General features: G+C 52.1%; 2 protein-coding genes across 16 annotated transcripts in view; both read right to left on the reverse strand.

The window, feature by feature from the left end:
* Nucleotides 1-264: 264 nt before the first annotated feature.
* IKBKE (inhibitor of nuclear factor kappa B kinase subunit epsilon) lies at nucleotides 265-28,592 on the reverse strand. Of its 7 annotated transcripts, none has more exons than XM_053915554.2 (23): nucleotides 28,464-28,592; nucleotides 27,324-27,486; nucleotides 26,694-26,783; nucleotides 24,987-25,105; nucleotides 24,184-24,324; nucleotides 23,706-23,835; nucleotides 22,528-22,709; nucleotides 21,903-22,063; nucleotides 20,949-21,059; nucleotides 20,487-20,666; nucleotides 19,742-19,938; nucleotides 18,926-18,990; nucleotides 18,746-18,837; nucleotides 18,504-18,590; nucleotides 14,652-14,727; nucleotides 14,417-14,529; nucleotides 12,517-12,593; nucleotides 6,127-6,166; nucleotides 5,354-5,455; nucleotides 4,010-4,106; nucleotides 3,159-3,286; nucleotides 2,855-2,926; nucleotides 265-1,099 (listed from the first exon to the last, which is right to left on the reverse strand). In XM_053915554.2, the coding sequence occupies exons 4-23, from the start codon at nucleotides 25,071-25,073 to the stop codon at nucleotides 1,066-1,068; spliced, it is 2,172 nt and encodes a 723-aa protein (XP_053771529.1). In that variant the 5' UTR covers nucleotides 25,074-25,105; nucleotides 26,694-26,783; nucleotides 27,324-27,486; nucleotides 28,464-28,592; the 3' UTR covers nucleotides 265-1,065. The 7 variants fall into 7 exon arrangements, with proteins under 7 accessions (XP_053771529.1, XP_053771530.1, XP_053771531.1 ...); XM_053915555.2 differs by having other exon boundaries at nucleotides 24,987-25,101; nucleotides 27,324-28,286; nucleotides 28,464-28,586; XM_053915556.2 differs by having other exon boundaries at nucleotides 3,159-3,271; nucleotides 27,324-28,286; nucleotides 28,464-28,586.
* A 3,981-nt stretch (nucleotides 28,593-32,573) lies between these two features.
* SRGAP2 (SLIT-ROBO Rho GTPase activating protein 2) overlaps nucleotides 32,574-69,426 on the reverse strand; it is a 242,667-nt gene continuing 205,814 nt past the window's right edge. For 3 of the 9 annotated variants that reach the window (XM_045182769.2, XM_045182765.3, XM_053916095.1), the window contains exons 14-24: nucleotides 68,119-68,179; nucleotides 62,040-62,117; nucleotides 60,986-61,120; nucleotides 59,174-59,279; nucleotides 49,935-50,159; nucleotides 46,172-46,251; nucleotides 43,489-43,669; nucleotides 41,872-42,018; nucleotides 38,625-38,666; nucleotides 38,105-38,429; nucleotides 32,574-35,916 (exon numbers count right to left, since the gene is read on the reverse strand). In XM_045182769.2, coding sequence (XP_045038704.2) covers nucleotides 35,533-35,916; nucleotides 38,105-38,429; nucleotides 38,625-38,666; nucleotides 41,872-42,018; nucleotides 43,489-43,669; nucleotides 46,172-46,251; nucleotides 49,935-50,159; nucleotides 59,174-59,279; nucleotides 60,986-61,120; nucleotides 62,040-62,117; nucleotides 68,119-68,179 — 1,764 coding nt within the window. In that variant the 3' untranslated portion in view covers nucleotides 32,574-35,532. Of the gene's footprint in view, nucleotides 35,917-37,272; nucleotides 37,368-38,104; nucleotides 38,430-38,624; nucleotides 38,667-40,755; nucleotides 41,165-41,871; nucleotides 42,019-43,488; nucleotides 43,670-46,171; nucleotides 46,252-49,934; nucleotides 50,160-59,173; nucleotides 59,280-60,985; nucleotides 61,121-62,039; nucleotides 62,118-68,118; nucleotides 68,180-69,426 lie in introns of those variants that run through there. The other 6 variants (XM_024575296.3, XM_024575288.4, XM_045182797.3 and 3 more) reach the window with 5 other exon arrangements.

Raw genomic sequence — 69,426 nt, forward strand, 5'->3', positions numbered from 1 at the left:
AGCTGCAGGCCCCTTACACAGCTTCCCAAATGACGGGAGTGCAGAGAAGAGAGGAATGAGAAGGCAAGCCCTCCCAGCTGGGGGGGCCTTTCCCTGAAATTAGGGCCCATTAGGGGAAAGGCAGGACCCAGGAAGCAGCCAGCCCCGCCTCCGTTTCCCAGCTCTTCCCCTCACAGATCCCCACCCCCAGCCTCTGGGATGCCAAGCACACCAGCTTCCCCAGCAACAAGACAGGCAGGGCCCAGTGAGAGCCACTCGGAAACAGAAAAGAAGGCACGTTTATTCTGCTTCGTGAAGTGCAGGCCTCTGCTTCCTGCAGGGCTCTGGACATACAGGCCTGTCCTAATCGCGTGACTATCACTGGCCCCTGCCGGCTGCACATCCCAGCACTGGCGGTGCCTTGGCTGGGACAGAGAAGGGGACGGGTCCCTGGACAGTGCCTTCCAGCCTCCACCACCTATTCTCTCAACCTCAGGGTCAGCCAGACCAAGAGCAGAAGGAAAATCAGACCCTGTGACGCCTGTGGCCGAGTGTGGCGAGCCTCAGAAATCGCAGGAGAGGGGAGAGGGGAAAGGGCTGCATGTTCAACAAGAAACACCTTAAGAGGAAGGAAGACTGAGATTAGGCTGTTTGACCCAGCACCCTGGGGAGCCCCCTGGGAGGCTTCCTCTTCTTTTCCCTGAGTACTGAAGCCCTGTAAACCGGGGGTGGGAGGTGGGGGGCTGGTAGGCTGTGGGAGCCTTTTCTCCCCAGGGCCTGGCAAGGTTCAGCCATACGGGCCAGGGCGATGGCGGAGCTGTCCCTGAGCCTGCTGCATGAGACCCAAAGGTCTACCTGGGCAGTGGGTCCTGACAGAGGTCGTCGGGGGGCCCCAGGTCCTGTGTGCTTCCTGAAGAAAGGCAGTGGACGGTAATGCTGGTGACGTCTCCCGGCTGTCGGCAGGGAGGGAGGTAGGCTGGTGAGATGGGACCAGGTATTGTCCTGTGTTGGGCCCCACAGTGCAGGCAGGAGCACAGTGTTGGAACGATGCTAATGCTTCAGGACACCGCGTGCACCCCACAGAGGTTAGACATCAGAAGCCGACTGGATCCTAATTAACCTGCAATGAAAGGCGCAGGTTAGCTTCTCCCACCCAGGCGGAGCAACCTGCAGCCCGTACCCCAGGGCCAAACACAGCTTTCAGGAGCTGCAAGGCATTCTGAGTGCTCAGCTCTGCTCTGGCAGCCTCCTGCCCCCTGAGAAAAAACTCTGTGGTTCTCACCCCTGCCTACACATTAGAGTTGCCTGGGAAGCTTATAAAAATGCCCCACCCTGGGCCACGCCCGGAGTTTGTCAGCAAGACCCAGGACATCTGGACTTTTTAAAGCTCCCCTGCTGAATCCCTTGCAGCGAGGGTTAGGAGGAGGAAAAGGAATTCACAGGGCTTCTTCAGGCGCTCTGGCTACAGCTCTGAATAAGGAAGTGCAAATTCACTAAAATAAAGTTTTGAGCTATCTGTAAATAGGCTACATATCACAGCAAGAAAAATTTATGTCGGGACTAAAATTAGAACTTCCTGCCCATGAGGGCTGTTGTGGAAAGGCTGTCCAAGGAGCTGTCGAGTCTCCTCTCTGAGGGTAAGAGGACGGATTCCCCCCCTGCCAGAATGGGACATGGAGGAGATGCCTCCTCAACCCAGGGACCCCCAGAAACTCTGGAGACAGCCACCAGCTTCTCCGGGCCTCCCTGCCTCCCAGCCCAACCCCAGACTGGCATAGCCTGGGGGGAACACCTCCCACGGAGCAAGCCTCTGCCTGCTCCCTCCTCCCTCCCCAGCACATTGCAGATCTCATCCTCTTTAATCCCCACCCCCACGCCAAGAAGCTCAGAGCCAAACAGACCTCGGGGGCATGCTGTTGGTAAGGAGCAGAGTCAGGAGTCAAATCCTGTTGGAATCTCTGCCAAGTCTTCCCACCATGCCATGGGTTCCCCAGTGGGGAGGTGACAGATTCACGGATGATGGGTGCGTCCTCCACCTCGCCTGCCAGCAAGGCGCACTGTATGTCAGCAAACCCACCGACCCTCCTTGATTCTGAGATAATGTCCTTCCTCCTCTTTGGTGTTAGCAGTGCCCTGTGAGGTGGGACTACTAGATGGCAGGGCTTTGCCCCTTTCAAGTGTGTTTATTTGATTATATGAAAAGCTGGTTCATCCCATTTTCTTTTGTGGATTTTACTGGTGCACAGAATCCAAAGGTCTGAGCCTGCTGCACTCCCCCAGGGCCCCTGACCCCTGAGGAGGGGGGTCAACTCAGGTGATGCAGCAGAGCAGCGGCTAGCTTGGGGGCCTGCAGCTGGGGCGGCCCCGTGAGCATCTGCCCAGAACAGGAGCCCACAAGCCCGAGAAACACGGCCGCGGGCAGCATCCCGGGCTCTGTGCCTCGGTTTCCTGGTGTAGGACATGCAGACGCCACGACGCCACTCAAGGCTGGGTGTAGGATTAAAGGATCGTTTGGGGAGGTGCCAGGCAGAGCCCACAGTCACAGCCGCGGGTCCCCTGCCAGAGCCCCATCTCTGCCTGCCCGAGAATGGTCAAGCATCAAGGTCAAGTGAATCCTCCATCTATATCCTGCAATTGCTTAAAATCAGCTGAAATGTTCGTCTCTGAGGGCACTGTCACCCTCAAGACTGCAGAGGGAGCCTACACCGTGAGAGGACAGCGGTGCCCCTGAGGACAGGCCAAAGCTCCGGAGTGACTGTTTAGAAGACGGACACCTGTCATCAAACCTGAAGGGACAGGTGCAGGGGCCCCGCGCCCCCGACTTAAGGGCGGCTTGAGGACCCCGCCCTCCCCGGCACACAGCGGGACTCCTTACCCTTCAATGATGTGGTTGTTGTCTTGCAGGTCCAGGGCCAGCAGCTTCATCTCCTCGCGGAGCTCCTCCATGCTGTCCAAGGCAGAGGCAAGAGAGGGGGCTGTTCCTGAGGCCGAGGCTGCCCGGAGCAAACCCCTTCCCTGGGAGGCCCCCCACCAAGCCTCTCCTTATTCCTGCTCCTAGGCCTGTTGTGAGGCAAACCCCTTGGGCCGTGACCTCAGCACCCAACACCCTCCCATCACCCCTCACACACACATACACACACGCACACACACACGAATGCCCCTCTCTCTCCGGCACTTACTGGAGACCCAGGTCCTTTAGTTCAGGACTGGAATAAGGAGCTGGGGGGGCTGGTGAGGCCTGAGCCCCCTCTGTTCGGTCCTGAGGGAGCTGGTGAGATAGCAGGTCGAGGATCTGAAGGGAAGCACACTGTAATCAGAAGGGAAGAGCCAGCTCACCTGTGGGGAGGGGCGGTGCTGAGGGCAGGTAAAGAAAGGGTAACTAAACAGCCCCCAGCCCACATCCTCAGGGCACCCAGACCTCTGGAGTCCTTCCCACAAGCCCCTCCTTCCCACCCTGGGGCGCGACTGGCACAGGCACCCCCGCTGGATCCAGACCGCCAAGCCCTCCTGGGTCCAGCCTGCACCCCTAATGGCGCATGCGCCAGGAGCCGCGGAGGGGCAGCTGGCAGCCTGCCTGCCGGGGTCAGAAGGAGCGACTCGGGCGCTCTCCCAGAAGAAGCAGCCCTTCTCTGTTCCTGGTGGCAAAGCAGGCGGCTGGCTTCTCCAGTTGCCTGTGTCGCGACCTCTCAGAAGGTCGAGGAGAGTTCACACTGCCTCTCTCAGGGGCGGCTTGGAGCCTCCCAGGCTGTGCAGGGGTGGGGGGCAGTGAGGAAGATGTCCTGGCTTTCTGGAGGCTCTGCCCTGGCAATGACCTTCAATCTGAGATCTCTGGAAAGTGCCTTCCTCTTTCTCCATCTCCACCTCAAGGCACCTTTATGGGTCAGAGACCTCCAACCCACGCCAAAGTGATTGCACCTGGTCAGGGGCAGCTCTGCCCGGAGGCAGTGGAATGGCCCGAATGCCCCAAAGTACCACGTGGACCGGGCTCCCCCCCCCAGCAGCCCGATCGGTGCCCCTGAAGGTCTCGCACCTCACTGAGGCCCTCCTGGACCCCCTGGGCCTCCGTGCTGCAGGCAGCCACCGAGCAGGCGACCAGGCGTAGGTGGTTCCTGGCCTCGTGCACCACCCTGGAGAGAGCAGATGAAAAATGAGAGCCAGGCTCTTACCGGGCCCACCCAGCTGCTGTTTGGGTCAGGACACAAACATGGAGGAGAGGCTTCCAGCAACAGAGGCCGGAGCCCACGGGTCCCAGGCATTCGCCTCCCTCATTTTCTCTGCCAGTCTGGGTGTGCCCTCAGCTGTCCCCTGTCCCACTGCAAGGGTGCTCATGTTCTGACTGAGGCTGGTGAGTGTCCCATCACAGCCACATGGGAGCATGCGCTGGGCAGGGTCACGCAGGCCACCAGGATGGGCACGCGGCCAGGTCAGGCTGCAGAGTGGCCGAGGACAGCCCACACTTACTATGGGAATTCCTCATGCTCCCATTTCCAGAGGAAATCAAGGCCAAGGCGCTTACATGAATTATCTTCCCTCTCTAAGCGGAGGGAGTGAGTAAGAACCTTTTCCCATTGCACAAAAAGGAAACAAGCCCGGGATGTTAAACCAGTGGCTGATTCTCAACCCTGGCTACACATAGAATCACCTGAGGAGCTTGTAAACCGCTGCTCTCCCAGCCAACTCCGGACCAATTAAATCAGAATGTGGGGTGGGGTGGCGTGGGGTGGGGGTGGGGGTGGGGGAGCTGGGCATTGGTATTCTAACGTGAGGGTAGGAGGGTGCCTGGGTCTCTGCCCAGAACAAGCCCACAGGCCCAGTGGACCTCCAACAGACAGCACCTGGGAAACTGCCCTCCCTTCCCTGGGGGGACCCGTACTCCTGCTGGTAGGGGGACAATGGGGGGGCTGTCTGAGCAGGGAGAACCCAACCTTCTACAGGGGACAGTGAGAGAGGGGGCTCTGCCCACCCCTACTCCCCTGACCACTTGTCCTCATCCCCCGGGTCCTGAGAGTGTTCTCCCCCACAGAGGGTGGGCTCCCCCACCTGACCACCTGGGACTGGGGACAGAGTCCAGAGTTCAGGGGCAGTCACAGTCACATACCTGGGCCTGCTGCCTGCAAGACCTACTCTCTGAGCCTCAGCCCCTCACTACTGAGACGTGGTGATGGTGTTCCCTGCACGGGGTAGACGCCGCGGGACTCAACAAGCTGAGGCACAGGACTTGCTCAGCAGACTGCCTGGCCACTCAGGGCCACAAAACTGCCCCTCTGTGCCTTCCTCCCTTTACTGCCACCTCCCTCCCAGTCAGGGCTCTGCAGTGCCAAGGGCTGTCTGGGCCCAGGGTCCTGGAGCTCAGGAGGGAGGGCCGGACTGTTACCTCATGCGATTGCCGTGCGTGACTAGAGACGCCTGGTACTTCTGCACGCACTCCTCCTGGAACACCTGCAGGAGCCTTTTGGCTAAGTGACTAAAAGTCACCCTGAGAAGAACAGGGAAACCGAGGCACAGAGATAAGCGGTCAGAGCCCCTGAGCACAGGCCGAGCATGCCTGGGTCCTCACTCCCAAGTGCCAGCTCCTGGGTGCACGGCAGGGCTGTCTCTCCAAAGAAGGAGGGTCGTGGAGACAGTGACTGGCACACAGCAGACCAACAGAGAGACGTGGAAGGACGGGCCCCCGGAGAACTCACACACTCTCCAGCTCAGCCTCCAGAGGGAAGTGTGTGTGTACGTGTAGGGGTCGGGTGGGTATAGAACTGGGGGAGTGCGTCCCCCAATGAGCCTTAAATCAGGGAGGGCCTCCCGGGACATGAGAGAGCCCAGCAAGCAGGAGAGAGGGGAGCCCAAAGGGAGGCTGGGGCAGAGGCCAGCAGCAGCAGGGGGAATCAGTGAGGACAATGAGGGAAGGAAACCCTACAAACAATCTTGTTCAGAAGTAAATCCAGTTTCACCGTCACTGCTTCGGAGGAACCTCCTCTAACTCAGCCACACAATCTCCTTCCCGAACTCCGGATAACCTGCCCCTGTAACCCTGAAATAGTTACAGCACCGCCCCCCACCCAGCACAACACCCTCTTGTCTGGCAGAGAATCTCTCTGCCCGGGAGGCATCTACCCTCCTGCCCACCCTCCTGCCAGGGGATAGGCCACTCACTTATCCAGTTTGTGAATCTGCTCCTCGTTGTAGCCAAGCCCTGAGGGAAACAGAAATGATGTCACCTGTTCGGTCAACAAAATGGAATGCCCCAAGGCCTGGGGGACAACTACAGAGATGAAGACAGCCTGGCTAGAGCCTTGCTCCATGGAAGCTCACAGCCCAGGGGAGCCAGGAAGGACGGAAGGACAGAAGGAGTGAACCCAGCACCCGCGACATTGCACTATGACGAGGGAGGGGCAAACCTGGGAGGGGCAAACCTGGAGCAGGCGAAAGCTTCGGGTGGGAAGGGGTGGACCAAATGGGCCCTGAAGGAGGCTGGGTCAGCCCCGGCCCCTCAGCCAACATCCCTCCAGAAGTGACTGGTGCCTACAGCCTCACCTCTGAAAATTCGAGCTGCAGGGCAGCCAGCTGGGCTCTGCAGCAGGGAGCTGCAGAAGCCAGGCCACCACCCTGGCTGGGCCAGGTCCCCTCTCAGCCCAGCCACTTAAACCTGAAGGGCTGAAGTTTTCACTGCCTGATGCTCTCTGTCCTGGGAAGATGCTGCCCCCTCCTGGGTTTTAAGGGAATGGCCTTCTGGGCCAGTGGATTCCCAAGAGCAGGGAGGCAGAGGTTACTTTGCCAGCCTCACATCCACTCCCCTAGCACCAGAATCCTCTTCCTGGGCTCTTCATCCTGGCCCTGCCCTCGGCTGCCTGGGCACATATTAAGTTCCAGCTGCAAGTTGCATCCCTGCCTCCTGTCAGGGGCTGTAAGTGCACATTCACCTCACCGAGTCAGTTTCCTCACCTGTCCTGCGAGGCACACAGGCCGGCTGTGAGGGCAGGAGACAGTGCCCTATCACTCACTACTGAGCATGATCAGAATGGAGTCTCTCAGTACTCCAGGGTCATTCTTCCTGGCCCATCTTTAACTTTAATAAAGGACACTCGAAGACCATAGCAATAAAACTCTGTTTGAGGCTGTAAAATAAGGTGATTAAAAGCAGCTGGACCTTATGATACCGGCACAGAGACAGACGTCTACATCAATGGAACAGAATGGAGCCCAGAAAGAAACCCATGCTGTGTGGTCAATTACCACGTGGCCAAGAAGGCAAACGTGCACCATGGGGTAAAGACAGTCGACTTAATAAATGGCGTTGGGGAAATGGACAGATACACGCAAAAAAGAGGCAAGCAGACCACCTTCTGACGCCACATACAAGAGTAAACCCAGAACGGATTAGACTTACATGTAAGACCTAACATCATAAAGCTCCTAAAACAAACAGGCAGTAAACCTTTGACACTGCGCTCAGCAATATTTTTTTCTGATATATCTACTCAGGCAAGAAAGACAGGAGAAAAAACAAACAAGTGGGACGACACCAAACGAAAAAGAGTTTGCGCAGCAAAGGAAACCGTCGTCAAAACGAAAAGTCAGCCTACTGAATGGGAGAAGGTATTTGCCAACTACGCATCTGATAACGGGTTAATATGCCAAATGTATAAAGAACTCATACAACTCAACACTAAAAAAACCAAACAATCCAATTGAAAAGTGAGTGGAGAGCCCGAATAGATGCCTCTCCAAAGAGGACATACAGAGGGCCAATAGACATATGAAAAGATGCTCAATGTCACTAATAATTAGAGAAATGCAAATTAAAACCACAATGATTATCACCTCACACCTGTCAGAATGGCCGTCATTAATAAATCAGCAAACGACAAGTGTTGGCGAGGGTGTGGAGAAAAGGGAACCCTTGTTCACTGTTGGTGGGAAGGCAGACTGGTGCAGCCACCGTGGAAAACAGTTTGGAGAATCCTCAAAAATTAAAAATTGAACTGCCTTATGACCTAGCAATTCCACTTCTGGGTATGTATCTGAAGAAACCCAAAACTAATTCAAAAGAACATATGCACCCTTATGTTCATTGCAGCATTATTTACAACAGCCAAGACAGGGAAGCAGCCCAAGTGCCCACCAACAGACACGTGAATAAAAAAGATGTGGCACAAATATACAATTCAGTATTACTCAGCCATGAAAAATGAAATCTTACGATTCAGGACAGCATGGATGGACCTAGTGGGTGTTACACTCAGTGAAATAACTCAGAGAAAGACCAATGCCGTATGATTTCGCTTATATGTGGAATCTAAGGGACAAAGTAAGTGAACAAACAAAACAGGAACAGACCACAGACACAGGGAACAGACCGATGGTTGCCAGAGGGGAGGGGGTTTGGGGTTGGATGGAAAAGGTGAGGGGACTGAGAAGTACAAATTGGCAGTTACGAAATAGTCATGTGGATGTAAAGCGCAGCACAGGGAATACCGTCAACAATGTAACACTATGCACGGGGCCAGGTGGGGACTGGAAATATCGGGGGACCACTTTGTAAAGTATGTGCTTGTCTAACCACTATGCTGCACACCGGAAACTGATACAGAACAATACTGAATGTCAGCTGTAATTGGAAAAAAAAAAAAGCAGCTGAACCTACATTGCTTGGCCTATTTAACCTGCTTGTGTCTCAGTTTTCTTGTCTGTAAAATGGTGAGGCTAACGGTGCCTGGACTTATGAGCATTAAATAAATTAAGGACATGCACAGCTTGTAAAACAGCGCCCAGCATGTGGAAGGTGCGCAGAAGAGCAGCCGTAACAGGGTTATCAAGCTCCAGTGACGGAGGCGGGAAGCGTCCGAGGCTCTCCTGCCATCACAGCAACGGTGGGCACCTGAGTGTCAGGCCAGCCTCGCTGAACCCAAGGCCTGCTGGCTTCCAAGAACAGGAGAGTCTCAGTCTTCCCGTGTCCTGTGAGACCCTCCCTCCCCCTCAGAGGCAAGACCCAGAGGCAGGAAGGGGCTCCAAAGAGGGAAGGTTTTCATCTCGATCCAGATGCCCGAAACGGTGGCCACCAGACGCACATACGTGGCCGCAGAGCACCTGACGGTGGCCAGTGCGACTGAAGAACTGCATTTTTATTGTAGTTAATTCAATTACTTTAAACTTAAATGCCAAAGCAGTGATAAAAAGATTTTTTCCCATTAGACACAGTTTTATTGTTTTGGTGAGACTACATTTCACTTTGTCAAAAAATTAGCTTCCAAATAGATGTGCTATAAATGTAAATGGGAAGACTTAGCACACAAAACATGTGAAACACCTGTGTAACAATTGTGTTTAGGAAGTCCTAGCCACAGCAGACAAAAAGAAAAAGAAAAAGAAGAAGTAAAACTGTCGTTATTTGCAGATAACAAACTCTATAGACAGACCCTCAAAGAGTCCACAAAAAAATCTATTAGAACTGACAAATGAACTCAGTAAAGTACCAGAATACAAAATAAATACTTAGAAATTGTTTGCATTTTATACACCAATAACAAACTATCAGAAAGAGAAATTAAGAAAACAAGTCCTTTTACAATTTCATAAAAAATACATTGGAATAAATTTAACCAAGGAGGTAACAGACCTGCACCTGGGAAATTATAAGACACTGAAGAGAGAAACTGAAGACACAAATAAACGGAAACATACACCGTGCTCGAGGACAGGAAGAACTGACCTTGTTGAATTGTCCACACTACCCAGAGCGATCTAGAGATTCAGTGCAATTCCTATCAAAATACCAACAGCATTTTTCACAAACTAAAACAAGTTATCCTAAAATTTATATAGGACCACAAAAGACCCCGAATAGCCAAAGCAATCTTAGGAAAAACAAAGCTGGAGGCATCATGTTGCCTGATTTAAAACTGTACTACAAGGCCGTAGTCACCAAAACAGCACGGCCCGGGCAGTAAACACAGACACACAGATAGATCGGTGCAACAGGACACAGAGCCCGGAAATAAACCCACACTGTGCGGTCAATTGGTACATCGTAAAGAGGCGAGAATATACAGCCTCTTCGATAAATCGTGTTGCAAAAACTGGACAGACACACGCAAAAGAATGAAAGTGAGTTACTTTCTTACAACATATACAAGCATAAACTCCAAGTGGATAAAGGACTTAAATGTAAGGCCTCCAAACCATAAAACTTCTGAAAGAAAACACAGGAAGTAAACTCTTTGACCTCACTCTTAGGAATCTTTTTTCTGCATATGTCTCCTCAGGCAAGGAAAACAGAAGGGAAATAAAGACATGGGACCACACCAAACTGAAGAGTGTTTGCACAGGGAAGAAGACCATCAACATAACGAAAAGACAGCCTACCGAACGGGAGAAGATATTTGCCAATAGTATATCCACCAAGGTATTAATATCCAAAATTCATAAGAAACTCATACAACTTAATACCAAAACCCCCACAAACAATCCAATTAAAAAATGAGCAAAGGACCTGAATAGACACTTCTTCAAAGAGGACATACAGATGGTCAACAGACATTTGAAAAGATGCTCAATGTCACTAATCATCAGAGAAATGCAAATTAAAACCAGTGAGGCATCAGCTCACACCTGTCCGAATGGCTGTCATCAATAAATCAGCAAACACCAAGTGTTGGAGAGGACGTGGGGAAAAGGAAGCCCTCACGCACTGTGGGTGGGATTGTAAATTGGTGCAGCTGCTATGAAGGTTCTTCAAAAAATTAAAAATAGAACTACTATATGACCCGGCAATTTCATTTCTGGGTAGTTACCTGAAGAAATCCAAAACACCAATTCAAAAAGACACATGCACCCCTATGTTCATTACAGCGCTATGTACGCAGTCAAGGTACGGAAGCAGCCTAAGCATCCGTGGATGGATGATTGGTTAAAGAAGATGTGGTACATACAGGCAAGGGGACATTATTCAGCCATAAAAAAGAATGAAGTCTTGCCATTTGTAACAACATGGATGGACCGAAAAGGTTATCATGCTAAGAGAAATGTCAGACAAAGAAAGACAAATGCCACCTGACTGGTGCAGCTCAGTGGATGGAGCCTGGGCTGCAAACCAAAGGGTCACGGGTTCGATTCCTGGTCAAGGCACATGCCTGGGTTGCCTGCCAGGTCCCCAGTATGGGACATGCAAGAGGCAACCACACATTGATATTCCTCTCCCTCTCTTTCTCCTTTTCTTCCCCTCTCTCTAAAAATGAATAAATAAAATCTTTAAAAAAAAAAGACAAATACCATATCATTTTACTTATACGTGGAATATAAAGAAATAAATGAACAAACCAAACAGAAACAGACTCATAGACACAGAGAACAGTTTGATGGCTGTCAGATAGGAGGGGTGGAGGGAATGGGTGAGAAAGAAGAAGGGATTAGGATGCGCAAATCGCCAGTTATAAGAATAGTCGTGGGGATGTAAAGTATGGCGTAGGGAATATATCAATAATACTGTAATAACTATTTATGGTGTCAGATGGGTACTAGACTTCCTGGGTGATCACTTCATAAATTATATAAATGTCTAATCATTGTGTTGTACACCTCAAACTAATATAATGTTGTATGTCAACTGTAATAGAAAAATTAAAAATTAACCCCACTGGTGTGGCTCAGTGTGAAGCAAAGAGTCCCTGGTTTGATTCCCAGTCACATCACATGCCTGGGTTGTGGGCCGGGTCCCCAGGAGGGGGCGTGAGAGAGGCAGTCACACATTAATGTTCCTTTCCCACTCTTTCTCCCTCCCTCAACCCCAGGAGTCAATTCGGGCGTCCCTAGGCCCCCCTCAACCCCTATCCCCAGCTGTCCCTTGGGTGGGACCTGCCCCTGTCCCAAGACGGCAGTCATCTTGGGCAAACATCTTCGGTAGCTGAGGCTGTCAGTGAGCCCAGTTGGTCTTTGTGAGGCTTATAGATAATTCGGGCCAAATGCCTGGCCCAGTGACTCTAAGTCACAGGTGGCAAACACAAGGCCTGCAGGCCGAATCCCACCCTCCACCTTGTTTTATCAGGCCCGGCACCTTGTTTTTACCTGGTGTCAGCACCGAGCTCTCGCTGAACTGTTATGGAGTAATTACGTTTATGTAGTCCTAAAATTACATTCGGCCCTTTGAAAGCAACCTCGAGGCTGATGTGGACCCCAGTGAAATGAGTTTGACATCCCTGTGCTAAGTGTATTTCTCTGGATCCTCCCTTTTCTGGAAAACCCTCTTTCAAAGGCCACGTCTGCTATAGCACCCAGGCTCCAGCTGCCTCGCCTCCCACGCGTCACTAAGCCCCCACCAGGCAATAGGAACGGGTGTAAAGGCTTCATGTCCCTCACTGGTCTGCAGGCAGCTGGCAGTCAGGGACGCAGCCTTAGAGCAGCTGCACCCTGGCTCCCCTTGACCATGCAGAGGAGCCCCCAGCAGCCACCTGGATGGAGTGAAACAAAGGAGGGGAGAACCGGGAGAACCGGGAGGGAAAGAGGAGGGAGGGGAGATATCAAACCGATTTTGCTCTCCCCTCGGCTCACCTGGCCTCACTCTGGACTTCCTGAACTGTTTGTAGATGAGGTACATCTTGTCCAAGCAACACTGAATCTTCTGGATGCTGTGGGGAGGAGACAGGATCCAGGTGATGGGAGAGTCAAACAGCACAGAGTAGAGGGTGAGGGAGGGGATGGGACGGCGGTAGGAGGAGGGAGGAGCTGTCTGCCCGCAGAAGGTCCCTCAGTGTCTTAGTTTTGGGGGCTAATCGGGGAGTGGGGCTGACTCTCCTGTCTCTAAGCTTTCCAAGGCACCTTGGGGCCCACCAGCCACCCCCATTCTCATGTTTATTCTCCTGCTCTCTCTCCCTCTCTCCCTGTCTCTCTCTCTCACACACACACAGGCACACACGGGCACTCGGTAAGATGAGAAGGACGAAAAGCCAAGCAGGACAGGCAACAGGAGAGTGGCCTCTGTTACGTGAGGTGTGAGGGTAGACCCTGGAAGGGAGCCTCGGTCCCTGAAACAGGCGTGTCTGGCAGCGACAGCCCGGGATGGGGGCAGACGTCTCTCTGGTCCCCTGGCTAGGGCAGGAGTAGTGCCTTCTTGGTGCATCCAAGTCCTGGCACATGGAAGGGACTTAAATGATGAATCAACAATCCTTGCTTAGATCAATGATGCATCAGTATTCTCTGTCCTGCCTGGAGGCAGGGGAATGAGGGAGATGACCTCCCAGGGACTTCCTAGGCCTGGAGTTTAAGGTCATTATGATTTCTTCCTTCCCCTTCTCAGGCTGGACAAAAAACACTTTGTTTGAGATGTTGGGTGTGTGTGTGGTGGGGGTGGGGGGGCACTCTTCCTCACCCCCAGGCCTATTTAGCTCCACTTCCTTCCTGCGGCTCCTCTCCTGACCCTGGATCAGCTGTTTCTGGAGCTGGACTCTGGGCAGAGCCAAGCTCGTTCCCAGGGCTTTTGGGTCCCAGGCGCCCGCCCTCTAAGAGTACGGGGTAGACAAGGCCCCAGATCAGTCTTTACCCAAAAGACTCAGGCCATGTGTGTTCTGAATTCAGAATTGTCTTCTAATTTTAAGAAGGTAAGTCCGTATACAGACACTCTATTGTGGAACTCTCCTGGGGCTGGGGGCAGCGCCCCTCATCAAATGAGCTCAGTCTTCAGAGAGGTGTAAGAACGTCACTCCAGGTGGGATACGTACAGACTAGAGAGAGCCGCATGTCAGTTCAGGTCAGGTTTGGAGCCAAAACAGTTAAGGAAAAGCTGTGCAGGTTACAGAGCTTCTTAAATTCAGAATTCAGGACCTGGGGTCATGGGTCCAGGCAGGTGCTGAGGAGGATGCCCCAGTCAGGGTGGGACACATGTCAGCCACAGGGGAGGGGCATTTTACATCTGCTAACAGGGAGAGGGGGCTGCCAGGGCTGTGACCTCCTGGTGTGCGCCGAGAACACAGGCTTTGGAGGCAGGTACATCTGACCTGATGCCCGCCTCCCGTCACTTGGCAGTTACTGGCCATGATCAGGGCAAATCCAGCCCCCCCACCCCTGAGGGGCACAGTAGGAGTGTTACTGTCTCGAGGTGAAATGAGATGATATGAGTAGGAGGACCTGTCCAAGGGGCTGATGCAAAGCACAGGCTCAGAAGGGAGAGGAAACTAAATTAGTCTTTTATTTGGAATTGTTGTATCTGCTGAGATTTTAAATTCACTGTCTCAATTCCCAGATTGGGGCAGGATGCCAGATCCTTTTCTCCTTCTGGCTAGTCTCAGAGAAGGGGGGTCTTGCTCATTCCTGACCCTGCCACCGTTACCCCATACCCCAGCATCATTTCCAGCGTAAGGGAGAAAGCAGGCTGATGCTGATGCCTGAAAGGCTGCTGGACCCTGTGAGCCATGCGCCCCAGCCCCGCCCCATCAAGAAGGTAAATCCCACAGACCTTCTGTCCTCATGTACCTGATCCCGGTTCTTCACCAGCTCCGAGCTCAGGCTGCTCAGGCTCATCTGTTTCTCTGTGATATTGTGGGAGAATCTGGAGAGGACCTCAGCCAGCTGTAAGGCAAGAAGGCAGACAGCCCCGTGAGGTCCTCGGCTCAGGGCTCTGAGGGCAGCTGGCTGGGCCGCTGCCCCCCAGCTCTGCTCCTGGCGGCGGCCCGCACCCCAGCCTCACTCACAGTCCGCAGCCTGGCCCTCAGCTCTGTGGCCCTCTTCAGTTCCTGGACCTCGGGCACCCCAGCTGCGTTGCTGAACCTTGCAGGAGGGACAAAGAAGGACACATTTGGGGCATGGCATCTGTGGGGCAGCTTGGCTGGTTTGTGGGGTGTCTGGGGAGTTTTGTGGTTGGGACAGAGGAAGAAACTTCAAGAGGCTCCTACTCGGCCAAGTTGTGGCACCGTTGAGCACTGCGATGAATAAGGATTGAGGGAGATTGGAATAACTTGAATCTATGAAAATTCAAGTCCACGATGCAAGGCAGCTATTAATAAACTCCTTACTTGGGAAATTTATAACTAAAGAAAAAGCATGAAGTTCCTTTCCAGTAGATACTGTATTTCATGATAATCAATGGCTTATTCATAAGGGGAAAAGCTGTATTTTATTGAATACTAGCCAATAATGTGCCGGGACTTGGAATACTAGAATGGTACTGGCCCAGCGAGATTACTCACTCGGGCATGGTTTTGAAATCACCAGTGAAGGGCTAAGGGGTGGACATTCGTGCGGTGCCACAGCAACACCGCACAGACTCTCCGACGGCACTGCACGAAGGAGAAACCAGGCCGTCCCCACCCGGTGTGGGTGGGCCCGAAGTGCGCCCAGCATCAGCTAGGATGGATTCGGCCTAAAGTTTACCTTGAATGCATCCAACCTTTAGAACTCCAGTTTGTAGGAAGCACCGGGAAAGGAGAACAAAGGAAAGGCCAGCCAGAGGAAGTGCGGCCAGGTCCAGAAGGTGGGACAATGGCTGCTGTCCCTCTAACAAATCAAATGCTGGGGTGGGGGCAGTTTTGTCTAGATTAAAACAGACTTAAGGAACGTAACGAAGTATGGTCTTAGATTGGATCCTGCCTAGATGCAACCAGCTAGGAAAGAACATTTGGGGGATAATTAGGGTGGGTGGTACCAGCTCAGATAAAAGTTTGTGAGGAGGGGAGAGCTCATTAGCTGAGAAAAGCAGGTTATAAAACAGCAAGTACTGAAGACTGTACCACTGGTTAATAGGTACACTTACGCACACGCAGGAGACAACTCTCTGGAAGGGTGTATACTACTAAGTTATAATGACCTATTTCTGGGTAGTAGGATATGGCATTTTTTAAAAAGATTTTATTTATTTCATTTTAGAGAGAGGGGAAGGGAGGGAGAAGGAGAGGGAGAGAAACACCGATGCGAGAGAGTAACATCTACTGGTTGCCTCTTGTCTGTACCCCAATCGGGGACTGAACCGGAAACCCAGGCACGTGCCCTGACCGGGAATCGAACTGGCAACCTTCCACTTTGTAGGACAATGTCCAACCTACTGAGTGAGCCACACCAGCTAGGGCAGGATATGGTATTTTAATTTCATTTTTGCTTATCTGTATTTTCTACCTTTCCGTAATTAGCATATACCTTTTTATAACAATAACAATCAGGAAAAAAGTCCTGTGTGTTTGGCTTGGGAATGGAGGGGAGACGAGGAGGGAGTTAGAACCGTAGAACCGAGTGGCAGCTCCTTGAAGGCAGGGCTGCTGCCCTCATTGCTCACCGTTCCATCTCCAAGGCCTGGCAAGGCGCTCGGCGCCCCACAGCTACTCCGCACCTGATTTTTGAATGGTTTCTCAGTGTGCAAATGGACTTGGGGGTGTGGAAGGCCTGATGACAGAAGATGAGCTGGCCTCATCAGACTGGGCAGGGAGCCAGGAGACACAGGTTCGAGTCCTAGTCCTGGCTGTCACACCTGCCACCTGCATGACCCTGGTTAGCTACACTTTGACTTTCCAAGACTCAAGTTCTCCTTCCTGCTCCACAATAAGGGCTTTGTGGGGACCAGATGGGGCCTTTCTCAGAGGAGAAAGGGCTTGACTGAAGGGCACAAACATTAGCTTTTTTAGTGGGGGGGGCTGCCCTGGCTGCCTGAACAGGGCCCCTAGACAGCAGCCGCTGCTGAGGAGGACCAGGGGGCTCTGGGATGGAGGCAAGGACACCCTGTCAATGGGGGCCCATCTCGGGGACCCGAGCAGGAGGAATGCGCCGTGGGAGACGTGAGTAACCAAGCTGGGCAATGGCAGCCACTTATGTGAGGTGCTTCCCCAGACAGGAAATTCAGTCCATTAAAATATTTCAGAAGCCACTGCGGACAGAGCTACAGCTTCAGACTTAAGAATCGACAGGCCTGAGGATGTTCAAAAAGGAATGGGATCGCAAAGGTTTCAGCTGGGGTGCTTCAAAGGTCATCTCATCCTTTCATTTTGAGAAAGAAGAAGCAGAGGCTCTGTTGGGCGCTGGCCCTGGCCCTCTGACTCTGCGCGGTGCTCTCCAAACTCCTCCTTGGGGGGTCGGGGAATATGCTGGAAAGCAAGCCCTCCCCTGTCTCTGAGCTCCCCAGACACACTAAGCCTCTGGGAGGCCTTGGGAGCCAAATGGGAAAGACTGGCAGGACCAGTAGATGCCAGAACTGCAGCCAGGGCTAGCCTGTACCGCCCCCACACTCCTGGGTCCAGGTCAAGTGGGCAGACAAACACTTCGAACACTTCTCTACACATTTCTTTCCTGTTAACCTACGACAGACCGATAGGTCATTTTATTGGGGTCTAACTGGCCAACTGGACCCTGTGGGTCCTGCACCCATTCTCTCCTCCCCTTCTCACAACTTTTCCCTACTACAACTTTACTCCGGGGTACTTTCATCGTAACTGTGGCTTCCGTAAACCTCACCGCACCCCTACCCCCCAATCACAGCCCCGGCTCTGTTTCTGCACAGGAACCTACAGACGCAGGTACCCTCTCATTATGGCCTGAAAAGCCTCACCTCTTCCAGGAAGACTTCTGTGGTTGCCTGTACCCATCTCTAGTTTCCCTTTACCCAACCATCTCATCTCCTCACACTCCTGGGAAGGGCTATCTCCTCCAGGGAGCAGGGGCCCCCTGTGTACATGGCACCACATCTGCCCCAGGACCCCTTTCTGTGCCCTAGCCAGAGCTCTTACCGAGGGGGCTCCGTCATGCCAGGGACTGCAGCCCTGTCCTCTGGAGCCACTCCTCTTCCTCCTCCAGCACTGCCACCGCCCCTCCTGCCCCACCATCAGCATTGTTGCTGCCAAGTGCCGGGAGGAAGGCAGGGCTGTGGTGAGTCAGTGGCTGCTGGGAAACTCCCGGGACCTTCCTGAGAACTTGGGGCAGGGGACCTGAGGAGTAGGGACATCAGGCATGTTTGACAGTCTCTGATCTCTGTCACCATGTGTGTCCTCCAAGTGGGAAAAGCTCCAGCCACCAGCAGCTTCCTGGGCTGCAGAGCCCCACCTGTCACCGCACCTTGGCCCCATGCCTTCCAAGGTTCTCATGGAGTTTTCCTGCTTCTCATCCCCAGACCCTGCCCTTGGCTTCCTCCTCCCCAGTTTCCCCCTTTCTCCACTAGATAGGGCCCCCTAGATAGCCCAGTCAGGGGAGAGGAGGGCACAGAGTCCCAAGGATTGGGGCAGGGAACCCTAAGAAGGCAAGGGCAGTTTGAGACATGAAGAAGCAGGAGGAGGAACATGGAGATGAGACCACCTGCATCCCCAGGTCCAGTGAACCGTGCGTGGCTGTGAGTGCGTCTCCTGGAGTCCTGCCCTGGGGCTGGTGTGGGTGAGAGATGGGGCAAGGAGGCTGCCTTGGTTCCTGGAGGGACATATGTATGGGAGGGGTGTGGGAATGAGGGGCAGGATGGCAGTGTCCTCGCTGTTTCAGCCAGCGTGGCAGGGAAAGTGGGGAACAGAGAGAAGGGCCGAGGGCTCTCAGCTGGCCCCAAACCTGCTGCAGACACCCACCCTGGTCAGGACACTCACCTCTTGGTGCCGAGGCTGCTGCTGAGGAACAGGAGGGCCATCTGCATGACCTCCAGTGTCCGCCTGCAGGTGGCCTGGAGTGTCTTCCTGCCAAGGGGATCCAGGGTCAGAGCCGCCTTCTCCCTGGGACCAAGGGCACTGCGCCTGCAGGCAGGGCCCCAGCACCAGGCAGAAGAGGTCTGGGTTGCCTGGCCTGCCCACCTGCCCACCTGGCCCCCTGCCCCCGCCCGCAGGGCACTCACAGGAACCAGTGCAGCCCCCGAAGCATCAGCTCCTGCCCAGCCAGCAGGGCCTGTGCCAGCCGTAGGGCCTGGTAGCCGGCACCCAACACGCCCTGAAAACACAGATGAGCGGGGTCAGGTTCCTCACCCTCCACACCCTTTCGTGTACCCCCCTTCCTGCCACGCAGGGGCCCCTCTAACCTTGGCTGTGTTGTAATCTCCCTGCAGGTCCACTTTGGGCACAAACTTGGGGATATCCAGAGCCGCTGCAAACAAAGACCCTGTCTGAGGGGCTGTCCATAGGGCCTTGGATGACCTCTGACATCATCCTTCCTTACTCCCGGCTCACACTCACCCCTCACCACCTAGCTTTCCAGTTCCTGGAGTCCCCACCTTTCAAGCCCTGAAGGCACGGCACTGTGCTTCTTTCCAACGGCAGTCTCTTACTGCCCTCTTGTGTCGACTTTGGAGAACTACGGCCCCATGCCCACAGTGCCCATTTCAACAGCCAGAAAATGGACCGAAACCACCCATGCCCAGGAGTTTCGAGGTTAATTCCCCTTCCCAGCCCTGGAAACCTGACTAGGAGGATGAAGTTGGCATTATTCAACTAAGAAGGAATACTATTTTTGCTAGAACTTGGATGACAAAGCCCCGGACCCCTGACCATTTTCCCTTCTCTCCAGCACCTGGGGTTCCTGCTTCCCACCATCAGAACTCTCTGAAGCTTCCCCAGCAATTGCAGAGATTGTGGAGAGCACATCAAATCCTGACCCCCTATCCAATTAAAGTTTCACAGCTCTGTGGACCCTGAAGCCTGGGGACATCAAGCCACCAGCCTGCGGCCCATGGCAATTCCAGAGGAATATACAAAATTAGAACCCAGAATTTGCGGCATCCTGTGGGCCCAAAGAAATACCCACAAAGGAAAGGAATCAACAGCCTGGATGTTAACCCCTACCTCTTGGGGGAGAACAGGAGGAGGGGACAAGATCCAGCCACTGTGGCTCTACTCACGGTCCCTGAAGGCCAGCCCCTTGGGGGTGTCCGTGGCCATGCTGAACAGCGTCAGGGGGCTGCTTGCTGTCGTGTGCGCGATGTGCTGTGCTGAGAGGCTGGGTTCGAGGGCACAGAGGTGACCCTCAAAGAGGTACTCCTGGTTCTTGGGGGCCACGTTGGTCTGCTGGTACACGGCCTCCAGGAAGATGGCTGTCCTGGACACACCAGGGACCCAGCAGAGGTGGGGGAGGGGAGGAAGTGTCAGCAGGCAGGATATGGGTCAGGCTGACCCGCACCCCAGCTAAGACTTCATCCACGGAGAGGGCTCAGCCTCTCAGAGGAAGGGACTGGATGGTTCTCTCTCTTGTCCGTGGTGGGGAGACAAGGGGTAGAGCTCATGTTGTATAGTGGGTGGAGACCGTGCAAACAGAACTCAAGAGCCCCAATACCCAGCCTGTGCCTTGGCACCTCTTCCCATTAAAATTCACGTGGTCCCATAAAATTCTCCAGCAACAAATCTGGGAGACACACACACACACACGCGCGCGCGCGCGCACACAGCCCTCCAGGCACTTGTGCCACCTATTAGCCTTGAAAAGTGTGCTGAGTCTCTGGAGTCTGGCAGCAAGGAAGCCCGTTTCACTTTGACTTTGTGGAACTAAGACTTTTCCAAACTAAGATTGGACCCCGAATCTTCCACATGTAAACACCCCCCAGAACGCTGCCTTGGACGCGCCCGTCTGCTGGGGCCGCGGGCACCTACGTGTTGTGGGCGTGGATGTAGACGCGGTGCAGCACCGCCTGGGGCAGCGAGAAGACGTGGACCACGACTCGCTGCAGGATGTCACTGGTCTCCGCAAAGAACTGGTCGAAGCCCCAGCACTTGGCCTGCTCCGCCTCCAGGATGTTGGCCAGGATGGGCACCAGCTGGCCCTGCAGCCCCCTGCCCCGGACATGGAGACTGTCAGGGGCGGGAGCCCGGACCTGTCCTCCTTGAGTCGGTGATGGGGGCATTCCACGGGACGTCCTGAAGAGCTAGGACCAAGGTGGCGCAACAGGGTGGGGAGGGGAGGAAGGGCTGGAAGGGCCCTCCAGCTTCCAGATGGAAAAACTGCGGCCAGCAAGGGAACGTGGTGGACCCAGCGGGCAGCATGCAAGGGGCCCCATGGGGACAGGCCTCCCCAGAGAGAGGACACCCAGCCCAGCCCTGGGGCTCAGCCCTCACATGGACAGCTGGCAGGTGATGGGGAGGGTGTAGCTCCACTCCAGGGGCCCGTTTTCCCGCCTCTGAGCGCCTGCGATGGCCCCGGCCGGCTTCTCCGTGGTGATCCGGTACCTGGGGGAGTGAGGAGGACCAGGTCGGCACTCTCTCCCTCTCTCCGGGATGGCACACCCCGAGGGATGGCAGACTCAGCCTGGAGGGCTCAGAGCACCGTGCAAGTCACCCGGCTGCTCTGAGGCGGCCTGAAAAGGAATTCGGCCTGAAAAGGAATTTGAGAGTCCTGCCTCTCAGCTAGTAAGTTGCCTTGCCTTGGTGCTCCCTAAATTCTCCTCCTTCCTGCTGCCCACTCCCTGCGTCCCTTACCGCACGGCTGCAGCCGGCCTGCCTCCACACCTTCTCCTGCGCTGTGCTTGGTGCCTGGCTCGGGCATCCTTTCCCTCCACATCGCTATTCTCATCCTCTCCTCGGTTCAATGTCCAGTCACCCCGACAGCCCCCGTCCACGTTGGTCTCCATGCCCTCTCCCTCACCTCCTACAGTTCCCACATAGCTGAGTCCCACCCTGTGGGGAGAGGGGGTGCAAGGACCTTCCTGTGTGTCAACCTTCAATCTCTGCTCTGGGCTGAGCACTCAGTAGGAGCAGCACTATCTCCAGCTACCTCTGTATCGAACCGCAGGATGCCTGGAAGGACCTTGGACCTAGGTCTTGCCCCACTTCTGGCCCTGACAGTGTCCCTGGAGCCTCAGTTGAAGCGGAGAGAGGGCTAAAGGGAAGCACTGAACTCAGATAAGGGATTCTGACCTGTCTCCCACTAGCCAGGTGCTGATAACCAAGGATGTAAGAGAAGCCTGGGTAGAGTGGGCCAGTGGGCACCAGAGAGATAGAGGGGGAAGAGGAGACAGAGCAGGGCCAGTGAGGGAGACCCAGCGCCCCGACCCTGCCCGTGGCCCGCCGTACATGATCTCCTTGTTGCGCCGAGGTCCGCCAAAGGGGACGAAGGGCAGGCTGCCAGTGGCTGCATGGTACAGGGTCACCCCAATGCTCCAGAGATCCACTGTCACCCCAAATGCCTTCTGCTGGGGCTTGCGAAGCACTGCCCGCTCATACATGTCAGGGTGCTGCCAGAGAGACCAGGGCGCCGATGTGGAGGGAGGGGCGCACGAGGGCCTGGGCCCCCGGCCACAGGGCCCCCAGCCGCCAGACCCCCTCCCACTGCCTTCTGGTGGCAGGAGAACCATCAGGACCCACATCCTCTGTCGTTGCAAACACTGGCGTGGAGTCGGCCTGTCGGGAGCATTCTCATTCGCCCGCCCTCTGCCCTGGGAGAGTGGTGACCGGTGGTGGGCCCTCCTCTGTGGGGTCAGATCAAGGAGGTCACAGCACGAGGGAGGCTGGGCGGGGGGCCCGGGGAGGCCGCAGCATTGTCTTTTCTGTCTGCGAATTCTTAGGGTTGGGGTGTGGAGGGTGCGATCAAACCCCGCCAGATGCAGGGGCTGGGACAGAGGCCCTCACGAGGGGAGGGGTGGCCAGCTGCAGGGGTGGCCCTCAGCTTGGGGCAGCGTGTCCCCAGCATCCCGCTCACCAGGTACTCCTCTGTGCCGTAGACCGAGATGAACTTCTCATCGTCATCTAACTCCCGGGCAGCCCCAAAGTCTGTCAGCTTGTAGATGCTCTGCCCCTCCTCCCCCACGAGGCGCATGATGTTCCCGGGCTTGATGTCTCGGTGGACGATGCCGTTCTCCCGCAGGTGGTTCATACCGGCCACTGGGGACAGAGGGGGGCTGCTAGTGGCTCTGGTTGGGGACAGTCCAGTATCTGGGGCTTATCTCGGGGCGGGGGGGCGGGGAGGCTGCCCTTGGGTCCAGAGAGAGCTCTCATAGGCTGACAGGGCCTGGGAGAAGCAGGAGAGATGGGCGCAGGACGAAGGAGGGCCCCCAGGGCATGCATGGGGCTTTGAGGGCCCACTGGGAGTTTCCAGGAAACCGACAGAAATCGTGGCCTGGCTCCCTGCAAATGGCACTGCCTCCTCGTCTACTTTATTATTTTTTATTAAAAAATTTTTAAAGTATGCCTGACATGAAATTTACAATTTTAACTACTTTTGGTGGACGGGTCAGTGGTACCAAGTACAATAGCACTGTTGTGTGTCCATAGCCACCGTCCACCTCCCCAGCTCTGTTGGCCTCCAAACAGAAACTCTATTCAATAGTCACTCTCCGTTCCTCCCTCCCGAGCCCCTGGGCACCCTGTTCTACTTTCCAACTCCGTGGACTTGGCTACTCTCGGTCCCTCATATGAGTGGAGCCCTCTCCTGTTTGTTTGCCTGGTTTGTTTTACTGAGCGTAACGTCCCCCGGGTTCATCCACGCTGTAGCACGCGTGGGGATTTTGTTCCTTCTTAAGGCTGTGTAGGCCTCTCTGCTTACCCCTCATCTCTTTGTGGTATTTCGGAAGCTTTCGCCTTATGGCTATTGTGATACTGCTGCAATGAACATTGGTGTACAGCCTGCTTTAAATTTCATTTTTAAATTGGAGTTGTCAACTGCTGGTCAGCAGGAGTCAGATTCTGGGCTCTGTCCATTCATCATTGCCTGTCCCAGGTCTGAATGGAGCGAGCGCCTCTTAGGTCCCGAATGTTCTGTTTGGGTGCTTGTTTCAAAAGTGCTCCACCCCTCTGGGACTTTGCCTTCTCTGAGGGCCAGGCCTGTGGCTGCTCAGAGGCGGGCAGGGGGCTCCCCGTGGGCATCAGGGAGATGCTCACCCACACAGCGCAGCACCACCAGGAACTCATCCTCCGGCAGCCCGAAGGCATTCTCAGGGCTCTCGAGCACGCTCAGCAGGCTCCCACTGGAGCAGTACTCCATCACCAGCACCTTCTGCCTGCTGGCCCCCTGCAGGTGGCGCAGAGAGAGGCATGGCGAGGAGGGCACACCTTCTCTTCCTCAAGGGGAGGTGACTCAGCCTAGAGCCAAAAGCCCTCGTGCTCTAGGTCCCAGCTTCTGGCCTGGCTGTCCCCTCTCAGCCTCACACGGATATCACACATCTGAGTCCAAGGTCACCTTTTCCAGGAAGCCCTCTTTGATTATGTCCTACTTCTGTCCTTAATTTCCCATGGGCTGTCCTACCCCCTACATTCTTTACTTCATTCTACAGGTTGCTGCTCTGGCTGCCCTGCTGATGAGCATGTGACCAACTTTCTATTAGTTCGTGACCCGACCCTTCCCATCCTGAGGACCCACCGTCTCCTCCACTGCGAAGAGCTTGACGATGTTCTGGTGGTTTAGCTTCCGCAGGACCTCAAACTCCCTCACCTGCACCTCGTGAGGTCGCAGGTAGCTGGCGGTGTTGAAGACCTTCACAGCGACCAGCTCCCCAGATTTCTGCCGTGGGAGAGAACAGAAGCCCCGCCATGCCCTGGGGAGCACCCTACAGGCCTCTGTGCAGCCTCTTCTGCCAGCCCAACACCAGAAATGAGCAAGGACAGCCTGGGTGGGGGTGAGCTCCCACCCTTGGCTTCTTCTCCTGCTCAGAGAGATGGTCAGTCCAGCACGGAGAGGTGACACAATTGCTGTTACTATTACAATTGACAGTGGTGACAACGGCCACCAATACATGCTGGCTTAGCGGCAGAGCTGGGATGGGAGGCTGTTCATCTGGCTTCAGCTCTTCAGACCAGAGAGCACAACACGTCCCGTCCCGTGTACGCAACACAGCTCTGGGATGACAGCAGGAAAATCCCGAACAAGCCCCACCTCCCACCTCTGCTGCTCCTAGACTTGCTGTCACCCCCCAGACTCCAGCGTGTGTCTTCATCTCTTTCTCTCCAGTCCCAACCTGTGCCTAGCAGAGGCATCATGCGGAGGAGCCCTTTGCAGCCCCCCACCCCGCTGCTCAGGCCCCCGGTGCCCCCTGGCTCCAGAGTGTAGAAGGCCAAGTCCAGAGGCCTCTGCCCAGCCACACACAGCCCTGGGTGCCGGCTGGGGCTGACCGGACTAGTAACTTCCTGGGCGCAGGGGGCCCGGCAGCCAGGGCTGTGCCCTACCTTGTTTCGAGCCTTGTACACACTGGCAGTGGCTCCTTGCCCCAGCAGGTCGTCCGTGTGCCACAGGTAATTCACCGTGCTCTGCATCTCCTGCCCTTGGCTGGCCAGCCACCTTCTGCCTAGAAGAACATACTGGGGTCCAGGATTCCATCACTGACCTTGGATGCACCCAGGTGGCCTGACCAGGAGCTGTGCCCAAGATCATCCATGAAGGGTGCTGTGTGGCCATTCCAGAGGCAAGGGGGCAGGGGAAGTATGAAACAGAGAAAGGTTAGGTAAAGAAGTACCGCCACCAGGCCCTCAGCCCACAGCTTGTGCCTGTCCTACCACAGGACATTCTACCTGTCCCCCTGCCCCAGGTCCTCTCCACTCCAGCCCCACCCCCAAGCAGGCCCTACAGACAAACCCCTTTGCCTGTCACCTCTCCCAGGCACTGAGAATTCTGGGTTTTGGCACTCAGTCCTGGGATTGTCCCAGGAAGCAGACATGTGCTCAAAGGAAGGGACCGGGTCAGGCAGCGTCAACCACACCGCCACAAATCTCCAGGGTTGCGACATGAGCCTGGAGCCCCTCCCCACCCACTTGCCTGGGTCCACCACTTCCTGCTGCCATGTGCTAACCACTGCGCCAGGCGGCCAGCAAGGGCAGCTCAGGTCAGGGTGGAAAGGACCTGCACTGCTGCAGAGTGCGTGAGTGTGAGAGGGTGTGTGTGTGTGAGTGTGTGTGTGTGAGAGAGAGGGTGTGTGTATGAGAGAGGTATGTGTGTGGGTGGGTGTTTGTGAGAGGGTGCGTGTGTGAGTGTGAGAAGGTGTATGTGTGAGAGAGGCTGCGTGTGTGAGGGTATGTATGTGTGAGAGGGTGTGTATATGTGTGAGAGAGGTGTGTGTGGGGGTGTTTGTGAGAGTGTGAGAGGGAGTGTGTGTGCGTGTGAGTGTGAGAGGGTGTTTGTGTGAGAGAGGGTGTGTGTGCGTGTAGGGGTGGAAGAGGCAGGAGACCATTAAATCCAAGGGCTCAGGAGCCCTGGGGAGGATCTGAAACCCTCCACAACTTTGTTCCCCATCTTTGCCTCCATCCTCTTGTCTCCAAAAGCCAGTTCCTCTAAAGCAACTGGCTCCAGAGTGCAGCCTCCCAGGCTGAACTCAAGGCCTCTGAGCAGCGTTTCGGGGCTGGTCTTCGGGGGATGGCTGCGAGAAGGAGTGTGAGCAGGGCCACCCCCCTCCAAGACTCGAATAAGGCCGACCTCTTACAGGGTTATGGACCCTCAGGTCGCCTGGCCTGGGACATGGGCTTCGAGCCTTCTCTCTGTATTTTTTAATGCAAATTTTGAGAATGTCAATTCCTTGAGCCAGAGGCCACTTCATTAGATCAGTGGTGAATTCCCAGCTTCAGAAAATGGACTAGTCTAGTGTTTGCATTTTACAGAGGCAGTCGAGGCACTAAGGGCTCCCTGAAGACAATGCAATAGTTCAGGGTGAAGAGCTGGCCAGGTGTCTTCCCCCCAAGAGGAGCTGGCTGGGGTTCTAGGGGTGCGAAGCCTTAATTCAGCCCCTGGTGCGGGGCAGGGCTCCCTCTCCTTCAGTGGTAGTTGGATGCAGAAGGGTGGGTGGTGGAGACTGGAAGCCAGCATCCCCACCCACCACCTCCCATCCCTCCTCCTCCTCCTCCTCCTCCTCTTCCCGGGGCTTTGCTGTAGCCGAATGCACTTACCCTGTGGTCTGAGCAGCCCCAGGTCAGGCAGAGACTCTCCCTGTCAAGTGTGTGTTTTGCTTTCTGTCTGCGGCAAGTCCAGGAGCTGAGCTACACCGGAAAGAGGAGGGCGGATGAGAGGCACCCCTCGGTGCAGCTCGATTCTCAGCCTCCATCAAAGGCCACCAGCCGGGCCCTTTAACCCTTTCCTGTTTGTCGCCCTCCCCTCGCAGGGCTGGGGGTTTCCAGCCTCATCCCCAGCCGTTCCAGGAGGCTTTCCTTGTCACTTCCCCAGGAGAGGTGAGGGCAGGCGCTGGAAGGCAGGCAGGAGAAAAGTGCAGAGACAGAGCCGAGGCTGGCTTTGGGGTGCAGAGAAGCAGAGCAGGGTAAGGAGCCTTTTAGGTGGATGGCAGCTCTCTGTGCCACAGTCCTCCCTGCCTCTCTGGGCTTCCAAGCAGTGCTTTGCAAGGGTGACCCCTGGAGATGGAACACACAGGGCACCGTCGGGGGTCCCTAGCCATGGCAGAGAGACACTGAGAGGAGACATGAGCCTCTGCTTACTTGTCTGTACAGGACACTTGAAGGAGTGCCACCCTGCAGATGCCCTCAACCCCGGGCTCCCCTCCTCCCCCAGGGACCCTGCACACTCACCACATCTCAGCTATGGGGCGTGCAGGCTCATGGGACCGGGTGGCACCCCCGGAGCTCTCAGGGCTCGCTGTCATCCATCGGCAGTGCCCATGGCATCCTGGTGTTCACGGGACCTGGGACTCAAAGACTGGGCTAGTCGGCGCTGCTGAGTGTCACCGGGGACCTGGGGGAGCCGGAGCTGAGTTGCCTCCCAGCCTTGGTGCCTGAGCACCCAGCGCCCTCCCAGCCCAGCAGCTCTCTCACACTTCCTGATTTTGTTCTTTCTCTCTCTCTTAAAGAGACAGGCAGCTGGGCCACTCGGCCACCCCCGCAGGAAGGAGAAAGGGGATGCTCTGAGCTCCCAAGTGGAGGCTACAGGACAAAGCAGCCTGGCCCACAAAGAGGCTGGGAACTAAAGCTGGACAGCTGTGGCAGGCCACCGGTGCTGTCTGGGCATTTCCTGCAGTTCACGGAGCGAGGAAGTTCATTCAGGGCTTGACCCAGAGTCAATAGAACAGGTTGGGCAAGTCAACCCAGGGGAGAGTTGCCTGGAAAGACCGTGTTCCCACACCCAGGGGCCCCAGGAAGGGTCTGATTCATCTTCCCAGTGAGCCTGCGAGGCCCAAAGCAAGCACTGCAGCCCGGTACGCCCTCCAGTGTGAGCTCGAGCACAGCACGCAGCTCCCCCGGTTTTCTCAGCCAAGGCAGGAGGAGAGAAACATTTACTCCGCTGCTTGTGTGGATGACATGGAACAATATATTTGGAAGTGCTTGGGACACCGGGCAGCACTTGACAGACAGGCACTGAAGACATCGAGGCCCACACGCCTTCAGGAATTTGCCCATGATCTTCAGAGACTGCTGGGGCCAGGACCCAGGTATGGCGAATTCCCAGCCCGGCCTCCGCGCCCCACGTGAAATTTCCGAGGAGGCTGCAGAGGTCAGCCCTGCTCAGCCCTGCTCTGCGCAGCTCCGAGGCGGCAGCTGAATAAGAAATGGTTACAACCAGGAAATTCCATGTTTCTGCAGAATGTTGGAGGGACTTTCCCATGGCCACACCTGGTGGTTTCCTCTGGCAGCCCCACCCCTAGCACAGTGACACCGGAAAAGGAGCCCAGCTACGAGGAGCCTCCCGCTCAGAGAGGCACACCTGTGGCTCACCTGGAGGCGGCGGCACTGCTGCTGGGCCCTCCCCAGCGGTGCTCCCCGTGGCTTGTCCCAGCAGGACCGAGAGAAGGATCCCAGAGATCCTCCCGCTCTCCGCACAGGATTCCCAGCTTTCCACCTGCCGGCTCGCGGTAGAATTGCGCTTTCTTGGCACCCCGTGACTGGGTGGGGCCAGGTGATTTCCCAACCGAAGCACTGACTGCTGATGCAAGGGCCCCTCGCCTTGCCTCCTGACAGTGGGACTCTATTAGACAGGTGACTGCTCCCTCAGTCAGGATCCCCGGGCGCTGTCATGAGCGGACCCCCCTGCTGACCCGCAGGGCACATGTAGCCTTGGTGATGAATAACTTTCATTGTTTTAAGCCATCGAGGTTTGTAACATAATCTAGCCTATCCCTAAAAGGCTACCTATTTTTCCCTGATAAACCTGCTCAGTCCTTGGGGACTCCCCGACCCTTCTCCCTCCAGCAAGCGTAATCTCTCTCCCCAGTTTCCGCAGCACCCTAAGAGCAGTGCCCCTGTGTGCGGCACCTACTAGGAAGCAGGCACTGTGTGCTGTCCCCGAGGCGCTGGGGTTCGGGCAGCGTGGTGAACGCTCTGAGATACAAACTTCAGCTGGTGGTGAGTTTGTGAGCCTGGCAGAGGGGGCAGCCGAGAGGTGGTGGTCCAGAAGAGCTGGCCAGAGGGAAGGACACTCCAGCAGACTTTGGAGAGAGATTAGGCAGAGGATTGGGGGTCAAAGGAAAGGCACTGCGGGCAGTGGGAACACATGTAGAGGCACAGAAGTATGAGACGAGAGTGAGTGGTCCAGGGCACCCTGCGTGGCCAGGCTAGAGAAAGGGGAAGCGGTGGGGGCAGGGCTGGAGCCCCGCGCAGTGACAGCTTCGCTGGGCCCTCTGTGAGGTTACATCCTCCCCGTGGACACAGCGCACGAATGCCCTGCCTGTGGTTTTGAGCTGCTGGCCCCAGCTGGGCAGCACGGCCATCATTTCATCTGGGGTGGCGCAGGAGCCCGGCGGCCTCCTGAAGGGGAAGTCTGTGAGAGGCTCCACCACATGTTCCCGAGTGGCTCTGAGGAGCCATAGAAATAGAAGTGGTGATTCAGAAGTAGGGCAAGGACCAGAGGGGGGAAGGGCTGGTGTCTTTGATGGCAGCTCTGGGGGAAAAGGTCACGCCTGCCTTCGAGGAAGGGAGGCCGAGCATATACTGGGAAGGACGGGAGCTTTGCCATCATAGAGGTTTGAGCCCCGACTCTGCCACTTGCTCTGCGTAACTTGAGCAAGTTTCTCGTAGGGTTGGTGTAAAACAAGATGAAGTGCCTGATGCCAGGTAGGCCCTGAATAAACACTAGTCGCCTTTTCTGCCCCTTCATGGCTCGAGCCTGTCTGTCACAGCTGCCTCACCTGCCCAGCACCTCAAAGGAGAGGGAAAAGAGCAGCCAGGGCAGGTGAAGAGGGCAGGGGAAGAGCCGGGTGTGTGTACTCAGCATGCTCAGTCACTCACGCAGGGCTGAGGGACAAGGTCTCTGAGCCCTGCTCCTTACCACCTTCACCAGTCAGCTCTGGCCAGGAGCTTTGGGTGGGGAAGGAAGGACAAGCCCTGCAGCCAGACCTGACACTCCCCCTCCCCACAAGCAGCAGGACAAGGTGCTGTGGGAGCAGCAGCCCTGAAGGAAATTGGCCCCTGAGCCACTGGGCCCTGACGTTCTTGGCAGGGAAAGTGAGGACTCACTCGTTCTCTTAACTCTTCAGACCTCCTACTCATCATTCCCTCCCACTCTCTCAGCCAGTCTTTGCTTAAACCTCACTGAAATAAAAGCATCAATCAAAAGGGAACTCCTTTTTTCTGTCCCACAGCAGTGCCGGCCTTGTGTCACTCCTGCCTTTCACCACACCTGCCTCCCCTCCCCTGTGCTGGAAGTGCCTCTGCCCTGGCCCCGTGAAGCCCTCCTTCCATCTGTGCCTGCCCCCTCGCCCTCTCCCGCACACTCGCTCTTTCCACTCAACTGGGTCCTGCGCTGGGGTAAGCACACACCAGCACCGTCCATTTCAGAAACGGGAGCCTGGTCCCTTGACCACTTCTGACGCTCCCCAATCAAGACACCTTTAAATGAGCTGCCAGGAGTTCCTAAATCCCCCTTCCCTTCCCACTTGCCACCCTGCCCTCCCCCATCACTCATTTCCCCTCCATGGGAGTGAGTGCTCTTGCCCAGGTCACCCACAAGTACCTTTCTTCCCGGTGTCATCTCGCCCCGCCGGATCTGCTGCTGACCCCTCCCTCCGTGTTGAAACGTTCCTTCTCTTGGTTTCTGACACCGTTCTCTCCCAGCCACCTACCTGTCACTTGCTCCCTCTGGCTTCTTTGCAGGCTCCTTCTTCTCTGCAGGATTTCTCATTATTACCTTCTCCTCTTTCTATTTATATTCTCTCTGGGAATCTCATAGTTTGAATGCATCTATAATGCAATAGTTACTGAATTTGTTTTCAGGTATGATCTGCCCCTAAAACTCCACATTCATATAACCAAGAGTCTATTTGACATTTCCACTTGGATGACTAACAGTCATCTCGACTTTGCAAGGCCAGCCAGAATCCCTGATGACCTGTACTCCTCCTCGCCCCCTAGCGGCCTTTCCTGACCAATCCGGCACTCCCTGTCTTGCCCCACTGCCTCATGTTCAGATAACACTAATTTTGATGATCTCTTCTCCCTGAAACTAGAAGGCAAGCTCCGCGATCCGTCTCTCCCGTTCAATATTGTATGCCAGTACTCAGCACACAGTGAAGCTGAGCATTTGTTGACAGACTGTGAATGAGTCTTTGGCATATGTAATATGCCAGGGTTTCTAACTCCTAAATAAAAGGGGGCTTCATACACTACTATGAACATGTAGGTTAGATAATCACAAAGACCATTTCCTAATTCACACCCACCTGATGTCCTTTGTTGGTTTCTATCTGGATGGAATGGGCCTGTGTTTCCATTGTGTCATTGTCACTAGCTTCCATCAAAGCTCCCATCAGAATATGGGAAATGAATGCAAAGAATCCCGAAAGAACAGCCACCTTTGCCTTAGGAATCCCGGAAAAGGTTCTTTGGTCCTTTGCTCACAGCTCAAGAACTGGCTCCATCTCATAGCTCGTCACCTACACTCAGGAGTGGGAACGCACAGGGTGGCAGGGAAGTCAAGGACAAATGACCAGCAAGAGCAGCTCAAGATGTAGCTCCACCACTGAAGTGAGGGAGAGGAAGACGACGGGCGGGAAGGGTATGGCAGCTGCATGACTGGCACTCGAATAACAGGTGAGGTGGCAAACCTCAGAGGAGGTAGTGCCTGGTCCAGGACCCGACGCAGGAGTGCCTGCATTATCACTGAATACTCGGTACTCCCTGGGCTACAAGATTTCACCCAGGGCTTCTGGGACTAGAATAGGCCCACTAAGAACAAGTGTGAGCCTGAGGGGCGCATGGATACATTTGTTATCTTTGATTAACTTCAGCCTTGAGCTCAGGACCTGCCAGAATAAAAAATCTGAAGGAGACAGCATTTCTGTATGCGCCCCACCCAGTGCTCAACAGCAACAGCACAATCATATTGGTCAGCTCTTCTCTCAGGCTGCCAAAGGCAGAATGACACGGGGCTTTGGTTGTATAACTAAAGCCTTCGGCCACCCTTGGTTGTGGCTGGCACCGCTTCCAAGCAACTTCGCAGGCCCCATTCCTCCAAGTGGGAAATCTGACTAGAGACAGAAATGAGAACAGTCCTCGCTGAAAACAGGGGAGGTGGAATTTGCAGAGGAGATGGTTCTCATGGCAACAGACTGCCCAATGGAGAGCTGGAAGACTTTCTACACCACCTCTTAAATTTCACCCAGGGGCTGAACAGAAACGCTAAGGGAAAAATCACATTCTAAGTGCACCTGTGCTGCGCTTGCTTGGGGGAGGGAGAAGGTGGTCGGCTCCCAATGCCACCTAGTTTCTTGTTCTGTTGCCAGGCAGCACTGCGTTACCAGACAGACACACCAAAGCCAGACACATCATGAGTCCTGGGCAGCTGGACTCACGAACCGGAGAGTTCAGAGAGTGGAGAAGGGATACATGAACTGCCGCGCTGAAACCTAAAAACGTGTTTTATTTCGAAGTTGTGCTTTGGATTTTCCCCAATCCAACATCTGTTGAGTGACAGTCTTAGGTTCACACAAAGCATCTCCAAGCATACATACAATATTCCAGTTATCAACACTGTTTAGAGAATATACCATTGTACACAAACGTGACATACAAGTCAGACGCCACAACCCTGCAATTCCCTGGAAGCTCTAACTTCTCTTCTGAATGTGAGTACATCCACACCAGCCCTTCCAGTGGTCTGCTCGTCCTGTCGCTGGCGTCCTCTCTCCTCTCCTCCTTGGGGAGAAGCCGGGGTGCCCTGAGGAGGTTGGCTGAGACCAGTGTTTCCAGTTTACAGGCTGCTGGCTACAGACTCCTCTCTTTTTCCAAATTGAATGCTGGTAGCCCCACCCCACCTCTGTTCCCCCAAGACTGACCCGTCAGAGTCCACGCCAGGGAAAGGATCCATGCCTCGAGGGCCAGAGTGGGGCTCTTGGAAACATCATGCTGGTTTAGGCAAGCACATTGGAGGAAGGCTGGTCTCCCCAGGCCCTGGGGTGGCCGGCTCCTTTTGGCTTTTCGGTGTAAAAATCACAGTGTGCAACCTCAATTCCAGTTGACTGCAGTGAGCTCTGCCGAGGAGGACTCTCCTTCTACAGGTTCCCGGTCCTCTCGACAGGACCGTCTCATAGGTGTCAGGAGCACCAGAGAGGGGAAGACAGCTCGGCTCCCGGAGCGGGGCGGGGGCGGGGCGGGGGGAGCCGATGACCATTCATACACTGTCCAATTCATGATGCACATCAGCAGACGGACACTGACCAAGGGGATGGCGAGCAGTCACGGGCAGGGCTGAAAGGGAAATAAGGCAGGAGCAACGGAGTAGGCCCAGAGCACTGGCATTAAGAAAGCTTTGCTTTTACTTTCTTAGAGAGGAGTGTGCTGGAGGGAGGGAAAAGGGCAGCTGTGGGTACCGATTTGGATCATTTGGATCAAAAGGAATGTAAAGTGAAGGGTGGGGTTCCAATTTCAAAAAGGAAATAGATCCTTGGGTATGAAAGACCCTGTTGGCGCAAGACCTGTGTAAGTCCAGGTGATAGACCAGGACAGACCACCCCACAGAGCAACTAAAGCCAAGAATCCAGTGGACTGGGGGCTGCTCCTCGCAGGCTGACTCGCTGCACCGAAGGAGCTCCTCATCCCTCCCTTCCACCTTTCAGGACGGTCTTCCTAGTGCTGCAGGTTATCCTCCTAATTTGTGATTTCCCACACAGCTCCTCTTCTCCTTCCCACAGAGTAAGGGAAATCCCACCACTTCCACAGACCCAACTACCGACCTCAAGATGCTGGTCCAAAAAGGACCCTCTAGGCTAAAGACGAAATTCAGATTTTTCCCACTGGAATGGCAACCCACTATTTCTCCTGAACTACAGAAAATAAGGCTAAAAGTTGCAGCTTTAAAACCAGAAAATAGACAAGAGGAATGAGTTTCAGCTTTAACTCAAGTAGGCCTGGCGTGTGACTGTCTCCAGCTCTGGTTCCCCTGGGACAGCACGATGCTGGGGGGCTGGGGCCACGGGCACAAGGTTTGCAGGTTGGATCAAAGCCGACAAGGACGTCACTTTTACTTTTTGGAGAACCAGAAATAAGGCCCAAACATTCAGCATCCAATTTTTAATTTTCTTGGATTTTGGCCTCGAGAAGATGTTAAAGCCCGTAGGGCCTAGGTTCTCTCCGTTGTCCTTGTTTGAATAAAAGTATGTTTTAAATAGAAATGTCTCTCTTTAGTCTAACTAGGGTTCTCCCAAGCCCTTGTTGGTCCCTGAAGAGAGAGACCTTATAGAATAACCAAACTAGGGGGTAAACTTAGGATAAGTTTTCATTTGGGAACAATTTTAGGGTGAGCAAAGCTGAATTTAATTTTTTAATAGAGTAATGAATTTTATGTCTTAAGTGCCCAAATGAGTGGGAGGAGGAAGGATCCATTTCTTGCCTTTTCCAAACCTGCCATAAATGCAATGAAACTCTCTTAAGACTCTTTACCCCACACGGAACCAGCTGTAAAACTGTCTTATACAGGAGAACGTCTTAAATGGAAAATGGTCCATCAGAGACGAAGAGAGAAAACCAACAAATGCCCATACATTCAGAAAAAGTTGAGAAGCTCCATGGTAAGATTGAGTTGTGGTTCTAGAGGGTGGAGGGGAGTAAAAGCAAACACCGAGGACCAATTCGCACCAATAGAAGACAAAGAGAAAGCCCCCAACCCCCAAACATTGCGGGACTGAGTCCCATTCTGCTAAATTTCGTATGATGGAGAGATAGCAAAGGCTAGGTTCTCTGGCTGAGACAGAATGAGATTTGTAACGGAAACAGAGACCCCTAGTGGCTCCTGTGTGAACTGCCGCAGTAACTTACAAAGAGACTGACCAGTCTAGGACCAGGAGAGGCTACACATGCCAGAGACTAGAAGAGTCTGTGTATGTATGTGTGTGTCTGTAAAATGAAGAATGGACTTAATGGACTTTATGTGATTCTCTACAACCAGTACCCAAAACAAGATGCCACCGAGGGCTGGATGTCAGTAGCCAGCCATCTGGTTAGGCATCCCTTGTCTGAGGGGACTGAGACTTGAGCCCATGTCCTCAGGACGTGCCTGGCCAGATTTCACAGTGACCTGATAATGGAAAAACCTATCTCTGGCTAACCTAAGAACAGGACGCACTGCAGGTGGCTGAATTACGAAGACTGGGGGAAGCCGAGGGCAGTGGGAAGGGCCGGGCAGGGTGATGATGAGGGCTTCATTCTCAAGGTTTGGGGTGATGGAAAGGCTAATTCCTGCAAGAACAACTTAAATCTAATTTTCAACTGAAGTCCCCAAGCTAGTTAAATAGGAAGATTTTAATAACAGTCAGTCCCTCCAGTCCCCTTGTCTAGAACAATTAAATTACATCCCTCAGACAGTACAAGACTTGTCAGTGGACTGTGGGGAAGCTGATGAGTTGACACCAGGGCTAGTGGCATTTGTTTTGGGAAAGACAGTGGGCTTGGGTCGTGTGGCTGGTGGCTTGACAGGGGCAGCCATCTTGACAGACTTGACAGGCCGGAAGGCGCAGGCGATGTCCCCAGCTGTACTGGCACTGCGCTGAAAGGCGGGCTCGGGGTCCTTGAGGAGCTGGGTGTGCAGGGGGCTGGAGGGCTCCGATGTGGGGGCCACCACCGGGGAGGTTTTGAGGGGCTCCAAGGTGTCCAGAACCACGTCAGGCGTGTGCTTGACACTGCTCTGCCGCTCCAGTTCCCGCAGCTCGTTCAGGGCAGAGTTCATAGTTGCCTCAATATCCTGCAAAAACAGGAAAAAGGAGGAGGTGAGGCAAATGTAGGGAGAAGTCCCCAAGGATCCTATTTCAATACCACAGGCCAAATCATGGAGAAACCAACGGCAATGAGGTGTCCAGATTATTTTACTTGGCCAAAATCCTCGAACATATGAATGTTCGGAATGTGGGGGAGGGGAGACAATGGGATTTGCAGTACTGTGAGATTTTCTTGCCTTTAGAAAAACTGGATGAGATGTTTTCAGAGTCCACGGGTTTTAAGATATGCACTGAAATGGTTACGAAGTATTTCTATAACCCCGTGGGGAGGGAGAAGGTAAATGGACTGAGGGTGGCCAGAAGTTTCGTCATGGGCACATGGGATTCATCACATTCATCACGCAATCTTTCTACGTTTGTATATGCTTTTTTTTAAAGTGGTAGAAATGAAGTATGATCTTTGCTCTCTTGGACTTCAAGGCCGAAGGTTAAGAAGACTGATTCTTCCTCTTCAGGGGCTGAGGAAAGGGTTACGAGCCCTGGCCCTGAAGATTCATCAGGACACCTCCCCAGCCCCCTTCCTGCCAGCTGGATGAAGCCATTTCCTTCTACCCATCACCAAGAAAGGGGACCAAGGAGTTACCAGGAGGGGGAGCCAGAGCCCACGTAGGCGAATCACCTCCCGCAAGTCACAGTGGAACAATCCAGATCTTAGTATACTGAAGTCCTAGCTCAGGGGCTCAAGGCAGAACCAAAGACCCTTTGTATGCAGCCAGCTGCCTCCCAGGGAGACCTCCCAGCTCCTTTCCTCCCTCCCTCCCTCCCCACACACTTCTGTCTGGCACCCCCCCAAATCACCACAGGGCTCCTCCCTTGGAGTTAGGTTCATACTGAAAGACCGTATGTTCTAAGCAAAGGCCCTCGGTTAAGGTGTCTGCCCCGCAGGGTGAGCCATTGGTTCTGCTGACAATGATGCAATTTCATGCATCCCTATGGTGTTCTCAAACCTTAAAAATGCTCAGGAAGAACTCCACTGCCCTCCACGGTCCCACTCTGCAGTTAGAGTGCGTCCCGGCTACGTACTTATTCTGACATTCCTATTGACACTGGGCCAAGGAGGGAGCTGGGAGGATTCCCATGGTGCAAAGCAGACTGCAGTCAAGAGCTTAAGTAGAGACACAGAAACGGAAGTCTAGTAAAAGCAAGACATCTCAGCTGGGAGCTTAATACTGAGCCCGCCAGGTATACCTTCCCTAAGCAGAGCGCCACAGTTAAGCCAACAGAGACCACACCCAGCCTGTACTGCCCCCTGGAAGATGGTGTGAGGAGAATCTCAACTTGGTTGAGACAGGAGAGGGCAACAATGAGCCCTCAGTTCCTACCTGGTCTAATGAAAATTATACAGTTGGGAGAGACGTCTGAGTGAGCTGCTTGGAGTGGGCCTGGTAGTCGTATTTTTAGAGGTGGGGTTGGGTCTCTAACATGTCATGAAAAACAGAGACCTGTCAGTGTAGTGCATACAAGGAAAGAAGACCCCTGTAACCGCGGCGCTCATTCCCACTGCATCTGGAGACTTGGGCTGGAGACTCTTCTGGTACCTGAGCCCCCAGTCGCAGTGTTTTGGAGCCTCCAAGACCAGGAGCAGGTTGTGGACTGACCACCCATCTACTGCTGGGGACCCGATTTTACCCTTAGGAAACGGGCTGCTGGGGATGGGCAGAGGGTATACACATGTGGCCTAAACTACATCTAAGCCTCAACAGTCACACAGCTTCCCAAAGTCCACCACGCTCCCGACTCAACATGTGGGCTAAATGGTCTCCATCAAAATACTCCATCTGTAACCACTGGCTTTAAAAATTACAACAGCCAGTGTGGTGATTGCCGGGGGCAGAAGGGGACTAAATGGTAACGGGAGAAATATAATAAAGATAAAAAAATTTAAAAAAACTACAACAGCCTTGCAAATAAACCATATATGAGCAAGAAGCCTGAATTCTTTTATTCTGTCTTCAAGTTCTTCTCGGGGAGAGAGGGGCTGGTAGGTTTCTCGGAAAGCCATCTTATCAGGTCCAGATGTCCACCAGTCCCCGAACTCAGGGTGGCACACACAGAGGACTGTGCCATTTCAAGGTCTGTCATAAATACGGGCTGCACTAAGCAGCAGTGACAAGCGCAGACACGCCAGCCGCTCGTCCAGGAGCCCTCAGTTACCTGTGCAATGACCTCAGGGTCCACGGGCCGATGGTTATTGAAGCTTTTGGACCTGCCGGCTGTCACTGGCTTCCGGATCTGTGGGCTGTCCAGCCGGTTCTTCAGGGATGAGTGGCGGCTGATGGAGTTGAGGCTCCCGTGCCCACTGACAGAACACTTATCTGGCCCTTCCTTGGGGAGACTCTGGCTCATGGCGGGCTGGGAAGATGGGCGGCAGCTAGCCCCCACCCCTGGGGAGGTGGAGTCCGCGAGGGAACCACTCAGCCCATGGCTGTCACTCCGAAATGTTTTCCGGATGCTCCCCGATTCTGGCCGTTTCCTTTGCCTTCAATCACAAACAGAGAGGGCAGTGTGACCAGGGAGCCCTGGCTCTGAAGAAGCTCGGTCGAGTGAGAGAGGGGCAGATGCTGGCAGCACCCAGGGACTTCTGGAAGGAGTGGCCACGGAGCTGGCTCTCCCCCGCTTTCTCCATGTCCTGTTCCCCTGCCACCCCGACTTGGGCGAAGAAGTGGATACTTACTTGGAAGTCGTGGGCTTTGAGTTCCGAAGATGTAAGGTGCTGCTGCCAGGAAAAATGCCTGATTAAGTGAAAGTTTCTAACGGGAGAGAGATTCATGGGAAGGTCCCTCTACCACCTGCTTTGACAGAAACGAGGCCCCGGGTAGGAGAAAGTCTCACCATCACCAAGGAGGTGGGGAACTGCAGGTAAGAGGAGACTTCACTTTTCCAAATTTAGCTCGTTTCTTTCTCCAATTACAAGGCTTAAATCATTTGGCCTTTGGCAAGAGGCTACGGTTACTTATTTTGTAGACATGGACAGAATATTTTTCTAAGTCTGCAACATGGCGGAGTCAGGACCGAGCTTGTGCATTTTTTTTTTTAGGGTAGAAATACACCTACAGGACCCGAAGGCACCCGGCACTGGGCTGAACCCTGTTTCTGAGTCAGGCTGTTTCAGGCCACTGAGGCTCCTACGCGACATGCTTTGGCAGAGTCCTGGTTATAAGGATGTTACCCGCTGCTGAATCATTTCATTTTCTTTTGGAATTAGATTCTCAAGGACCTAATCTAAGAAGCGATAGAACTTCTGGTTTGGGATGGCAGCTGAGCAGCTTTGATCTTAAATCTATGAAGGGTGATGGGGGCTGAGTGGGCGCTGAGGACGGAAGAAGGGCAGGGGTGGGACCTAGCCTATGAGGCAGGGCCAGCATGCTAAGCCAGTCCCGGTTAGGTCTTCCTCACTGTATACCTGCGGGGCCTGGTCCAGGACCTGGCACCAAGCACGTCTTCCAGGAGCTGCCTGCTCAGCAGTTTAGCCGTGAGCGCCAGCCATCCTTGAATGGAAAAAGGATGTTCTCAGTGTCTTGTAGAGCCCAGCTGAAATAACTCTTTTTCTTCCCTGTAACCCAAATCCAACAGTAGGCAGAATCCATCATTCCCTCTTCTGTTCCTTCAGGGCATCTATGGCACTCAGTGCTTTTTAGTTACCTGCCTATAAGGTATTTACCCTGCCAGACTGAGCTCGGAGGCCAGGGACCATCTTCATTCCTCTCTGAATAACCAGCACTGGCACTTGGTACAGCCGTAGGTGCTCAACAAATGTGTGGAATTAAATAGAGATGCCACACCCCAGTAACTCTGCTGATTTACTTTTTCCACTTGAGGATGGCTGCCTCACAAGGAGAAAGCTGCTGAGATTTGTGGAGTGACTGGAGTGTGCCCGGCCCTGGGCCAGGCCCCAGGGATGTCTAAGGAGAGGAAGACAGAGCTCCTGGTTTCAAAAAGCTCGGCCTGCTGGGGCATCTGAGTACAGCTTGAGTCCTGAAAGATACTGACTGCTTTGGGAATACAGAACGAGGGCACCTAACTCAGCCCTGAGGAACTACCAGGTACCAGAAAGTCTTCCCCAAGGAGGTAAATCTTCGGACTAGGTCTTGAAAGGAGAGAAGGACCAGGTGAGGAGACAGCAGGTGTGTCTGGGTGAGAGAGAACCCGGGCACCCAGAGAAGTGAGGGGCCTGAGGAGTGATGTGTGGGGCAGGAGGTGCAGGCAGACTCATCCTAAGGGCATGGCACGCCCAGGGGCTGCCGCTCCCACAGCCTAGCGGGTGCGCAGGTAGACCGAGTCCTCTAAACACTCCATCCTGACACCACCGAGCAAGGAGCTCAAGGGAGCTGCCTTAACTTTCCTACCAGATATTTATCTTTTGACTATTTCAGCTATGACTCTGCACAATTCCTTTGTACAAATGACATCAAATATATGATGGTTTAAAAGTATGTACCTAATTAATTATTTAACTGTTCCTCCACCAACCCTGCCTTGGTTTCTGAGTTAATTATAGGTTTCTGATCTTATGATTATAGGTTTATGATTAACATAGACTTGTAAATAAGGGGAAAAAATGTGATCAGCCCACAGTTACTTTTTACTAGCTTGCCCTCCCAGCAGGGCACTAGACTGGAGGGAAATAAAATCCTCAATCATTTTTACTGGTCTGACTTCAATTATAACTACACTGACTAAGTGAGCTGATTAAGCTACTTTACTAACTTGAGGGTGAAAGAGATGGACAAGAGCCACGTGCCCCAACCACGCCCCCTGCTACCGTCTGGTTGGAAAAAAGCCAAGAGATCTGGGCGACCTGGTGCAGTGTAACAACAACAAGCATCTTTTATTCTCCTTCCAGTTGCAGTGTCCAGAGGCTACGGTTAACAGGTTTTCAATGTGCGAATCATTTCATTCCTCCAAAGCCAGGGGGGAATAAAAACTGTACATCATCTCCAATCCATATTCATCAGGAGCGCCCTGGGGCTTGTCATCCTGCTGGCACGGGGCCAAGTTTCAGGGTCTGGCGGAAAGAGGTCTGTAGGCTTTGGGACTTGGTGTCTGGCCCCTTGAGATGAGATTAGTTTTCCAATAACCTGAATGTCTCGAGGGGAGGCAGCGGCTCGCAGGCAGGCGTGGGATCCCTCTAGGCAGCCAGACCGGGTGTGGGCGGAGTTAACACCCCAGGATGTCGCTAACAGCCACAGTGAAAGCTGGGGCAGTGTTTAGAGCCTGCGGGACAGGAGTGGGAATCTGCAAAGGGACTAACAGGGAGGGATAATACACAGGGCTAAAGCAACAGGGAAAAAATGGAGAATCATTCCTATTGGTGTGACAGGGCAGAATGGAAGGGAGCTAGGGGTTAGAAAGGGAATAAAGAGCTCAGGACAAAGCTTTCCTTGGGGGCACAGTGGTCTCCTTTCCTTCACAGGAGCGAGTGCAGGGTAGGGTGGAAACAGACACACAACACCTACACAAACCTCGGGGGTAACATGAGCCTGGCAGAAGGCACGCGAGACTTCGGATCTTTGGACAAACAAGGGCCAAGGAAGACATCACAGACTACTGTTATTTGAGTAAGGACTGGAAAAGAGAAGGCACCTCTGAGAAGAACAGAAAACCAAGTAACCAAAGCTTTGGCCAAAGTTTTAGCAGTCAGACGGCCAGGAAGATCGGAGCTGACAAACCCTGGGGGAACAGAGCGGAGCCCCCATCCGTGGCATGATGGCAGCTGGCTGGAGACCCGGGCCTGCTGATGAGGCCTGCGGAAGCTTCCTCAGCCCTGTCTGCCTCGTAGCAGCAAGGAGCACATGCAAACTGTTAGGCCGGGGCAGCTGGAGCCCTCCGCGCAGTAGGAATGGAGAGGGGGGTTAGGCCAGAGGGTGAGGCTGGGTGTGGCAAGTCATTCAGAGGAGCAGAAAATGAAAAGCAGAGCTTACTTGTTGATGTTTGCAAGATAAATATCGGCTACATGACCCCCACTGGGACAGCTGGCCCCCGCTCTGGCTGTCACCTTTTCTTCAGGTGGCTCAGAAATGACCTCAATCTCAGACTTTGGGCTGGACCTCTCCACGACACCGTCCTCGCTGGGGGAGAAGGGACAGGCAGGCAGGGAAAACAACACAAAAAGCAGTGTTAAATCGGCAAGATGGCCCCCCAACACACACACGCAACCCCGCAATGGCTCTGAGACAGCAGCGATGCCTGGCTGGGCTAGCTCTGTGAGCAGAAGCAAGGAAACCTAAAGGCCTTGGGAGGGTTGTTTAAATAAAAATAAATAATCCCGCTGAGTTCTGCAGAATCCTCAGCTCCTCTGGAAAGCTGGGCTAGGGGACACCTGGATTGGAGGCATCTGCCTCCTACCCCGTGCTGCCTTCCTTGGGGCAGCTGTGCTGGGGCCACCTCCTGGAGAAGGAGGAGGCCAGTTCAGGGTGCGGTTTATCTGCTGAGGTCCTGAGCACTGCTGGGTAAGGACAGTCCGCTCGGCGGTGGCTCTGCAGGTGCTGGCGTTGAGGCAGGACTCTACCACTCTCTGTCGTCCGTGCATCCAGCCCCGCTTAGAGCGTCCCAGCCGTCCCCGGTCTCTCCACTGCTCTCCTGGCCCCTCTGGCTACTGATGACAAAGAAAGCCCCTTCTCCCTCATAATTCATCTTCTCTCGGTCCTGTAGTGAAGTTATAATGCTAAACTTGGGAGGGTCCTGTCCACGCACAGATGGCCACCAGGTTTGCGATGTTATCAACAGAGGGAGGATATCCCCGTGGAACGAGCTGGGGAGAGGCTGGGAGGGTGTAGACTCATTCAGGATATCAACCTTTAAAAAATAATATTAAGGGAAGGACTAAAAACACTGACAGCATCATAACCGAAGGGAGGAAGTCAGGAAGAGAGGCAGGGCAATGGGGCAGGGCGGCTGGCTTGGGGGGCCATGGGTAAAGCCTTCCTAACAGTAGCCATTGCTTCAAAGAACGGGAACCAACTGACAGCCCATTCTGTGAAGTCTCTTGGGACAAGTTCATGTTCCCTTTGTTTGCTGACATTCTTTCCCCTCCTCTCCCAGTCTTTTCCCAAGTCTATCTCATCTGGGTTAAATGAACTGGGTCATTTCCACAAGGCTGCTTAAGCTAGGTTTCTCCTAGAAAAGAAACTCACCATTTTCCTTTAAGTGGAAAAACACCAACAGTGGCGTTTTGGGGGTGGGCATAGTTCTTTTTTTTTTTAAAAAAAAAAAGAGGAATAAGGGTATTTTCCCAATCTGATCTTCCCAGAAAGGAAATATGAGTGGTCAAATAATAACCCGTCATGATCATTTATCAGGCTTAAGTGTGGATGAGTGCTGACGGGCAAGTTTTTAAATGACAGCGGGGGGGTGGCGGTGGAACGTGGCAAGAATAAAAAACAATTCTCCCCTGAGTCACCCCAGGGAACTGTGTGACCCCAGCACTGTGTTGATGCCCCCTGGGGGTTGGTCTCCCTTATCCCGCTATGGCTCCAGAAATAGAGCCTCACTCCTACAGCGCAGCCAGGGACCCCTGAAGGTCAGGGGGCCTAACGTACGTGTCTTGAACCACGATGTACTGATGGGGGATGAGTCCGTCGATGCCATTGTGCCGGCCTTCCCACCAGTCGTCAGAAGCCCGTTGGTAAAGCAGCAGGGATGCCCCCTTCTTGAAGGACAGCTCTCGGGCTGTCCGGCCCACGTAGTCAAACTTGGCAATGGCCTCGATGGGCTCACACTCTGAGGGGGCCGGAAAAGAAGGAAACACATGTTGTTGGGATTCGTAGACTCAGGAAACTGAACGGAAAAGCTGGGATTCAATCAGCTGAATGTACAGTGGTGGGAAGATAACCTTGTATGAAAAATAAGCCATGGATAATGTAAAAAGCAAGTGATCCCTGTGTAGTCTGTGCTATCAAACTGAAAGCACTTGTGTGCCCTTCCTTGCCTTTGTCCATGCTGTTCCCTGTGCCAGGAATCCCTATCTCCCTCACCTGCCTGATGAAGCACATGAAGTCACAAGTCAAGCACCACCTGCTTCCTATAGCAACTTCTTGGGTGTTTCTATGGTTCTTTCAGACCAACCCCTTTCACTGACCTTGCCATACTGCGTTTGTAAGCATCATTTCTCTTGATGCTTACAAATAATTCCATTGATTACATAACATTCATCATACTGTATTTTAAATAATTTATGTTACGCATTCCCCCAGTAGAACATGAGCTTTTAGTTTCTTTCTTTTTAAAAAAAGATTTTATTTATTTATTTTTAGAGAGAGGGGAAGGGAAGGAGAAAGAGAGGGAGAGAAACATCAATGTGTGGTTGCCTCTCAAGCGCTTCCTACTGGGGATCTGGCCCGCAACCCAGGCATGTGCCCTGACTGGGAATCGAACCGGCGACCCTTTGGTTTGCAGGCCCACGCTCAACCCCACTGAGCCACTCCAGCCAGGGCTTAGTTTCTATAAAGAGAAAGTAACTTGCCTTATCAACTTTCCAACAAAATTTGGAAATATATTTTGGGCAATATATGGAAAAATGCACATAAAAGTGATTTGAAAAATTAAAAGGGGTTTACAAATGCAATGTGTTTTACTTATGTGTGAGCTTCCATCTTGTCTATAAAACAGGGATAATAAAAGCACTTTTTACATGAAATTGTTATGAGGGGTTGATTCATAATTTTTTTCTTTTCCCACTGATTAAAATTTTTAAAAATTAAAATTATTGGGATAATATTGGTTAGTAACAGTATGTAAAGTTAGGTGTACAACTTTGTAATATGGCAACTGTATACTCTATTGTGTGCTCACAACCTGAAGTCTGGTCTCTTTCCGTCGCCATGTATCTGGCCCCCTTCACGTCCTCCCCCACTCTCCTTCCCCTTTGGTAGCCACCACTCTGTTACCTGCATCTAGGAGTTTGGTTTTTTGTCTGTTCGGATGAGTAACAATTTGTAAAAGTGCTTAGGACAGGGCCCGGCTCACAGTAAGTGCTACGTGTGTGTTGGCCATTGTTCCTGTTGTGACTGCTATCTGCTCTGGACTGCACGCAGAGGTCAGGCAGCAAGGAGAAGACTCCTAGAAACCCGAAACTGAGATTGAAGTCAGATAGTCTGCGCAGTGAGAGAGAAAGGCTGCTTACCAACAAGCCCATGCCTAGACAGCCCTGGCGGGTGAGTCTGCCCCTGAAAGGGCAGGGCCAAGACCCCGCTACAGGTGGCAGACCAGAGAAGGCCTTGCCCACGTCCGACTCTTAGTTCTGCACAGCCTCGGGTATGGCATGTGACCTCTCTAACTCAGTTTTCTCAAAAATAGCAGCTCTGGGTCACCAGGGATTAGGAGACAAGACATATAAAGCCTCTAGCAGTGGTGGGCACAAGGTAGGCCAACCAAATACAAATTTCCCTAGTTTACAGACTTCCCTCCCACAACACGGCAAATTGTCATTCTGACCCATCTGACACCAGCCTCCAAATAAGCAGCCCTAGTGTTTTCTCCTTTAAAAGCGGCCTGAGGATTGTAGAACTCACTGCAAGACTGGGAGCAGGGAATGCTCCGCAGAGGTGCTATGTCATTCTCATGCCCAGAAAATCTGCAGGCCCCTTGTCAGCTGCTGAGACTCCCAGAGCCCAAGTGATCTGGAAATGGGGTACGAAACGGTTGGGAGGAGGGGGAAATGTGCTGGCTGGGCAGGCCCTAATAAATCGTGGGCACTGCCAAGGGGCCTGCAGACGGTGGTTGTGCATTCCACCTCGCCACACACACCCACCAGGCCGCAGCGCCCGCATGTCCTCACTCTGGAAAGGGTTGATTTTTCCAGTCAGCAGGGGTGGAAGTGTGTGGCTTTGTGTCCTGGTTCCCACCCCCTCTGGCTTGCTTCCGTAGGCCCCAGGCTTACTGCTTTTCAAGTGAGCTCTTCCTCACTTTGGTCTCCAGGTACCTGGTAGGAGTCTGGGCTGCACCAGGAATTGACATGCTGACAAAACAAGGAGCTGGTAGGTGGGCGAGGACAGGGTGTCGGGGGAAGAAGGCTGAGAGGCTATGGAATGTCTAGCTCTTCACCTTCGGTCTAATGCAGAGACCACTCTATTTGAGAAGGGGGGCTGCCTCTTCAAGAAAGGGAAGGAAGGAAGGGACAGCTCTCTGCTTGGCTTCAGGGGACTGCTGGGCAGGGAGACTCATCAGGGGCACAGGACGGCCTTTACCCCGGGAGCCCTGCTGACCCCAAGTATGACCTCGTACCGTCATCGCTCGTGTGGTGCTCTGTGGTCACGTCCTGGGTAGAGTCTTCCACCGAGGTAGTCTCTCCGTGAGGGCTGTCACTGCAACAGAAGCAAAGTAACCAGGACCTCAGCGCGGGCTTACGAAGGTCCTGTCTTCTCCCCCACACAGCTCTGAGAGCGGGGCTAGGGGTCTGCCTTATGCTCTCCACATCCTGACTGCACACTGCGGACAAATGCTAATAATGAAGGAGAAGGCCCCTGACTTCTCTAGTCCAGCTCCTGCTACAAAAACCACTTGAGACTACTTACAGTATCCTGAGACAAAGGGAACCCCTTGTGAACTTACAAATCTTTTCTAAAATACAGAACAACTCAACTTCCTCAAGGGCTGTTTCTCTACGTGAATCAGGTCCCGAAGGGAGCACAGTAGAAGAAAGACATTAGGCTCTAGTATCAGATGCAACTGGATCCAAAAATCAGCTCTGACACTTGGTGACTGTGACCTTGGGCTTTATCTCCTTAAGCTTCAGCTACCTAATCTATCAATGGTTCGTATAGCTCACAGAATTGCATGAGGGTTCAATGAAATAAGAAGGGGCGATTGACAAGCAGCACTTCCGTTCCTTCTTTCTCATTTTGTTTGATGTCTCTAGGCCGCTTTGCAGTTTAGTCTCTGTACTGGTAAGCAAGTGGGAGGTGAGTCATACAAATAAATGGGAAACGAGAGCAGGGGGAAGAAGAGTCTGCTGTGGGATGAACTCTGCAAGAGGGTAGGGGATGGAAGTCAGGTCAAGTTCTTGAAAAAAATCACAAAGGCTACAATCATCCAGGGTTGAGAATCTAGAATGGCGAGAAAAGCCACCAGGAATTGTTTTGCCTCCTGATTTCCTGGCTTGTGTACAGTCAAAAGTCAGAGCATACGGTCAAAAGTAGAAAAACAAAACAAACGAAAAAACCCGTTCATTTCTAAAGGCCTTCTCTGGCATCTCACAGTAATCAGTGAGCTCTTCCAAGTAGTTCTAGGGAAGCAACAGCACAGCCTGAACCGCACCACCTGGCCTCAGTTTCTACCTTTGAGCCTACGCCTCTCCCTCCTCGTGGGATGGGTCCTTCACTCCTAGAAAGTTCCTCAAAGACCAGAAGCCCACAGTTCAGAACGCACACCACTGGAAGCAAGTCAGTTCCAAGAAGGTTCTCCCGACCCCAGAACACATTCTAGGAGACCATTAATAGGGGTTTCTCTTTGTCAAACAATCTGGACATGATTTCTCACGGTTTTTTAGGCCTAAACCGTCTGATGAGTTTGGTGACATTCTGCAAATCCGTGGGGTCCCTGGGGTGCAGACGGCACAGGCCCACTTTTCCCCAGGGCTCTGAGCCCTCTGCGTGGCCATCCACTATGGGGCAGCTCCCAACTTCAGAGAGTCTGGGGTGGCTGGTTAAAAACAGATCACCTCAGCCCAGAGTTTCTCATTCACTAGGTCTGTCTGCATTTCTAACCATGTGATGCAGGTGCTGCTGGTCCAGGGACCCCACTCTGAAAACCACTGCTCTAAGGTAAAGGCAGAATGACGTATTTTAAGGTCCCTTCCTGCCCTAACCCCCCGTGTCTGTCTTATTGCACTCCCGCACCCCAGCAACACCCCCAGGCCCACCAACACCTGCAGTCTCAGAGGTCCAGCATGCCATACGGCAGGTGGCCCTAGGAAACTGGCTCCAGTCTCAGGGTTGGTAAGCGCGGTGAAGTGGGACTGGCCTCTCCTCTCCGAGGTCATGGGGAGGCCAAGTGGCCCGGTGCTCCCTCTTCCTGGCTGTTTTAGTCTCCTGGTCATTTTCCAGGATTTTGGGGCTCTGGTACCCCTACTGCCACCCCTCCCTTACCTCCTTTATCAGTCTTAGCTCAAGGCACTGGCACTTCTCTCTGCCCCTAAAGGAAAGGAAAGGAAAGGAAAGGCTGGGAGCCTTCTGAGTGGGTGTGAATCCAGTGTGCAGATGGTCCCTTTAACCCCAAAGTCATTTATTCTTGATCCTCGGGTGCTTCTGGCCTGAGGCCCAGGCCTTCCTACCCAGTCTGTGGTAGTGACGTTCCCTGACTAATCTTGTGGTTTTTCTCCAGAAGCTACTAACAAATGCCGGATGTGTAACAAACAACGAGGGCCAAGGAGAACACCTTGGAGAGAACTGGAGGAAGGTGCCCTCCCGTGCTCCTGGAGCCACTGCTCCCCCCTCCTGCTGGGGCTCTGTTTGCTCTGTTGGGCCAGGCCGGGAAGCAAGACTGTAAGGGGCCGTGAGGGGCTATGTCCCGGGGTCAGTCCAGAGCCTGCAGCGGCCTGATATTTGAGAACTCAGGGCAGACTTTAGAAGGAAGGTAAAGCAGGAAGTGGGAGAACTATTCCACAGCTTTCTAACACTCACGCAAGGGGGAAAGTGGCTCTCTAAGTGACAGGCACAAGGACAGCTCCTTGGAGCTCCTCAGCCAGTAGGCTGAGACCTGAGCAACCTCCCCGGTTCCCACCAACCATTTGTCAGTGACACAAAGCTTTCCCTCTGAGCTGGCAAGCTGAGGTCGCTCGCGCTCGGACCCAGATACTGGGATCTGCAGGACAGTGGAGAAGACTGAACCCGGGGATGTCAGTGATGTTTTATGTTCACGGACACACGAGTATCACATTCTTCACTCCCTGGGCAGGAGGTTCCTTCTGTGGGGAGCAGGGAGAAGTGCGGACCAACTGGCCTCTAATTAAGTAAACAACCTCCGTGGTCCTCCCCACCTCAGTCGATAGCAATGGGGCGGGCTGAATTGGTTCCAGATGTTGAATTCAGACGGAGTCCGATCTGGGCTGGCTTATGCTTTCAGGCCAGGCCGATACACTATTTAGGGGAAGCAGGGAGGGTGGGGTGGGGAGGAGATGGTAAAGGATGTTACGGAGGAAAAGAGAGTTGCCTTTCTCTTTTAGTGGAAAAATGACACCGTAAGTGGTTTCCTGGGGGCAGTGTGGGGTAGTAGATGGTACCCTGTACTAAGAGACAAGGGATCAGGGTTGGGGTCCCCACCACTGGGGAGGCCTGAAAGACTGTCACTGGCCTTCCTGCACTGCAGTGACTTCATCTGTAAAATGGAAACAGTGAGTCAATATTTGCCTGACGGAAGGGTCTATGTGCCTTGGGACCCTGTCATACTCTGCTACCAGGCCAGGTCATGGAAAACCTCGCCCCACGGAATGTAATCCCACGTCACGGTGCAACTGTGCCAACCGGATAGAAATGGGTCTTAGCCCCCTTTCTCTTCACGCGTTTCTGAAGTCATTCTAAATGATCATCTTACAAACTCACAGTCAGCACACTGTGCCCCACTCTAAGCTCTTCCCAATATGAACGAACTCCCACAGGAACCAGGATCGTCTCCGTCACAAGGCACAGCACACAGCAGGGGCCTGAGAGGCGCTGGTGACTGATGAACAGCAGTTCTACACACAACCGTATGACGTTTCCTTTCCTAGAGATTATTAATATTACTATGGCTATTGTCATTGTCTTTCAGAATGGTCCGTCACCACGCAGAACTCCTAAGGAAGAAAGGCGGCGTGAAACGGCACTCACTCTACAGGCTGGGTCAAGGTTGGGCGCTGCCTACTCTGTCCCAAGATCCAGGCAGCGTGAAGGACCGGGGAGTGGGAGGCTGGGAAGATCCGACCGTCTCCCTTTGGTCTCGCTTGGCCATCTGGCCCGCGGGCCAGTGTGCGCTGGTGACGCCCTCCCCTCCTTCAGCCCTGAGCCCCTACCAGTAATCCTCTGTGCTTCCTCCTCTGCTGTAGACGGGGCCCTCCAGCTCCCTGGGGTTTGGGAAGATGTTCTCATGCTGGATGATGATGGTTTTGATCAGCTCATTCACGTGGGCTTGGCAGGACACCTGGTCGTGGCCCTCAGGCACTGACATCAGCGAGGGCCCGAAGCAGATGGCGAGGTTGTAGGGGTCCATCATGTTCTCTTCACTGAACTGTGATAAACTGGAGGAGAAGGGAAAGGGTGCAAGCTGGAAAGCATGCGCATGAATGCCCAGAAAACACAATCGCAGGAGGCACAGCCAAGGGCAAGAACAGAAGTTCCACAAATTGCCACCTGCTTTCCTGGGCATCAGAGTCCTTCTAGAAAGTTGACAGGGGGAAGAGAATAACCACCAGGAGCCAGGTTATTGAGGAGCCAAGAAAAGGCAAAGCAAAAGTGCCCCTTTGCAGGCCTCACCCCCTCCTCTCTCTCCAGCTCCCCATTCAAATCCTATTTACCATCCCTTCCCAGACCTTATCTACCAAGCCCACCCGGCCTTGAGAACACGCCACTCTGCAGAGCTGGCCACAGCTCCAACAGACCAACCCACTGAGCTGACAGAGCAGAAGACAACCCTCAGGCTGCCCTGGAAATAACAGGGCTAGAAGACCCAGGAACTGTGCATTGTATACTTTAATGCATAGCAAAATAATCAAATTATTAGGCATAGTCGATTCTAAGACCTAGACTTGTTTTAAAAAAATAGGTAACCGATTAGCTTTCATATTTCAACAAGCCAGTGGATTTCTTTCTGGAACAGCTAATGCAATTGTTTTTCATTTTATAATACCCTCCTCTATTACTGCACTCAGGATTTGTTCCGGAAAAGGTCAGCTTGCTGTGCAGTCTCTGCTCAGGCTTCCTCTGGACTCGGTCTGACTTCATTAGCAGGTATTCATTTATTCGGGGAGCTCCCTCTCTTCCGCCAGCAGCTGCTTCAGCCACACCTCTACCCTTGGCCAAATGCCCAAGCCCTTCAGGGAACCACTGCACCTGATGAGCCCCGCTGGTCTCTATGTGTCCAGGCACTGGGGTGGGCCGGCTCGGGATATATCCCTTCTCTACCCTGTCCAGCCTGTGGAGCAGTGAGCTCTGCTAAGGAGCTCTGCCTCCCTCGGGGGCAATAGTGGGAAGTCCCCAGCACCTGATTCTGCCAGAGCTTGAGAAGATACCAAAACCCTCTGATGCTGAACCAGAGGCCTGAGACTCAGCTGTCTTCAAATGGGTAGCTACTCTTCAGAATTGGGCAAAGTTTATTTCTAATGTGTCCCACATCCAGACGCAAGTACCAAGCTAGTCTCTCTAACTCAATGGTTCTCTCTTCTACTGAATGGTTCTCCTGAAGATTCTGGTGCATCCCCCATCTCCCTTAAGAGAATGCCTGAAGAACATGCGGAATGGTCCAGTGAACGTGAACAACTGTCACGGGGAGGACAGCCAGGGCTCAGAATCACTGTGCTCTGGGACATAGTCGAATGCAGGGAGGTGACGATGGGTGAGGTTACAGACCTCAGGGGCTGGACTGCTTTACAGGAGGCCATAAAAAATTAATTTCATAATCATTCTCCAGCTCCCAAGTTAAAAGAGAGCAGAGATTCAGAAAAGGCTGGGGGAAGTTTCTAAGTCTACTTCTCGGTCAAATAAAAACTAGGAGGAGAGACAGAGTGGGTGAGAAAGGGAGGGAGGGAGAGTGAGGGGGAGAAAGGGAGAGGGGCAGAGAGAGACTAGAAATTACCTTGGTAACCTCAGCAGGGACAACGGAGGCATGAGGTGCCTCAAGTTGTAGCTAATCCCAGCTTGGCCAGTCCCTGGTATCATGGAGGGTCAAGGAGGAGGAAGGGCGTGTTTCTGTAGTGTGGCCTGACAATATTTTGTCAGTAGGGAAGGAAACCGGTACTGTCTGGGAAGTCTGGTGGTCAAAGGGAAATAAGCTCTAGCCCTGAGAATCCCAGTCAGAGCCCTGTGAGCAATGAGAAACCCTGCGGAGCCTTCTAAGGTAGGGGCTGCCTAAGTCATAGCAGCTACAATAACCAGGGACTGAGGAGACCCACCTTCATGGGTGTGGTCTCACAGGTCCAGGTCAGTTTCTCACTCCCGTTAAAATGCGGACCAAGAGCCTCGTCTTCTGATCTACAATGGGAACTCCCAGGTTTAGGAGCCACAGTTCTTAACTTTTGGGGGACACAGGCTCCCTTAAGAATTTGACAAAAACTAAGGATTTTCTCCCCAGACAAACTCCAATGTGTATCCATTCAAATACACACAATTTGGCATATTACGGTGCTAATGATCCCTTGAAGACACTGAAGGCCGTACCCAGTACAAGACCTCGAACACTGGGTTTTTATTTTTTAGTAAATGCCTAAAGTAAATAACACTGGTGATAGCTCCTTCTCTAAAAACACTTTTGTGGGTGTTAACTTACATATATACATGCTATTTCCTCTAAGAGCTGTGCTATATTTCTCTAGTTTCAGTCTGTAACTCTAGTGTGAATCTTCCTAACTGATGTGAACTCACTGGCTTTTGCGCAGCTTCAAAAGGTTCAGCATCGCAGCTGGGAACATGGGCTTTTTTGGGAGAAGGAAAAAATCAGGATTGGCGTGGGACACTTGTTTTTTTGTCATGTACTTTTCTGGACTTTTTACTCTTTCATGAGGCACATTTGCCTCTTTGATTACATTTGCAAAGAAAAAACCAAAATATCCCACAAATTTTCAGGCCCAACAGACCTGGCTTTGAGTCCTAGCTCCGTTGCTTGCTGGTTCTATGACCGTGTCTAGGCTTCCTTAGTCTCTTCATCAGAAAATGGGGCCACTGTGCGCCTCCTTTATGGGGCTGCCGTGCAGAGTGAATGAGGGGATGGATGCTAAGTATTGAGCACTGCAGCCGGCGCACGGATGGGGTCCCACAGGCATTTTCTGTACGTCTACCATCCCGACTGCTGCCTGATCCAGGCCCCCTGGCTCTCGTGTGGAACGGGCGGCAGGCCTGCTGACACTGGCAGCAGCTGACCTGCAAGTCTACCCTCTCCTCCCACAGGCATGGTCTAACAAGCTGAAGTGTCTAGATCCCAGAATCAAAACTTCAGATCCTCAGGGAAAGCACTAAGCTTCGGACAGACTATTTTAAGTACACGATATTTCACTTAAAAACCCTCAACTTCGCAGGCCTCAGGGGTTTGATTTGGCAACAAGCAACAGACTATGGGTAAGATATTATGCATCAGGTTTGACTACAGGTTTGAAAAGGATGAAGAGAAACTATATAACCTGCCGTGGCCCCAGGCGAAATACGGGGCTGAGCGTCCATCAGGCCTTTAAAAGCTTTCACAGTGAGAGACACTGTAACTTCCCTCCATAAACCCATGATTTAACCGCCTTCCCACGCTTCCCCAAAAGGCCCCCTAAGAGACCAGAAGCGAAGCGTAATTCTGCCTGATTCTTTCTGATGGTCTTGCAAAGGCACACCCTCATTCGCCTCACCCACCCTCCATGCTCCCCAGACTATTAACCAACATGCCTTTGTCCCCTTATGCTCTTTCTGTCATCCCTCCCATGCAGCGAGTTCCATCTTCTGTCACCTTCTCAAGAGTATCAGTCCAGCAACTGTCCCCACTCTCTCCTTCACCGTCAGTTCTTCTCCTCCACCAGGTCATTCCCACCAGCACAGAGGTGTAGTAATACCACCCATCCTAAAAAAGGACTTCTCTCTTAATCCCATGTCCACACCAAACTACTATTCCATTTCTCTCTTCCTCTGTAATAAAATTCTCTGTGCACTGTCTGTACCAGCTGTCTCTGATTCTCTGACTCTTTTCCACCTCTTTTGCTATAGACTGAATTGTGCCCACCCCCAATTCCTATGTTAAAACCCTAACCCCCAATACGGCTGTATTTGGAGATAGGCCCTTTAAAGAGATAATTAAGGTTAAACGAAGTTATGAGGGTGGGAGTGGTGTCCTTATAAGAAAAGGAGCCCTGGCTGGGTGGTTCAGTTGGTTGGAGCACCATCTTGTACAGCAAAAGGTTATGGGTTCAATTCCAGGTCAGGGCACATACCTAGGTAGTGGGTTTGATCCCCAGGTGGGGTGTGTATGGGAGGCAACCGATCAATGTTTCCCTCTCACATTGATGGTTCTCTCTTTCCTTCCTCTCTCTCTGAAACCAATAAACCTATCACCAGGTGGGGATTAAAAAAAAGGAGAGGAAGAGAAGGAAAGGCAAAGACACTGCAGCCCTCTCCCAGTGTGGGCACAAAGGAAAGGGCAGGTGAGGACACACTGAGAAGACGGCCATCTATAAGCCAGGGAGACACAATGCATAATATTTACCATTTTAACTATTTTAAAGTGTACAATTCAGTGGCTTCTAGTGTATTCAAAAGATTGCACGACCATCACCGCTGTCTAGTTCTGGAACAGCTTCATCACCCCAGAGAAAACCCTGTATCCATTAAGCAGTCGCTCTCCACTCCCCCTCCCCCCGAGCCCTGGCTAATGACCCTGACCCATGGGTAGGACTATTCTGGACATTTAACATAAATGAAATCATACCACACACGGTCTCTGTGACTGGCTTCTTCCACTCGGTCTGACAAATTCTCAAGGTTCACCTGCGACACAGCACCATGTGTCAGTACCTCATCCCTTTTGATGGCTGAACACTGCCCCATAGTGTGGACCTACCGCGTTTTATTCATCCGCCATCAGCACCCCTTCTCTCTCGACATGACACTTCTACTCCGTCAAGATGACACTCCCCAGGGTCACCAGTGATATTTGTGCTGCTACATCATTTTTCAGCCCTTTTCTTAGTTGACCTGTTGGCTCATTTAACTGAGTTATCACACCCTCCTTGAATACTTTCTCTCTGTGGCTTCCGGGACACTGTTCCTTCTCAGTTCCCCTCCTACATCACTGCCCACTGCCACCTGCTCAGTGAGGTGTCCCTGACCACTGTATATTAAAGAGCAAGCCCCTCATCCCCACCCCTGGGGCTCTCCAGCCCCCTTACCTGCTTTACTTTTGCTCTACAGCCCTTTTCCTCTGACATATGATATGTGTGCTGTTTTGTCTGTGCCCCTCCAATAGAACACAAGCTCCATGAGGTCCATGAGGTCCATTAGCTGTGCAGCACTCTTAGGTAGCCAGCAACTAAAACAGGGCCTGGTGCCCAGTAGAAGCTAAATAAATATGTGTTAAGTAAGTGAATAAATACAGGAGCATCTGTGAATCTCCAAGACAATCCAGCCACAATTCCAGCCATGATTCTGTCCAACTCACAAAGAAGCCAAAATACTCCTTGTGAACAACAACCCAGACAGAATCTTTCCCAACGAGGAGGCACTTGAGATCGGTCAGGATTAGATTAGAGGAAGACTTAGCTTTTCTGGACCTCAGCGAGTGGGGGCAGTTTTGACCACGGGAGAGACGCACCGCTGACTCACCCTTTTAGATTGTGGAGCGGCGTCTGAGGACCTAGAGTGGTGCTTCTAGGACACAGGTGGCAAACACAGGGCCCACGGGCCGAATCCGGCCCTCCACCTTGTTTTTTATCCGGCCCGGCACCTTGTTTCTACCTGGCGGCAGCGCCGAGCTCCTTGCCCCTAGTTAAGGAGTAGTTACATCTATACACAGTCCTAAAGTTACATTCTGCCCTTTGAAGGCAACCATGAGGCTGATGTGGCCCCCGGTGAAAATGAGTGTGACACCCCTGCTCTAGGACTTTCAAGTTCATGTGACTCACCAGGGCACCTCGTTAAAGTACAGATTATGATTCACGGGTCTTGGAAGGGGAGGGACTTGGATTCTGCATTTCTGACAGTCTCTCAACTGATGCTGACGCTGCTGGTCTGAGGACCTTACCTGATTATCGAGAGACTAGAAGAAGATTATTTCTTGGAACTTGAAAAGGGCAGGTTTCAAAAGCCATGCAGTGGAGTCAGCAGCGGCGAGGAGGAGCTGCCCACCCTTGCTGGGGTGCTAAAACTCGCCGGGTGGTAGAAATGCTGCGGTGGGCAGCCTGTGAGATGAGTCCCCCAGTCTCTGCCTGCCCACTGGTGGTTACACCCTTGTGTAGTTCTCTCTCTTTGAGGGTGGGCTGCAGTTTATAACTCGTTTCCTGTGAACGGGCTATGGCAGAAGTGTTGGGACGTCACTTCTGAGGTTAGGTTACACAAGACTGTGGTTTCTGTCTTGGGCGCTCTCATTCCTGTGCCCTGAAAGAAGCCAGCTGCCACGTTGCAAGCAGCTCTGTGGTGGTGAACTGAGAGAGGCCCCCGGCCAGCAGCCAGCCAGGAACGGGGGTCCTCAGTCCGACAGCCTCCGAGGACCGAATGCTGCCAACACCACGTGAGTGAGTGTGCACGCGCATCTCCCCCAGTCGGACCACAGCTGTATCTCCGACACCCTCACTGCACCTTCCTGAGACCGGGAGCCACACCTGGATTCCTGACCCACAATACCTATGGCATAATAATAGACGCTTACAGTTTTAAGCTGCTATGTTCTGGGGCATTTGTCACACAGCAATAGATAATTAATTAATGCAGATGCTAACACAGAGTAATTAACAAGGCCTTCTGGAGAGGCATGTACCCAAGGTTCCCGCAGTGGATTCGGCACTCTAAAATACACTAGTTTTATTTATATATAGATATATATGTACATAAATATATTTAAAAATAAATTTTCTCTCTGCTTCCTTGAGACTGAGGATGCGTACAACCTAAGACCATAGCCTGAGATAAAGTACACGCACACCCAGGACGCAGAGCGACGAAGGAAAGGGCCCTGAAATCTGGGGTAGGAGCTACCTGCGAACTACCTATACCGTTGGTAACTGCCACCCATCGCCCCTCATCACCCCAAGGAGGTGGTCGTCTTTATCACCTGTATCCTGCATTCCATCCATTTTAGGGAACACTGTGATTCTTAATGCTGCACCTTTTCAATAAATTGATTTCTTTAAATCAGACAACAAAGTGAAATAAAACAAAGTAATGGTTTGAATCCATGCAATTCCCATTTTTCCTTCAAAAGCGGCCACCATCTCCATGGCTACATGGTGCTCACTCGATTGTTTCTTCCCTCCTGCCAGCCCCCCACCCCCAGTGCCCCGATTTCTTTAAGCAGAAAGAAAGTGTGGGGAAGAGAATGAGGCCGTTGTGCTCATACACACATTCACCCCAGGACCTTCCAGCTCCCCGCCCGCTCACCTGCCACAATGCTCCTTGCTCTGGGAAGCAGACTAGGCTCACTTCGAGGGCAGGTAAGTCAGCGAGGAGAGACAAGGATGGTGGCCCTGAGAGTCATTATCAGAGTTCCCATTGCCATCAGCCCACACGGGGCAGTAGGTGAACACCCTGTGTGAGTCATGGGGTGCTGAACTCAAAGGCAGCTGTGGTGCTGGGTCGGGACCTGGCTAACGAGTGGAGCAGACATAGCCATGTGGAGGAGGCAGACCGCAGAGCCAGCACCCTCTGTCACTCTGCAGGGCCAGAGCAACAGGGCCAAGGGACAGTGTGGGTGACCCAGAAAGGTCTCAGGCTGAGGTCACTAGCCCAGATTCCTACAGAGTTAGGCTGACTATGTAAGAAAGCTGAGACCAACCAACTAGGGAGACTCTTCATTTTCACAAAGAAACATGTGCCCCTTGGTCCAATTTAGTTTTTTCCTTCTGATAGATTCCTGGATCTAGAAAAACACTTCTCCACTATAGAAAAAACCATAAAGCAAGAGTGACGATAAATGACAACGGAATCCAGCCCGCGTACTGAGGTGTCTTGGGGAGTGCTGGGGTCTGTGCTGAATGGGCAGGGCCTGCCTCATCTCCGCAGCCGTCCTTACTCCACAGGGAGCTGCTGCCACGTGGGGAGGCGGATCCGGTACTGACCGATCCAAAAACGTTTAACAGAAGCTGGAAATCCAGATTTTTTAAAAAGGAAATCCCTGACATTTACATGTTTCAACATTCTCAAGGCACAGTGGACTGCAAGGAAACACATCTACAGGCCTTATCTGGCCCTCAGGCTGCCCGTGTATAACCTTTGGTGCAGGAGGTTGAAGGAGATGCTGCAGTGACAGCAATGTGGGAAGGCAGATGCCTAAGGGGAGGAGTATCGCATGTCCTTGCGCGCTGACTTGGCTGCCACACGGGGACTCCAGTGCCCTGGACAAGGGAACACTGCTTGGATGGGATGTTCCATCCAAGCCCAAGGTCCCCTCAGATCTCTCTTCCAGTTACACCGACGCCAGGTTTCCCCCCTGAGCATCAAATTCCCACGTTCAGCTGTCTATTGAGAATCTCCCCTTGGAGGTCTAACAGGTACCTCAGCTTGACATGCGCACACAGGCACCTGCTCTCGATTCCTCCTCCAGACCTGGTCTTCCCTGACTCCACAAACGGCATCACTACTTCCCTGCTGCTCGCGGTAACAGGTAGAATTCCTCTGGTTCCTCACACTCGACACCCTATCCGCCAGGAAGTCTGTCAACGCCATGTCAGAATAGATCCCAAACCTGACCCCCCTCGCCACCCTCCATCATTGCCTCCCCAGTCCACGCCACAATGCCCCCGCCCAGCCGAGGTGGCACAGTAGCCTCCGAAGGGTCTCCCCGCTTCTCTTTACAGCCTTCTCTCTTACGTGACTTCTCCACAAAGCAGATGGTAGGGTTTTAAAGAAACATATAGAGCAAGCAGATCATGACACTCCTGCTTAAAATTGTCCAGTGGCTGCCCGAATCCAAACCCTTTATAACCATGACTCTCAGGGCGCGATGGTCTTGAACAGCCCGTGGCTCCTCCCTTCATTTCATTTGGGCTGCTGCTCGTGGTGCCTCCTCAGAGAGGCCCTTGCTGACTATTCCCCTGCAGTGGCTCTCCCTCTCACCCCGCCCCAGTCAGACCCCTGCACTCCACCCCTTTACTTAGGCTCCCTTATTTTTCTTCTAAGTTCTATTACTACCTGACATTTCTGCTAGTATCTGTCTCCTCCTCTGGAATGTGAGCTAAATGATACCAGGGCTTTTGTTTCTTATTGTACAATGTATTCTTGCAGCTTACATCTGTGCCCAGCACGTAGTAGGTGTTCAGCAAATATTTGTTGGGCTGCATGAACTGACACAGGTCCACATATAAGGTTCCCGTGGCTGAAGCCAAGGTCTGATCCAGCTTTCACTGGGAAGTCTACTCACTGATTGAGGAAGGCAAAGAGGTATCTCATGATAATCAGGGTGGTTTTGGGCAGGACAAGGAGGACCTTCCGGATGTGCAGAGCCCTCTCCTGCAGGTTGTCCATTGCTGAAAGAAAAAAGGCCATGTGTTACCCTCCACTGTGCCTGAGACCCCAGGGAGAAACAGTAAGAAGGCCCTTACGACCAGCAGCTTTAAGACAGAGCGCGGCCAGGCCAAATCCACACAACACTGGTGCATTGTGTAAGGGTTTCATCCCCGTGGCTTCTTGGGGTGAGGGACATGCTGGGCTTCGGACACTTACCAACGCAGGCCTGAAGGTATATGCTCCTTGGGCACAGATGGGGTTGCAGATATTCCCCAAGCATCTACTACCCTCTTATTAAGACAACCACAGAAAAAACCTGTCCATAAACCTGCTAGGACTGGTGGACACCAGCCTTGGAGGGCCTACGTGTGGGGAGTGAGAGAGCCTGGGCAGGTCCTGTCCTGCGCACTCCACACACGCGTCACTTATCCTCTGGGCAAGCCTGGCTCATCCGCCCCGCTCCCTGCCTAGCAGGCAAGAAGAACGTGTCCAGAGACAAGAAATGGCTGCCCCTATGTCAGCAGTGATAGCTAGACGACCTGTGGCCCCAGGCTAGTGGTCTCCATAATGGCCAGCTTCCCCACCCCAACAGTGCACCTTGTGTATATATTATGAGTATAATTTTGTAAAAAAGAAATGGGGAGCAGTGGATGGGGAGCACACTCAAGGGAGGAGTTGGGCAGCTAAGGTATCTCATACTGTCTCGGCAGCCCCAGGCTACTTGCGACACTCTACCCAGGCCCAGTCTTAGAAAAAGACATGAAAACACGGGGAATGCATATATTGAATCACCCACAGAACTCATTTCCGCTAGATTCCCACAGACAGTGTGTCAAAAAATAAAACAAGAGAGATGTCTGAATGCTCTGGGGTCTTTTTCTCTCAGAATAACAGAGAAGGATAGTGCTCAGGGCATGTACCAAGTCAAACTGGAGACTCGGTTGTGGGGAGCAGGGTGTGGAAACTGGTCGGTCTGGGGAAAACGATCTTTTCTCCATTTCAAAGGCGCTACCTGTTCTAGTCTCGGGAGCCACCATTCCAATGGGGTGTGATTCCAGGATGACCTGGGATTAATCCAATGTCCCATGGATTATATTCCATGGAAAACAAACGAGAGGATGTTCCAGTATGATGAAATGGCCAGGAGTAGCTCTCTAAGCCCCAAATTTTAGAGTAAGAGGCAGAGTAAGAGGAGGATAAAACAGACTGTATCTCTCTGTGCAGAAGTATGTTGCTACTTTTAAATGTGCAGAGGGTCTTTATTCTAGGAGAACACATATTAAAATATCTAGCACGTAAGCCATGCCATGTTTAAAGCAACATGCAGGAAATATTTGCAACATCTCTGCTTTTGTTTCATGAAAATCACAAGCACTAATGTATAAGCTTCCAATAACTGAAAAGGACTCTGTCTTATATGGGTATAAACATATCTGACTGAAGAAAGATAAAGCCCAGAGAATCAAAGGAATTTCAGGTGCATCAGGAAGAAAAAACCCAGGCATTCTGACATGTGGTTTTAGATTCTTAACGAAAATGTCATTCTTCCTCTTCCCCCGCCAGGGGATGAAGGAGTGATGAGGAGGAAAAACTTCACTGGAGAAAAAGAATAAAGGAAAACATTATGGCAGAGCTTATGAGAAAAAAAAGACCTGTGGAAATTTCTTATCTGTTGCTACACGGCGCTCTGGCCCAGAGGCCAGTCTGAGGCCGGGAGGGTACTTACAGACGCAGGCCATCAGGTCGTGGAAGATGTCCTTGGGGAAGAGAGGGTGTTCCAGCCCCCGGAAGTAGAGCTTCAGGACGCCAGCTATGGAGTCCATGTCATGGTCGTTCTGGTCCCCAGCCAGGGGGTCCTCTCCTGATAATTAGCAACACCCCCCAAAAAGGAAAGAGAGTGAGGCACAGCACATAGGACGAATCAGAGGTGATGGGGGGAGGAGTGACCTATTCAAGTCCTCATCCAAGTCCATCAGCTCTCTGTCCAGCACGGCGGCCGTGGGAGGGGCAAACCAGAAACAAGATGAAGCAAAGACTGCTTAGGCTCAGGAGAGGCCTAAGAGGAGAGGCACAAGAGTCTATTAGCTGAAATTCGATTGTGTCAGACTGGCTTGGGGACATTCCCTGTGGGCTGGGGATGGGACACAGCAACTGGCTCTCTCATAAGAATCATGAGACCAGGCTGGAATTGAGCTCCTGGTGGCGGAAAATGAGGCTGGGAAGGCCGGCCTCTCTGTGTACCTCTCACTCTTCCTGGCCTGCAACAAAGGACACCTACTTACAAGAGAAAATCATGCAGGAGCTCCCTATGGAAAATTTCATATCAAATGTAATTAGATTTAATGATTGGACCAACCTCAAATTGAAACTATATATATCCATTATAGTGACGGAAATTGCCAAAGCTTGCCCATTACCTTAATAGCCCACAGAATAATAAATGGACAACGACGTACAGGAGCATGAGCCTTGATATTAAGTGCCACCAAGGGTTCCAGATGAAGCCGTAAACCGCCCAGATACCACAGTTAACTTCTTGGGTTTCGGCAGATCATCCCCAGAAGGCAAGATGAATGGGGCTGAGGAGGAGACAGCTGGGGTGGGTGTTACCATCTCCTGCATATCTGGGGAGAGACGTCTGCGAGAGAGCAGGTGCTGGGCTGAAGAGGGAGGCAAACTGGCTTCCTAACCTCTGGGTACCTCTCAGGGGAGAATGGGCGAAGCCAATATTCCAGGAGGCTGGCGGACACTTGGTCTTATCTTCCAGGCTGTCGCCTCACCTCTCTCAAAGGCGTTCTTGATGTCATTCACTTCCACCTGGGATCCCGACACCCGGAAAATCCCTTCATGCTGCAGTCCTGGGAAGTAAGGGCGAAGTGATCACGGAGAAGAAAAGGCAAATCCACACAGCTGCGTGCTTAGGTGCAGGTCTAGCTCTGCCAGCCAGTGTGTATTTGAGTGCCCTTTCTCTCTCCTCAGGCCAAAGGAGCACACATGTGCAAGGAAGTTGGAAAGTCACTGGAATGAATACGAGGCATTCACTGAGTCAGAGCCTTAAAGGAAGAAATGTCGACACCTGGTTCCACTTCTGACTCCCAGGGAGATTGTGAGGCAAGTTCCTTCCGCAACCTTTGCCTCTGTGTTCCAATCTGCAAAGTGGGGAAGTGACCCTCTGGTACCTTCTTATCACCCAGGATCAGGAACAAGAACCTAGGGCGTGGCAGGCAAGCCATCAGACATCACGGGAGGAGTGTCAGGGGCCTGAGATTACAATGATTGCCTTAGCTGTTCTAACGCTGGCTGTTCAGCTGCTCTAGGGCGCAATGCTTTGACAATTATGAAAAAGGGAGGACATGAAAAGGCAAGGGGTCAGTTAACAAACAGCATTGCCAGACACTGCGCTAGCCACTGGTTTTTGACTGCAGCTTTTCTCTCAAGACAAACATGCATCAATGTTACGCTACGGTAAGAACTTAGGAGACATAATCAAAAAATGCATGTGTGATGGCTGCTGCTAAGAAATGCTTTCATATAAGTAAGTCAACTGATTCTTAGAACAGCCATGTAAGAAAGGTAAGGGGTGGCCAGCAATCCCATCTTCCAGATGAGGAGACTGATGAGTTCCGAGCAGCCTTAGGATGCCCGGGCGATAAGAACCAGCGCCAGGACGCAAGCCCAGGCCTTCCGGCTGCAGTACTCCTGACACCAGGCCGTGCGGCCTACTAGAGTGAAAGTGCGAGGGGACCAGGACCCACTCTTAGTGTGAACAAGGATCCGAGTCCCAGAGAGCACCACACATGCGACTACAAACCTGGTAAGGGACCCAGAAAGCACGTCTTTAGTGCGGGGCCCCGGGGTGGACTGGACTAGCATCTGTAATCACAGCAGGTCTGCCCCGTCTTTCTCAGGAGCCCTGCGTCTCCATCCTGGGCATTGTGCCACAGTCTCTCTGTTACGGCACCATCCCTTGAAAATTCTGATGTCAAAAAAATCTCAAACAAATTTCTTTTTAGGAAAACAATAGAATAAGGCTACCTTCTGCCCACTGTTTTAGAGCTGCCCTCCTGGTGAGGGGTGACTAGACCTGTGAAGGTAAGCCACATAGGCCAGGACTGAACCCCTGAACCCCAATGAAGCGGTATTACGTAAGCAAGGGAAATCCACTGTGTTCTGCCGTGTAGAACGCACTCCCACGTATAACACGCACCCGTGGTTTTGTGCGCATTATATAAGGATTATTATACCCACGGTATGTAATCGTTACACTCATGGATGATGTACACCCTCATTTTTCCCTCAGAAATTTGGGCAAAAAAAAGTGCATATTATACATGGCAAAATACATTAATTACCTGGCTTGTAACAGGACTTGAGTTGCCTGCTTGTTTAAGGGAATTCCCAGAATATTCTTCACAAGAATGGGAAGCTTGATAAAACCCCGTTAGTGACAACATCATATTATCATATCAGTGACAAATAGGATGTGACAGCCACATAATGTTTACTCACAAATGTAAACACAAAAACAGTCACACACCCAGTGCGGTGTCGAAACCACAGTAGGATGTAAGAAAATGCCACCTCAGGAGCCAGGCTGCTTGGTGTGTTCTGGCTGGTAAAGCCAACAACTTGCTAAGAGAGGGTCATCTCGGTGCTTTTTGGTAAACCGGGGCCCAGGACAAGAATCAGAGGGAGGTTTATTGGAAACCAGGCGGCAGGCCTGAGACACACGGCAGTCCCTTTTGGTCTGGTGTGTTTCCCCTCGAGACCTATGTTCCAGAAGGACCATTCTGTGTTCTTGCTCAAAAGACAAAGGTTTTCAGCATCTAATCTAATGATTAGACAAGTACGAACCTTAGTAAATGGTGGGTTTCCAGAAAGTAAAGGGGAAAGCAGATGGCTTTTTATTATAATGCAGGTAAGGCCTCGCATAACCAAACTGACACATCCATGATCTTTTTCACTTTTTCTCAGTATAAAACCAATCAGACTTGGGTAAGTTATTTGCAAATGGCACAGAGCCTTCCATTTTGTCCTGCTGTTGGATCCAGCTGTTGCCAGGCACTGCTCTCCTGGAGAATTCCTGAAATGACTGCTACACCACCACCTCCTGCTCATACTACTTTACTCCCTTCCTCCTGAAAACGGTGGGGTTTTCCCACCCTGACTCAGTCTCCGCTGTTCCTTCCGTCCCTTCTCCTTTATGTCTTCCTGGATCCCTAGACCCACCATTCACGGATGAGCCTCAGCTTTCTCGTAACGGGGACTGTAATATCTACTTTCCAGGGGATGTGAAAATAGTAAGAATGTGCAAATTCTAACATCTGCTGGGCCACAAACACTTCAGAACTGACAAGAATTATGGGCCCTATCCCCATTAAGGGCACACACACAAAAATTTTAAGCACAGTTTTTAGGGAGTTCGAATACCTGGAGTCCCTATTTGGGGAAAAAGTTCAATTTAACTGAATAAATGTCATTTTGAACAGCTATAATGTACTAAGTTTTTTTCTTTAAATCAACAATATATTTATCTATTTCTTCAATCCTGGAATGTATATAAAATGGCTTCAGAACTGCTGGCCCATGTCCCCATGATAAAAATGACCATAGTAATACAGCTCTCTTTGCCTTTAGACTTACAGTACATAATCAAAACACTGTTTTCCAAAGTGACTTATTTTTTTCCTCATGCCCTCAGGTGGTTATGTTATTTATTTGTAATCCAGTTAGGTTTTTATTCCATTTGGGATTTTACTCCCATCCTTGAAATTTTTTTTTTAAAATTTATTGATTTTAGAGGAAGAAAGGAGGGGGAGTGAGGGAGGGGGTAGAAAGACAGACACTGAGATGTTGCTCCAGTTATTCATGCATTCGTTGGTTGATTCTTGTATGTGCCCTGACTGGGGATAGAACCTGCAGCCTCGGCGTATTGGGACAATGCTCCAACCAGCTGAGCTCCCAGCAGGGCCCATCCTTGTTGTATTCATCCGTTTACTTATCTTTTAAATATGAGGAACACTAACATAGTTCTACAAGTCAAAATTACACAAAAAGGAACACACAGAGAAATGTCACTCCCCTCTCATTCCCCAACTCTTTTCATCCTTTTCTACCATCTGTATAGATAGCCAATAAAATACTAGCTTTTGGATTCCTCCTTCCTGTACTTCTTGCAGAGCTGAGAAGACACATGTATATTCATATATCCTCTTCTTTCTTGCATGAAAGGTGACATGATTTTATTTTTTCTATTTTTTAAATTGATTGGGGGGGGAAGGGAGAGAGACATCAATTTGTTGTTCTACTTATTTATTCATTCACTGGTTGTTTCTTGTATGTACCCTCAGCAGGTACTGAACCCTCAACCTTGGCATATGGAGATGACGCTCTAATCAACTGAGCTAACCTGCTGGGGCCAAAGGTAGCATGCTGTAGCTACTCTTTTGCATAATATATACTGAAGTCTCTCCCTGTCACTTCCTGGAGATCCCCCTCATTCTTTTTTTGTAGCTGCATAGTATTCCATTGTGTGGATATACCAGTTATTCAACCACTCTTCCATATAAAGGCATTTAGGCTGTTTATATTTTGCCGTTACAAATGATGTTGCAATAAATAACCTTGTGCACATGTATTTCGATGATGTTGGAGGTGTATCTTTCCGGTAAATTCCTACAAGGACTGTTGGATCAGAGGACAAGCGCACTGCAGTTTTGCCAAACTCCCCTCCAAAGGGGTTGCGCGGATTTGCACTGCTGTCAGCATATGTGAGCATGCCTGTTTCCCAGAGCCACACCACAGAAACGTGCTAAGTTTCTGTCTCCTCATGCACTGTGTCTGGACAGGGAAAGGGACAGGGACATTCAAAACACAATATCCCCAACCATCCACTTCTCAGCAGCCCCACAGCTAACACCCTGGTCCAGGCCAATGTCATGTCTTCCCGGGGCTATTGCAGAAGCCTTCTTTGAAAAGCTCTTTGAACCCTGTTCAAAATTCTCCAGGGGTTCCCTAACTCACTGAGAATAAAAAGGAAACACCTACCTCAGCTAACAAAGCCCTAAGAGTCTGCACACTCTCCTCCCCATTCACTGTGCTCCGGTCACACCAGTCTCCCGTGTGCCGGTCCTCACGCATGCCAAGATCTCTGCTATGATGTTCCTTGTCCCCTAAACACTCTTCTCCAGAGACCCACATGGTTCACTCCCTTACTGCCTTCAGGGCTCTGCTCAAATGTCACCTTAGGTGACCCTGGGCCTTTTCCCTCAACCTGCCCAGAACAGTGTCCCCTCTCCATTCTCCATCTCCTCACCTTGCTTTACTTTCCTTTGTGACACTCCCCAATAGCTAGTATATTGTATATTGTTTGTTTATTGACTACACAAGTGATCCTTTCTTTATTTGTCCTTTAGCAGAATATAAGGCTCACGAAGAAAGGAACATGATGTTCGTACACAATGAGTAATCAGTGTATATATCTGTTGAATGAATGAATGAATGGATGGATGAATGGAATGCAAGAATGAACCATTAGGAGTTCAGACTCTCTTGTTTTTATTATCCTTTATGCACAAATAATTCTTCCTCCCCTGAACTTGGTTTGGACTTATCTTTGCTAACTGCTTGACCATTAATTATTACTATCTTGTGAAATTTCTTATATTGTCATTCTGAATTACTATAGCTTATCACTTTTAAACTTTTCACTTGCTCATTTATTTTCTCCCAACTGTATCACAAAACCAGGTGAAGATGGCAACGGCGCATTATCCCTGCTTTTTGTTTTTGTTTCTTCCTGTGCGGCAATGCACGGTGCCCAGCATTGATCAGGGGCTTGTAAATATTTGCTGACTATTCAATAGTGATATCAAATGCTGTTACTTCAAGTGAATAGAGAGAGAAGATGAAAACTGTAGCTGATTAGAGGGGTTGTGGGCATGCTAAAATGATTACTATTCCAAAAATGAACATAAGCAATGTGCCGGTTTTTCAGGAGAGAGGAAGGAGAGAGAGGGAAAGACAATGGATGCCTCTGAATTGAGACCAGCAATTAGCTACATACCTCCATAGCTCCTAAAAGATCGTTTGGTCCCTTTTCCTAGAACTAGATAGGGTAACACCTGAAAACCATTTCTGATACCTAGTTCCTAGAAATCTTCATGGCGCTAGCTCAGATATCTGCATTTTCTAAATACTCTTCCACTCGAAAGATCAATTCTCTGGCAGTTCATCTCTCTCCTAAATTCTGTGCAAGCGGCCTAGGAGGTGCTGAAGAAGGAATGAAGTTTTTGAGATTCAGTTTTGTCCAAGGGAAAGACAGTGTCATTTGACGCAAGTTGAGAAGGAGCCAGCCCCTGCAGACTCTCCAATGTGGGTTACAACTTTTAGACCAGCTACTAACTGAGTGCTTGACGATACTGTATCTGGTGAAACCAAACCAGGACAAAACCCAAAGGACTTATTTGCAAACAGTTTGATGCGAAAAAGCCAATGTGATATGATGGTCAAGGCCGTGCGGTGGGAGATACAGACACGAGCAAAGACAGTGAGTAACGGAGAAACTGCCGTCACCCATCACACCAGCTACACTAATTCACATAGCAGCTGTGATTTAAAACTCACTCTCAAGCTAGAAAAGGAAGTGTGGTAAGTGGCTGAGGCGTTTTGGGTCAAAAATATGATGTCTTTTTCTCAATGTCTGTGTGTGGCCATTCTGAGGTAGAGAATATTATGTGAACAAGTAAGATTTTATTCCTTTTCTGAGAATGTCAGGATGGGAAGTTAATTTCTACACTTACTGCTCAAAAAATTCCTTCCCAACTTTGCACAAATAAGGCAAGGCTAGATCCTGCTCACCGTGTCTGCTGATAAACCGGATACAGCTTTCTACCACCAGAGGAATTGCCTGGCTGGAATCCTGAAAAGCCAAAGAGAAACACAACGTTAGGATCTTTGAACAGGGAGGGATAGCCGAGGGTCAGAGGAAATGGGCCAAACGGTGAGGAACTTGTCTCAGCTGGATCAGTGGCTGGTCCACAGAGAAGCGTCCGACCGGTCCTGTAAGCTCCAGAGCACATATCTAACCGTCTACTTGGAATGCCACACAGATGCCTTAAATCCAGCATGTCCTTGGAGAAACCCATCTCTTACCCCAAATCAGCTCTCTGCCCTCAGCCATCCAATCAATCAATCAATCAATCAATCAACATTTTGTCAAGTTTGCCTTCAAACTATCTCTCAAATCCATTCCCTTCTCTCCCTCTCTATTGCCACCAACTCAGTCCAATCCATCAACATCTTAATTCCCACCCTTGGTTGTCCTTCAAACCACGCTCTTCTTCCTTTGTATAACTGTTAGGTGATCTTTAAAAGTGTACGTCTGATCGCTTACTGTCTAGGCTAAACTCTTTCAAAGACTCCTTGTTACTTTCTTTACATAGCTTTGCAGGTCCAGGGTCCTTCCTGCGTTTGCCTCCATTTTCACCTTGTTATGCTCTGCCCCCAGTCTCTCTACTTCAGCCACACTGGCCTTCCCTCTGCTCCCCAGATAAGTCCTCCTCGCCTACGGCTTTGCATGGGCTGCTTCTGCAGCTGAAATGCTCTCCTCACCTCAGGCCCCTACCCCTTGGAGTCTCACTGCAAGTACCACACTTCCTCAAGGATGCTTTTCCAGACTCTCCAGATGAGATCAGGGCCCGGTGTACAGGGTCTCAGCACCTTGAACTTGGTCCTCAAAGCCCCAATTGTGAGTTAATTGTGTGGGTGTATTTGTCTGCCTTTGACACTACTATAGCTCAAGCTCCAGAGGGCAGATCCTGTGTCAACTCTTGGGTGCCCAGCACTGGTGTGATTTTCTCCCATAGTGCACGCTCAATTCCTATCAGTAAGGGTGGTGGAATGAACCAATAGGAGCAACAGAATGGGACTTTGTTTGGTATAGAAGGTAAAAAAGAAAAAACCCAGCTCTTGGTAATAGTACAGACGAACTGGTACTAAAACAGAGAAGGAGGCCTGCCAGATGTCACTCTTTGTTCTGCCATTTTGCTATACTACCCTGGAATTTAACTTCTTTGGGCCTCGATTTGGCATCTGCAAGTTGGAGAGGGCACTGGAGGTGAGGAGAACAGTATTTCCTACTGGCTCACCAACACTAGCACTTACCAT

This window comes from Desmodus rotundus, chromosome 12 (genome assembly GCF_022682495.2).
Source record: "Desmodus rotundus isolate HL8 chromosome 12, HLdesRot8A.1, whole genome shotgun sequence".
In the NCBI taxonomy this organism is placed as follows: Eukaryota; Metazoa; Chordata; class Mammalia; order Chiroptera; family Phyllostomidae; genus Desmodus; species Desmodus rotundus.

Bases quoted from the DNA above. Each gene is read 5' to 3' on its own strand.
- IKBKE (XM_053915554.2), bottom strand. From the start codon at position 25,073: ATGCAGAGCACGGTGAATTACCTGTGGCACACGGACGACCTGCTGGGG. The intron at 22,064-22,527 runs GTGAGCGGGATG...TCTCTCTGGCAG, and splicing joins ACGGCACAGAGGAGTACCTG to CACCCTGACATGTATGAGCG. The intron at 18,591-18,745 runs GTGAGTGCCCTG...TCCCCTTGGCAG, and splicing joins CGGGGGCTGCACTGGTTCCT to GAAGACACTCCAGGCCACCT.